The 72,089-nt window shown below is 42.7% G+C and overlaps 1 protein-coding gene across 1 annotated transcript; it reads left to right on the top strand.

Moving 5' to 3' along the window:
- Positions 1 to 60,189: 60,189 nt before the first annotated feature.
- On the top strand, positions 60,190 to 66,460 carry LOC119285031 (cytochrome P450 90B2-like). The gene is made up of 8 exons (XM_037564227.1): positions 60,190 to 60,662; positions 60,762 to 61,095; positions 61,287 to 61,439; positions 63,395 to 63,646; positions 63,826 to 63,918; positions 64,709 to 64,787; positions 64,901 to 65,007; positions 65,905 to 66,460. The coding sequence occupies exons 1-8, from the start codon at positions 60,406 to 60,408 to the stop codon at positions 66,148 to 66,150; spliced, it is 1,521 nt and encodes a 506-aa protein (XP_037420124.1). The 5' UTR covers positions 60,190 to 60,405; the 3' UTR covers positions 66,151 to 66,460.
- The last annotated feature ends 5,629 nt before the right edge of the window (positions 66,461 to 72,089 follow it).

The raw sequence follows: 72,089 nt of genomic DNA, 5'->3' as shown, positions 1-72,089 counted from the left end.
TTCATGTTTTGCCTTGTCCCGGGCTGCTGCTGTGGTTTTGATTCGACACTCCTCCCTAACCTCCACCAGGGCTGCGCTGGCGGAGTAGGGAGTGGCGGCGAGGTAAAGCACCAGGGGCTCTTGAGGGCGTGGAGCCACCATGACCGGAGGGCTGGTCAGGTATCTCTTGAGATCTTGGAACGCCTTGTCGGCCTCCTCAGTCCATTCAAAGGGCCCCTTTTTCTTCATTAGCTGGAAGAAGGGCAGCGCTCGCTCCCCCAACTTGGAGATGAAGCGCCCTAGCGCGGTCAAGCGACTAGTGAGCTTCTGCATTTCTCTGAGGGTCTTTGGCGGGCTCATGTCCTCGACCGCCTTGACCTTTTCCGGGTTAGCCTCGATGCCTCGGTGGGACACGAGGAAACCCAAGAGCTTGCCCGAGGGGACTCCGAACACACACTTCTCTGGGTTGAGCCGCAGGTTCACTGCGTTGAGGCTCGCGAAGGTTTCCTCCAGGTCTTGTATCAGGGTCCTGGCCTCCCGAGACTTCACCACTATGTCATCGACGTAAGCCTTGACGTTCTTCCCGAGCTGCGGGCCCAAGGTGATGTGCATCAGCCGCTGAAAGGTCGCCCCTGCATTACGCAGCCCAAATGGCATGCATGTGTAGAAGTACACCCCACACGGGGTTAGGAAGGCTGTCTTTTCGACGTCTTCTACCGCCATCTTGATCTGGTGATACCCAGAGAAGGCATCCAAGAAGCATAGCAGGTCGCATTCTGCGGTGGAATCGACAATCTGGTCGATGCGGGGGAGCGGGAACGGATCTTGCGGCCATGCCTCGTTGAGGTTGGTGAAGTCGACACACATGCGCTCCTTCCCTCCCTTCTTTGGCACAACGACAGGGTTGGCCAACCAATCCGGGTATCGGACCTCGCGAATGACCCCAACGGCTTCTAGCTTGCGGGTCTCTTGGATGATGAAGGCCTGCTTTTCTATGGACTGCCGCCTTGCCTTCTGCTTCATAGGGTGCACGTTGGGGCACACATTGAGGTGATGCTCGATTACGCTCCTAGGGATCCCCGCCAACTGGTCAGGCTCCCAAGCGAATGCCTTCTTGTTCACGCGCAGGAACCTGACCAGGGCCTCCTCCTGCTCGGGCTCGAGGTTGGCGCCTATGGTGAAAGTGGCATTGGTGGACCCGTCCTCATCGACGGGTATCTGCTTGGTTTCAGCCTTGTCTTGGGTGAACAACTGTTTCTTCTTGGCGGGTGCAGCCCCCTTGGGCTCAGGGGTCTCCGAGTCGGCGGGCTGTGCCGATGCCGCCGTCTTGAAGGTGAGCTCGAGCACTCGCAGCGTGTCTCCGGTGTCCCCGTGCACGGTGAGGACACCGCTGCTCCCGGGCATCTTCATGAGGTTGTACGCCGGGTGTGTCGCGGCCATGAACTGGGCCAGCGCTAGATAGCCGAGGATGGCGTTGTAGGGGAGGCCGATGGGGGCGATGTCGAAGTCGACCAGCTCCGTGCGGAAGTTGTCGTAGGTGCCGAAGGTTACTGGGAGCCGGATCTGTCCCAAGGAGCTGGATGACCCGCCCCCAACGCCTGAGAAGGGCCCGCTGGGTTGCAGCCGTTCCAGGGGTATGTAGAGGAGGTTGAAGGCCTCAACGGAGAGCACACTGAGGCCCGCGCCGCCATCGATGAGAGTTCTGGTGACGGCCACCTGGCAGATGGTGGGGGTGCACAACATGGGGAGCGCACCCGAGCAGGCCGAGTTGGAGGGGTGGTTCTCCGAGCTGAAGGTCAGGCCGGCCTTGGGCTCCGCCCAGTCCGGGGGAGCCCCCTGCCGCGTGGAAGTGATGCTGACCCGGCGGATGAACGGCTTGACGTGGTGACTTGTAGGCGGCAACTGCGAGCCGCCCAGGAGGGCCACGACGATCGGGGGTGTTGGTGTAGCGTGGTGGGCGAGGAAGAGGCTGCGGAGCTCTTCCCAAGAGGCCACGGAGGCTGCCGGCAGGTGGAGCAGCCATGCGCGCAGAGCGCCGGTGAGGGCCATGGGCAGCCAGTTGGCCATGACCCTATCATCACCTCCAGCTTCGAGGATGGCCTCCTTGTACGCCAGCAAGAAGGCCAGCGGATCAGTCGCGCCGCTGTAGCGTGGCGGCGTCGTTGGCTTGAACTTGTCTGGCCACCGTACCCGTTGTAGGGCTGGCGCCAGGGCTCGGAGCCCCTGGCCCCCGTGCTGGCGCCGGCGGCCGGAGCAGGCGACGCGCTACTCATCGCGGGGCAGGTCGTGGCGGTGGCGAAGGGAAAACTCCGGTGCACCCCTACCTGGCGCGCCAAATGTCGAATTTCGGGTTCCGGCAGATCCTCGAGGTTCGAACACTGGGGTGCGTGCGGAGATTTCGCCTTCTACCTACCTGCACCCCTCCGCCTCGCTAAGATCTAAGCAATGGAAAGAACATCACAAGAGACACAGGGTTTATACTGGTTCGGGCCACCGTTGTGGTGTAATAACCTACTCCAGTGTGTGGTGTGGTGGATTGCCTCTTGCGCTGATGATGATGAGCAGTACAAGGAAGAACAGCCTCGCGAGGGTCTGTTCTTGGCTGGGCGGATGAACTGCTGGGAGGAGTTCAGTCGCCCTTCTCTCTCTGTGTGTGTGATGCTACTCGATCCTATCCTAGCTTGTTTCTCTCTTGGCTTCTAGATTCTCCCTTCCCGATTGCCCCCCTACCCTGGGGGTGGCTAGTCCTATTTATAGGCAAAGGCCCTGGGCCTCTTCCCAAATATTGAGAGGGAAGGGCGCCAACAATTGGCCATTTTGAAGGGGAACATCTGGTACACTTATCCTGACTAAAGTTGGTCCTCGCCTGCCAAAGGCTCTGGTGGTGACGCTGGCTTGGGCTCCACAATGACTTCCTCCCTGCCGTTGGACTGGTCTTGGTCTCGTTGCACCGAAACGGGTGCCTTTACTTGATGCTCTCGCCTGCGCTTGCTCCCTTTGCACCAAAGAGGAAAGGGGAACACTGCGCGGGCTGGCGCCCGCCTGGCACCCTTGGTCGTCATGGCTTGCTTCACGGGCACCTCGTGAGGTACCCCGCCTTGATCTCTTCGCCTCCTCGCGAGCCAGCCTGATGAGGCCGTGCCTGAGGAAGCTCCGTGTCGTCCGCCCCGCGAGGCTTGGCCCCTCGCGAGGGTCTTGGGTCTGTGTTGATGAAGATGGGCCATGCTGGACCCCTCCTCGAGCCACGCCGCAGGCCGCAGGCAGGCAAGTATGGGGACCCCCGTTCCCAGAACGCCGACAGCATGCTATCATGGAGCGGCATCAACATGTCGTGGTAAAAAATTTGTCCCATTTGGGGCAGGTTTGGGTATAATCTTCTCACAACAAGTCTGACGGTTTCGGTACGGAACGTGCCACCTTTGGGGACGAAACGATATATGTTGCCTCTTATTGCTTTCAAAAAATTTCTAGTGCCAACATAGAACAACAGGAGTGTTGTGTTAAGTTTTGGAATTTTCCGGGGTTCGTTTGGGCATTTTTATACATTAACTGGGTTTTCTAGGCATTTTATGTGCATAATTCAAATTTGAAGTACATGCACATGCTCCATAGCATATAAATTGGTTGAAAAATCAATTTTGTGTCCTTGGGTGCATGCTTAGGTCCCATGCAAGAAATGGGAATGAATTTCAAACACCAGGGCACTGTTGATTGCCGGCAAAATGTTGAGATACCTGGCTTTTAAATTCTAGTAAATCCAAAACTCGCCTGAATTTCATGAAACTTGGCATGCTATCATGGAATGGCCCCCGACATGCCATGGTAAAAAATTTGACCCATTTGGGGCAGGTTTTGGTATAAGCTTCTCACAAACCAGAGCTTCTGACAGCAAGCCTGATGGTTTCGATACGGAACGTGCCACTTTTGGGGACGAAATGATATCCCTTGCCTCTTATTGTTTTCAAAAAATTTCCAGTGCCAACGTAGAACAACATGAGTGTTGTGTCAAGTTTTGGAATTTTTCGGGGTTTGTTTGGACATTTTTATACATTAACTGGGTTTTCTACGCATTTTATGTGCATAATTCAAATTTGAAATACATGCACATGCTCCAGTGCATATAAATTGGTTAAAAATGTTGTGGTATTTTTCGTGTCCATTTTTAACATGTTGTGGTATTTTTCGTGTCCATTTTGAGAGAAGCGCACTCGAATAACAGCCAATAAAGGCATTTTGAAAAAATAGTTGCCACTTTAATATCTCAAACATTTGTATAATTCAAACCGTGTGCGTTCTGTTAACCATTCACTTGACCCCATGTGTCATGGTTTTAATGGCTATAGGAGGTGTCATGCAGACAGCTACTTGACTGAACGGGAGGTGTGCGAGTGCGGTGCGCAAGCTCACCGAGAAGCATGCAAGCTGTTCAACATCAGATCTGTTCATCTCTTCAACGCAAATGGTTCAAATTACGGTATACAAATTAAAGCCAGACTTCGGCGCTAAGCCAAGAGACACTGCGATTTGTAAAAATATGCAGCTAAAAATCAATAACACTATCTATTTTTCGCAATTAAAATTCAGTAATTAAGCATAGATTTCATTCATAGAGATTAAGCAGTCGTTATCACCGGGAAGCGAGACAGCCTTGGACCGCCGCCCGCCTCGCTCCCACTGGTCTATATTAATGGCGCCGCCGAGCGGCCGCACCCCCTCCATCCTCGCCACACACACAATCCTCTCTCTTCGCCCGCATCCTCGACGCCGCTCTGAGTCCTCAAAGCCGTCAGTGTATGAGGATGCCGAAGCTACTGAAGCACCGGAGCATGGCGTGAATATGGAGACACAGGTTTCCGTCGCCGCCAACGAAGTGGAGAACGAGGCTGCCAACAAGCGGAGGCAGGTCGAGAAAGAACCGCAGGCAACTCCAGCAGGCCTAGACTTCATCAACAACCTCCCCGATGATATGTTGATAGTCATCATATCCCTCCTCCCAATTAAATATCGAGCGCGGACAGCCGCCCCTTCCTGGCGGTGGCGCCCCTATGGCTCCTCACCCCTGTTGACCTCCTCGACGCCCAGGAGCTCTGACATGGCTATCACCAAAGCTTGGACGCGTTCTCCTAGATCCTCGGCAGTCACCATGGCCCAATGAAAGGCCTTATCACGGACAAGTTCCGTTCCAATGGCAAGGACCGAGCCAAGCTTGATGAGTGGTTCCGATCCCCCGCCATAGATCAGCTCGAGAAGCTCAGTTTTAATGATGGGCATATGCACCTACTGCCAACGTCCGCGCTCCACTTCGCGCCCACGCCGCGCCTCGCCAAGTTCATGAATTGCCATCCCCGCTTAATGACGCGCCCACTCTTTTTCTACCATGACTAAAGCACCTCGAGCTCGTCGTCATCTCCATCCCAAAGGATGACATGGAGCACCTGCTCCGTGCTTGTACTGCACTCGAGTTCCTTCATCTTCAGGCGATGAATTGGTCGAGTACCTTGCACATCACCTCTAGGACTCTCCGGACTATTTATGTGCGTTGATGGTGCTGCAACGAGAGATCAGAAAAGGTGGACCACAATATGGTCATTGAGGACACACCTTCACTTGAGAGATTACTTGTAGTTGATCAACAAGGTCCAACAAGAATCAATGTCATTTCTGTGCCGAAATTGACAGTGGTGGGCTACTTGTCTGTCAAATACTACAACTTTCAGGTACAGCAGTCGCCTTATACCTCTCCTTCTTGATATCAACGTTATTTCTAGTTTTGAAGATGTATGTTCGTCTCTCATCCAGCAAAGCTTCACCCAGATTCAGGGCACAGTGAAGGTCTTGGCACTAGAATCTGTCGGCCCCAACCTGGACCAAGTTGGTAGTTGCCTGAGATGCTTTCCGTGCCTGAAGAAGCTGTATATCGAGGTGATGTTCCTTTCCTGTTAAATGTTAACAATAAGGGAGTTCAATTTTTTGCACCTTTTCCCAAGTTTACAATGACAATGTACTACAAATTCTGAAGGAATTTTGGAGGATTTTAGAACATACACCCCCACCCCATATTGGTTGCTTCATTCATATGGTTACAATCGTCCATAAGAATTTCTCCTTTGGATTCATATGTACTAGTTTTCTTACGGAATTTTTCATCCAATCCAACCTCTTGTGAAGAAGTCTACATGTTTCTAGATTGTAATCAAATGCCCATGTTAATCATGTCAGATCGAAGAAGGCACGTTGGTGCATTTTACAAATCCTGCAAACCAAATGGGCGTGCAGCAGTGTTCAAAACTACATGTAGGCACTAACACGTTCTCTTCTTCCGCAGATAATAATAGGCCCGAAGGTGGATAATGTTTATAACGACAATCACATCGAATGCCTGGATCTGCATCTCTCAAATATTACGTTGAACTCCTACCGAGGGACCTTACCAGAGATTACACTCGCCAGGTTCTTTCTTACCAGAGCAAGGGTGTTGAGGGTACTGAGGTTGAACACACATTTAATTAGGAAAGAAGAATGGTATGATTATTAGAGTCGATAGGTACTGCGGAATGGAAGAGCCTCCAAAAAAGCTAAACTTCATATTGGAAGAGCATATGCTGGAGCAATTGGAAGTCATTGTGTCAAACCCAAACATGACTTGTCAGCAGATGATACCTTTGCAGAAATGATGATGCTTGCAATGTTTGAATTTGGGTGTTGTAATCTTTGAATTTGAACCTTGTAATATTTATGGCATTTGTTATATTGAACCGTTTTTGTTCTCTTGTCTCAACGCAAACAGTTCATCCGAGTGAACTGCATGTCGTGTATCACACACATCTTGATCTGGCTAACCATTTCTTTTGTGTTGCCTAATCACAAACAGTTCATCCGAGTGAACTGTATGTTGTACCTCGCACACACCTTGATCTAGCTGACCTTTCCTTTGTGTTGCCTAATCACAAACAGATCATCCGAGTGAACCATATGTTGTACATCGCACACACCTTCATCTGGCTGCCCGTTTCTTTTGTTCCTCCTCATCAAAATAGTTAATTGAAGTGAACCGTATGCCCTGCATCGCACCCGCAACTAAAATCTGAACCGTGTTTGATGCATCCTCCATCGCAAACGTTTTGCACCTTTTTTGACGGGTTTCTTACACCATCATTTGCGATTATTGCATCGCACACAGTTTCATCGAAGGGTCTCTGATCATAGTGTCACGTTAGTGAGGAAGGGATGATGCAGCACAGCAACGGTAGGTATTTCCCTTAGTGATGAGACCAAGGTTATCGAACCAGTAGGAGAACCACGCAACACTATGTGAACGGCGCCAACACACAAATTACAAATACTCGCAACTTGAGTATTAAAGGGGTTGTCAATCCCTTTCAGGTAACAACGCCAGAAATTGGCAAATGGACGTGATAAAAATATGATAGATGGATAAATAGATCTCGATTAAAATAAGGTGCAGCAAGGTATTTTTTTGTATTTTTGGTTTAATAGATCTGAAAAGAAAAGAAAATAAAAATAGATCACAAAGGCAAATATAATAAAGAAGAGACCTGGGGGTCGTAGGTTTCACTAGTGGCTTCTTTAGAGAAAAATAGCAAATGGTGGGTAAACGAATTACTGTTGGCCAATTGATAAAACTTCAAATAATCATGACGATATCCAGGCAATGATCAATATATAGGCATCACGTCCAAGATTAGTAGAACGACTCCTGCCTGCATCTACTACTATTACTCCACACATCGATCGCTATCCAGCAAGCATCTAGTGTATTAAGTTCATGGAGAAACGGAGTAATGCAATAAGAATGATGACATGATTTAGACAAGATCTATTTATGTAGAAATAGACCCCATCTTGTTAACCTTAATGGAAATGATACATACGTGTCGGTTCCCCTTCTATCACAGGGATCAAGCACTGTAAGATCGAACCCATCACAAAGCACCTCTTCCCATTGCAAGATAAATAGATCAAGTTGGCCAAACAAAACCAAATATCGGAGAAGAAATACGAGGCTACAAGCAATCATGCATATAAGAGATCAAAGAAGACTCAAATAACTTTCATGGATAAAAAGATTGTCGCGGGATTTCCGCAACCACCTATGGGACCAGGAGGCCCCTTGTTGGTTCGGCAGGGGGGCAGCGCGTTACACAAAGAGCGGACCGGCGTACGGCAGCGCGTCAGGGAGCACACAAGCAATTTACCCAGGTTTGGGCCACCGCGAGGTGTAAGACCCTACTCCTGCTCTAGTGGATTGATGGAAGGATGAATGTGGTGGTGCGTAGTTGAAAGATCGAGGATGTCGCCTAGAGGGGGTGAATAGGCGCTTTAAAACAATTACGGTTTAGGCTTGAACAAATGTGTAATAAACCTAGCGGTTAATTTGTCAAGCACAAAACCTACAACAACTAGGCTCACCTATGTGCACCACCAACTTATGTTAAGCAAGATAAACAACAAAGTGATAGCAAGATATATGAGAAGAAATAATATGGCTATCACAAAGTAAAGTGCATAAGTAAAGGGCTCGGGTAAGAGATAACCGAGGCACACGGAGATGACGATGTATCCGAAGTTCACACCCTTGCGGATGCTAATCTCCATTTGGAGCGGTGTGAAGGCACAATGCTCCCCAAGAAGCCACTAGGGCCACCGTAATCTCCTCACGCCCTCGCACAATGCAAGATGCCTGATACGTCTCCGTCGTATCTATAATTTTTTATTGTTCCATGCCAATATTATACAACTTTCATATACTTTTGGCAACTTTTTATACTATTTTTGGGACTAACATATTGATCCAGTGCCCAGTGCTAGTTCCTGTTTTGTTGCATGTTTTTTTGTTTTGCAGAATATCTATATCAAACGGAGTCCAAATGGGATAAAAACTGACGGTGATTTTTTTTGGAATATATGTGATTTTTGTGAAGAAAAACCAACATGTGATGATGCCCGATGAGCCCTTCTTTCGCCGCAAGAAAGCTAATATCCGGATAGAGATCGTGTTAAAATTTCAGCCTAATCGGAGTTACGGATCTCCGGGAATATAAGAAACGGTGAAAGGGAAGAATCTGAGAACGCATAAACAGAGAGAGACAGAGAGACAGATCCAATCTTGGAGGGGCTCTCGCCCCTCCCGTGCCATGGAGGCCATGGACTAGAGGGGAAACCCTTCTCCCATCTAGGGAGGAGGTCAAGGAAGAAGAAGAAGGAGGGGGGCTCTCTCTCCCTCACTTCCGGTGGCGCCAGAGTGCCACCGGGGGCCATCATCATCACCGCAATCTTCACCAACAACTTCACCACCATCATCACCAACTCTTCCCCCCTCTATGCAGCGGTGTAACCTCTCTCTTACCCGCTGTAATCTCTACTTAAACATGGTGCTCAATGCTACATATTATTTCCCAATGATGTATGGCTATCCTATGATGTTTGAGTAGATCTATTTTATCCTATGGGCTATTTGATGATCAAGATTGGTTTGAGTTGCATGTTTTATTATTGGTGCTGTCCTATGGTGCTCTCCGTGTTGCGCAAGCATGAGGGATCGCTATAGGGTGTTGCAATACGTTCATGATTCACTTATAGTGGGTTGCATGAGTGACTGAAACACAAACCTGAGTAAGGGAGTTGTTGCGTATGGGATAAAGAGGACTTGATACTTTAATACCATGGTTGGGTTTTACCTTAATGATCTTTAGTAGTTGTGGATGCTTGCTAGAGTTCCAATCATAAGTGCATATGATCCAAGTAGAGAAAGTATGTTAGCTTATGCCTCTCCCTCATATAAAATTGCAACAATGATTACCGGTCTAGTTATCGATTGCCTAGGGACAAATAACTTTCTCGTAACAAAAACCTCTTTACTAAAAGTAAATTAGTTGTGTCTTTATCTAAACAGCCCCTACTTTTTATTTACGTTATCTTTATTATCTTGCAAACCTATCCAACAACACCTACAAAGTACTTCTAGTTTCATACTTGTTCTAGGTAAAGCGAACGTCAAGCGTGCGTAGAGTTGTATCGGTGGTCGATAGAACTTGAGGGAATATTTGTTCTGCCTTTAGCTCCTCATTGGGTTCGACACTCTTACTTATCGAAAACTGTTGCGATCCTCTATACTTGTGGGTTATCAATGTCATGATTCCACTAAGGGAGCCTTGAGGGCGGTCACCGAACCTGTACAAATGGCAACCCTTGGGGCGGTCACCGAACCCGTACAAATGGCAACCCTTGGGGGCGGTCACCGAACCCGTACACTTTGGCAACCCTTGGGTGCGATCACCGGAACCCGTCAAATTGCTCGGGGCGATCTCCACAACCTAATTGGAGACCCTGATGCTTGCCTGGAGCTTTACACCACAATGATTGAGCTTCGAACACCACCAACCGTCTAGGGTGCCCAAGCACCCAGGAGGAACAAGCTCAAGGGTACGAAGCACCCAAGATTAATAAGCTTCTCAAGTTGTAACTTCCACATATCATCATGGAGAACTCAAACCTATGCACCAAATGAAATGGCAAGGGCACACGGAGTTCCCAAGTCCTTCTCTCCCAAATCCCACCAAAACAACTAATGCTAGGGAGGGAAATGAGACGAAGAACAAGAAGGAGAACACCAAGAACTCCAAGATCTAGATCCAAGGGGTTCCCCTAAAATAGAGGAGAAAGTGATTGGTGGAAATGTGGATCTAGATCTCCTCTCTCTTTTCCCCCAACAACTAGCAAGAATCCATGGAGGGATTGGGAGATAGCAAGCTCAAAGAAGGTCAACAATGGGAGAAGAACACGAGCTCAAAGGATAAGGTTCATTGGGGAAGACGACCCCCTTTTATAGGAGGGAAAAATCCAATCGTTATGCTCACAGCTTGCACAGAGCGGTACTATGCTCGACCTCACGGTACTACTGCTAGGAGTAGCGGTACTACCTTGAACGGTAGCGGTACTACTGCTTGCGAGCGGTACTAAAAAAATACATCTGTGCCTACCACCGTTGTACTTATGACGAGTTTTTGGTCCGGAGTGGAAGTAGCAACGAAAGTTGTCGCGGTAGTACTGCTCCCGAGAGTGGTAGTAAAAAATTACATCCCTCCAAGCGGTAGTACCGCTCCCATGAGCGGTAGTACCACTGCAGCCTTTTTAAGGACACCAAAACTGACACAACTTCTGCAAATGGACTCCGAGTTGAACGAAACCAAGTATGTTGGAAAGCTAGAGACAAGGGCTAACACAAACTTGATATAAATAACAAGAAGAAGGAAATAAGAAAAGGCCCATATGAAAATGGTGAGAACCCTTCCTTGAATAAGACTGGTAAAACCTCCAACACCGAAAACGCAATATAAGAAGCATGTGAACTCGGTTTTCGATGAACTCGATCTTGTCAAGAAGATGACCATAAGCTCCAAATCTCACAAGGAGAAAACCAAACAAGAACCAAGAAATATGATGCAAGCATGCATTGGTTTGAGCTCTCTACGAACGATACAAATCAAGGTACTAACTTGAGAGCCCCCCTTGATAGTACGGCAATCGATCCTATAACCCGGTCTTCAAACTACCACCATGAGACCGGTAAAATAGAGAACCTATCAAGGGCAATCCTTTGCCTTGCACATAGTCCACTTGAGCTAGATGATGACGATCTTGACTCCCTCAAGTTGGACCACCTTTCTTGGTTGCGTTGGCTCGATGAAGAATAGATGTTTGCTCCCCCATACTCTACTATGGGTGAGCCGCTCTTTCGCACATCTTCACAAGTCCATTGACACCACAATGGAAGGCAAGCTTCAAGGATGATCTCTTAGTGATGCTCCACTTGAACTTGCACACCGCAACCTAACCCCATAAAGAACTCTCACGAATACCATGGGTTAGTACACAAAGCGTAATGGACAATGCTTACCATACCATGGGATCACTTGATCCCTCGGTACATCTTGTATGCTTTGTGTGTTGATCAACTTGATTCACTCTTGAATTAGTCTTGATCAACCTTGAATCTTTCCAACTCTCTTCATTTGGATGATGTCTTGAAGGTAGACATGAATGATCACACACTCTTCTTCTTTAAGACATGCTTGCAATAAGCTCAACACTCAGATGACCAATCTTTGGATAATTCCTTAATAGCACCTTGGTCAACTCATAAACTCCTTGGATGATGTCTTTGGATAATTCACTCTTGACTTAGTCTTGATCAACCTTGAATCTTTCCAACTCTCTTCATTTGGATGATGTCTTGAAGGTTGACATGAATGATCACACACTCTTCTTCTTCAAGACATGCTTGCAATAAGCTCAACACTCGCATGACCAATCTTTGGATAATTCCTTAATAGCACCTTGGTCAACTCATAAACTCCTTGGATGATGTCTTTGGATAATTCACTCTTGACTTAGCCTTGATCAACCTTGAATCTTTCCAACTCTCTTCATTTGGATGATGTCTTGAAGGTAGACATGAATGCCACACTCTTCTTCTTCAAGACATGCTTGCAATAAGCTCAACACTCACATGACCAATCTTTGAATAATTCCTTAATAGCACCTTGGTCAACTCATAAACTCCTTGAAACCAACACATGTACTTCAAGAAAAGCCTATGGACAGATCCTTCAAATATAACTCAATGCAACCATTAGTCCATAGAGAATGTCATCAATTACCAGAACCACACATGGGGGCACCGCATGTCCTCTCAATCTCCCCCATTTTGGTAATTGATGACAATCACTTTCAAGAGAGTTTATATAAGTAATTATGCATCACCATGAAATGCAACAACCAATAATGCATGTGTATGAGATGCAAATGCTTAGGAACAAAACCAAAGCAGGAAGAAGAAGAAATAACTCTCTAAACTTCTCCACGAAACTCTCTGAAACTTCTCCCCCATTGGCATCAATTGCCAAAATGGGTGAAAAGCTTAGAAGGCCAATATAAATTGTGGTCCTCCATAAATTGTGTATTTATCAACAAGAGAGTGGAATGCAATACACATATCCAAAGGTAAATACTTTGAGGAAGACAAACTATATTGAGGCACAAAGATTGCTAAAGAATGATATGCCATGAAGACAAAACAAAGAGAGACACAAGAAATCAAGCAATGAAAAGATACCAATTGAAGCAAGCAATCAAAGGATATCAATTGAACCAACTAGAGCAAAGATCCTATGAGCCACATGAATAAAGGATATTATGATATGAGAAAATGAGTGTTCAAAAGAAACTAGAGAAGCTCCCCATGATTTGTGCACAAATAAGAATTTTTGTATTTGTATACAAAGTGCACAAAATAGGATCATAGCTCCCCCAAAATCAATAGAAACTTACAACAAGTGCAGGTGAGCATATAGGAAACAAACCCTAGCACTTGCAACAAACACATGGTTGAGCAACATGTAAAAGAGGCAACTTAAGAATAAGCTTAACCAAAACCGATGTGTGTGAGTCATGGCAAAGCACTTGTGAAGACAATATACAAATTAGCATTAAGCATCAACATAGTCTTAAATGAGATACAAGGTGCAAGACATGTCCTTCCCATAAACACAACAAGCAAATGGATACACAAGCTTACTAAAAAGAGAAATAACAACAAAGCTTGTGACAACCCATGGTGAAGATAGAAAGTGAAAGCCTCATCAAGACGAGGGATACAAATTAAGATGGCAAAAAGCCTCGTCGGGACAAGCATAAGGAAAATTATCTTCACCACACAAGAGTGCATCAAGATGCAACGAGATATGACCCACACTCAAGGCACACACTTTCACGGAGCAACCAAAGATATAACATGAGAAAGAAACGATGGACATGAAAGAAGGGTATATCAACTAGATATGCAAATTCTCTCAAGTGTATAAGACTCTAGGTAGATGAAGATCATGATGATATCAATCCACAAAGAAGGATGTACACACGAAATAGTTACAAAAAGGAAAGAACAAGATATCCACAAGGACGTCATAAATATACCAATAAGATATTTGCTTGAAAGTATATCACTTGGCTAGATATGGTCTTATTGTATATAAATGAAGTCCAACCACACATCCATCAAAGACATCACAACTAGAAACAAGAGATCATCATTGGGATGCTTTGAGAATGAAAACTAGTATCACATGATATGAAATGAATATCATGCCAAGATGCAACCTACACAAGTGAAAGTGCGTTATATCGACTAGAGGGGGGCGAATGGGCGATTTTTATGAATTCTTCACTGAGGAATTTGCGGGTGAGGAAATTCCTAAGTGAAGAACTACTTGCGGTGGAATAAGTACTCAGAAGTAAACATAACAGTGCATGAGCATGCTCTTCATGATGAAATGAAAACAAGTACAGAGTACAAAAAGCGTAAACACGGGATAACACAGGATAAGACAAACAGACTGAAGAAATTGAACTGAGGAAATAGAGAAAGTCTTCAGTCAAAGTCTTCAAACAGATAAGAACAAGCACACAACACAGAAATGAGGAAATGGAAGGGTTGAGGAACTGGAACCAGCTAGCTTGGTGAAGACAATGATTTGGTAGACCAGTTCCAACTGCTGTGACAGTTGTACGTCTGGTTAGAGTGGCTAGGTATTTAAACCTGAGGACACACAGTCCCGGACACCCAGTCCTAAACACGCAGCTCAAGACACTCAGTCCTCACCATATTCCCCTTGCGCTAAGGTCACACAGACCTCACCCAATCACTCGTGGTAAGTCTTCAGGTGACTTCCAAACCTTCACAGACTTGGTCACTCGGTGATCCACAATTTCTCTTGGATGCTCTAGACCATGACGCCTAACTATCTAGAAGATGCACAGTCTTCAAAGGTAACAAGCGTCGGATCCACGCAGGATCAATCTCTTTAGTGATGCTCAATCACTTGGGGTTTGTAGGTGTTTGGGTTTGGGTTTTCCTCACTTGATGATTTTCACTCAAAGTCCTCGGAGGATGGGATGCTCTCAAATGACAAGTGTCAGTTTCTCTCGGGGTAGCCAACCAGCTAGTGGTTGTAGGGGGGGGATATTTATAGCCTAGGGAGCAGCCCGACATGATAAGACATAAATGCCCTTCAATGATATGACCATTAGGTGGGTAGATATTTTGGGACAGCTGGCGCATAGCACAACAACGGTCGGAATTTTGAGTATCAAATTCCTCAGGGCTATCATGTTCCTCACTGTGTAGGCAATGCACACTGGAGAATTCCTAACTCCTCAGTCAGAACAAATTCCTCAAAGACCAGAAGAACTCCGTCTCTATCACTGAAGAAATTGACTGAGCTGTATGAGATTTCCAATGGCTTCACTCGAAGGGATTGGTAGGTGTAGGATTTGAGTTGAGCATCACTCGGAAATTTTTCCTTAGTATTTCCTCGACCCCCTTTAACAGTACGGTGTTTCCTATGACTCAAGAAAGATAAAATTAAACTACGAAAACAAAAGTCTTCATGCTTCATGTTCCTCGAATGAATACCAAGTCTTTCGGATTGCACCAATTTCTTCATCTTCAAAGTCTTCAGAAATCCAAAGTCTTCAGTCGAAGAACTTCATTTTTAGGGGTCGACTATCTGTGTAAATATCAAACTCCTCATAGACTTATGGACCTGTGTACACTCATAAACACATTAGTCCCTTAACCTATAAGTCTTTAATACACCAAAATCACTAAGGGGCACTAGATGCACTTACAATCTCCCCCTTTTTGGTGATTGATGACAATATAGGTTAAGTTTTCAACGGGGATAAACATATGAAGTGTAAATACTAAAATTGAGGATTTTGATTGCAAGATATAGAAGAACTCCCCATGCAGATGTGCATAGTGAGGAATTTTCTTTTGAAGCAATGCACACTTGAAGAGTAGAATCATGGAGATCTCCCCCTATATCTTGTAATTCATACACGCATTTAACATATAATATGAAGAGTTTGAAATGCATGATGAAATATGGTGACTGATGGAATTCAGCATGCATTCATTAACATTAATGAGGAATAAGCATGCAGGAAAGCACAGCAAAAATATTAGGCCACCATAGAGTTTAAGATTACAACTCGATCCAGCAAAGTCTTCAAAAGAACGAGAGTTGTAACTTAGAAAAAAAAACGCCCATATATGTAGACCCGCTTGAAGACTAACTCAAATTTCTCCCCCTTTGTCATCGAATGACCAAAAGGATCGAAAATGAGGACTAACGCCCCTGAAGAATATCAAGTTGATGGAGGAGCGCCAGCGTTGTTGGGGTCGTTTGTCGTTGTAGGGCCTGTCGCAGTGTCGTCCAAGTCTTCATACTCGTCGGTGTCGCGGGATGAAGAATAGGAGCTGGCCACCAAGGTAGGAACCTTGACCTTCTTGAATTTCTTCGGAGGAGGTGAAGACCATTCAAAATCTTCCTTGAGACCCATTTTCTTCAGATCTTCTTCACCATACAGATGTGATAGGACAGCCTAGGTGCGACCGAAGACTTCATGGAGGTAGTAGTGGTTTTTCTTCACTGCATTATGTGTAGCAGTCATGTTGTGAAGAATAGAACCAAACTGACGCTTAACCCATTTATGATTTCGATCCACCTTCTGGTGAAGACTAAGAAGCAGCTCACGATCAGTCATCACACGTGGAGCGGTGGCTTGAGGAGTAGACTTGCGTGCATTGGCACCAGAATCATGAGTGGAAGAGTCATCATTGGTGGAGCAAGATGCAGCTTTGCGAAACTGACCATCCAATGGACGAATGCCCTCATCAATGACAAGAGGTGTCTTGCCCTTTTCATTAGTTGAAGTAAAAGTCTGCTTGAGGACTTCAATCGGGGGTAGATAGCTAAGGTGATTCTAAAAATCAGCCTTGTAGTTGAGTGAAGACCTTGTTCTGAGGAATCTCATAATCCAAGGAGCATAAGGCTTCAACTCAAATGGAGAGAGTGCAACATTTGCCAGAGTCCTCATGAAGAAATCATAATAATTGATTGGAATGCTATGAATGATGTTGAATAGAAGATTCTTCATGATGCCAACTATTTCCTCATCAGATGAGTCATGGCCTTTGATGGGACTCATTGTCCTCGTCAGAATTCGATAGACTATTTTGGGCACATAGAGTAAGTCCTTTACGAGGAATTTTGTCCTTGGGGCTTGACCGGGCTTCAGAGGCTTCATTAACACTTGCATGTAATGAGCAGTGAGTTCAGGTTCTTGGTACAGGCAGCGAGCTCCTTCACTGGGTGGACTGATGGGCAGGGCGTGAAGCAATTCAGAGGCTGGTGCCTTATAATGAGTATTATCGGTCATCCAGTCCAAGACCCAGGTGTTGATGTCTTCAAGATCACCGGTGATGTGCAGTGTCGCATAGAACTGAAGAATGAGCTCTTCATTCCAATCAACAATGTCAGAGCAAAAGTTGAGGAGGCCTGTGTCATGAAGCACACTAAGCACAAGAGTGAAACACGGCAATGATTCCATGTCCACAAGAGGAATATGCTCATGGTAGAAGATTTTGTCCTTGTTGAAAAGCAACGAAGAATAGAAATTGGCCTAGCTGGCAGTCCAGAAGCGCTTCCTCCTAAGATGAGCAGAGTCATAAGGATTGTAGTCAGTGAAGAATACATGCTCGCCAAAGAAGTCATCAGCCTTGAATTTTTGTTTCTTCAAGAAGGGATCCTTTGGCTTGGGGTGAGGAGTGTTAGTCAATTACATCACAACCTAAGGTATCTCGATCTCAGGTTCCACAGGCTGAGGAATTTTAGGTACTTCTTCAGTGGCAGCCTGGGACTTCAATTCTTCATTTACATTTTCATCAGCACTAGTGGCTGGAATTTCTTCATGGATGGACGGAGTTGCACGAGGTCCTTCAGAACCCATTTGGACTTCAGTAGTTACTGGGGACTGAGGAATTTGTTGAAGAGGTGTGAACAGAGGAGAGTTGGGGTGCTGACTTTCCTAAAAGTCATCATTCAGCACTGGCGTGCTGCATCCAATGTCCACATCGACTTCTTCATCCATTTCTTCAACGCCGGCCTCTTCAGCAGTGAACTGAGGCATGGGCGATGAGATAATTGGGATTGAAGGGATTTCATCCACTTCAATTTCTTCATCCAACTGCTCAGACGAAGAAGCAGAAGGATTCTCTTCATCAGATTCACTTGGAATCACATATTCTTCATCAAAAGGAACAAGGTCCTTTGATGGCATGGTTGAGATAAGAACATCATCAATTGGGTTGTCAAATGAGCTAGTCAATGGCTTCATCTTCTTCGGGTCTGAAGAATCTGATGAAGTTGATGCCTTCCTTTTCTTCACTGCTGCACGCTCTGCAGCCTTGGTCTTCTTCACATCTGATGCAGATGGAAGGATTGGAGTTGGTGTAGGCGCAGGAGGAGCAGAGGAATTTGGTTGAATTTCTTCAGGCACAACTGATGCAGTTGCCCTGACGTCTTCACTTTCTTCACGCACAACACTAGTGGTTGCCCTGGCAATTTCTTCAGCGGTTGGAATGCAGTCATTAGCCCTGGAATTTGCATTTTCTTCAGCAGCCAGATTTTCATCAGCGGTGCTGGCATTTTCTTCAGTAGGCTGAGCAGATGCAGCAGCCTGAGGAATTTCTTGTTGCGATTGGGCAGCAACAGTGGAGGTGAAGTTGTCAGCGAGTCTCACAAAACGAACCTTGGCTCCCAACCAATCAGCATGGTATGCATCAAAGTCATCACTGAGCTTCTTGATCTCAGACTGCATATTTACGAGTTCTTCAGTTGTCATAGAGACAACGTTTTTCTTCAGGAAGCGCTCCTTCTTGTACTGCGCTTTCTTGATCTGCCTGGCCTTTTCAAATTTCCATTTTTCTTCTTGAATGAAGTGAGTCAACATATGACTTTGGCCAGGAGCCAACTTGAAATCAGGCATAGGAGTATTTGGGTCCTTGTGCCATAGACCAATGTACTCAAGGATCAACTTTGGATCCAAAAGCAGAGGCACACTTGTGCCCTTGGCTCTAGCGGCCTTGACCTGCCTGTCTCTGATGATTTCTGCTAGTTCATCAGCTTCGTCTTCATCGAACGGCACTTGAAAAGTGACCTGCTTCTTTTGGAGTGGTGCTAGCGAACTAGCAGATGCTCCTGAGGCAATAGAGATGCATGTCGTCCTTTGGCACGTGGCGAGATGCGCAGGTGCTGAGGATTTGGTTGGAGCAGCTGAGGACTTTGGCAGAGGAGCTGAGGATTTTGGAGTGGGAGCAGCTTGAGGAGTTTGCCTTGAGGGCTTTGAAGAATCTGGCCGTGAGGGCATTGCCGAGGAACTTGGCCGAGAGGGCATTGCGGATGAAGCACTTGGCTTGTGAGCAGGCTTCTTTGGCTTGCTTGTAGAGGCCTCAGCAGTGGCAGCAGCAGCAGAGTCTTCATTGAATTTCCTCACTGCTTCTCTTGCTTGTGTGGCCAACTTGGCCTGGCGCTTGGCCCATTCATCAGGATAATCCCCACCGCGCTTGAGGCTGGTGGGATCTGCTTCTTGTCCAGGTGCCAATGGAGGTCTTGGGCATGGAGGGTTGAGAGCGAATTTCTTCATGTACTTGGGAGTAACATACCTGTACTCCCTCCACTCTCTTGCCCATCTCCTCTCTATTCTTTGAATGCGCACTTTGCGTTCATTCTTAGTTTCCTTTCCATGAGTGGCCTCATCAAGAGTGCAATAGTCCTTGTATATGTCATCAGGGATCTCAAAAGCAGTATTGACCTCGGGCCTCTTTCCTCCCTTCTGTGGCTTCTTTCCATCAGCCATTTTCTTCAGATGAGGAATTTCAACAACAGAATTCTCTGAAGATGTATGCAGCTTTTCTTCGAGGAACGCTGGAAATGAGTTAAGTTGATGAGAACCTAGTGATTCAGCAGCTGACATGAGTACCTGTGAACAGAGTATAGTTGCGAGGAATATCGAGAGGTCATATGCGTTCTCAGAGGTTTTTCAAAAGGAGCAAGTTTGAGGAATTTGACCAGATGAGTCTTGAAGAATTTCACTAAGCGTTCTTTGTCTTAAGTTCCAGAGATGTATAGATCGAAAATCCACACATTTGAGGAATCTTGAAGAAAAATATAGCTTAGAGAAATGAATCAAGAACAAATGACATGTGAGGTGTTCAGTGTGTGATGAATTTGAAGAATAAACAACTTTGAAGATTTTGTAGTTATCATTTGAATCAAAAGGGCAGTAAAAGTAACTTTTAATTACCCTAGATGAAGAACACGACGAACTGAGAGGTGTAGATGTGAAGTTCGTCAGTTCAGATCTTCCACGCCCTAACTTGGCAAAGGAAGACAGCTACGGCGGTGGTGAAGTGAAGAAATCCGCAGCCGGCGTGAGTATGACGGCGACGAGGTCGAGGCAGTGAAGCTCTTCCTCAACGGCGACGATGAAGTAGCGGCAGTGCTAGGGTTTGAGAAGCTCGAGCTGGAGTGAGAACGAGCGGAGTAAAAGTGAAGTGAGGAAGGGAAGGGGTATTTATAGCCACGGTGAAAAAAAACTATTCGCCCGAAGAAATTGGACGAACGTGCCCCTGACCCTTCTCATTCGCTTGACATGTGTCACCCACGTACTGAGAAGTGGAGATAATGTGAGATCGTGGGTGAATGGATAAGTGTTGTCGTGGGATGTGGAACGGTTTGAGTGGCAAAGCCGAAAATTTAGATAGGATAAGTTAAAAGTTCCGTTCGCAAATTCTTCAGCTGACAAGGACACAATGAAGATTGGGTTGAGTATAACATAGAGGGAGAAGGGTCCGATCACATTCACTTAGCAGAAAAGACAATATGAAGAATTAGCTATAAGTGAATGCTGTAGAGGACATAAACTCATATATATATATAGCCAATGAAGAAAAACGACGGAAATGGTGAAGGCAATGCAAGTTGAAAAACAACTGAGGAATTTCAAACAACTGAGGAAAAGCTCAATTGAAGATTTTCAACATTTTGTGGTGGCGTGACCCACCGTATAAGAATGATTATTTCATACACCGCGTACAATTGTCGTAGGGGTCTGAGAATCAAATTCTTCGTTAATTTCTTCACACTTAGAGTGTTAGTCTTCATTGATTGAAGAAAAACGTTTCTTCATGTGTTGCACATCTAAGTCATCAATTTTGCATAAGTGTTAGGATGAGTGTACTTTTCAAAGAACATTCGAAGATTTTAGGATATTTAGCTCACACCGCAACTTGCTAAATCTCTTCTCATCCAAGGGCTTAGTGAAGATATCGGCTAGTTGTTCTTCAGTCTTCACATGATCACGAAGAAAATGATGATGAATCTGAATGTGCTTTGTCTTCGAGTGCTGAACTAGGTTATGAGCAATCTTGATGGCACTCTCATTGTCACAGTAGAGTGGCACATTCTTCACGTTGATGCTGTAGTCCTTGAGAGTTTGCTTCATCCATAGCAATTGAGCACAGGAAGAATCAGCAGCAATGTACTCAGCTTCAGCAGTAGACAGTGATACGCAGTTCTGTTTCTTCGAGGACCAACAGACCAAAGATCGTCCGAGGAAATGGCATGTGCCAGATGTTGACTTGCGATCCACACGATCACCAGCATAGTCAGAGTCTGAAAATCAAATGACATCAAAAGCCGAGCCCTTGGGGTACCATAATCCAAGTGTTGGTGTGTGAGCTAGATATCGAAGAATATGCTTCACAGCCTTATGGTGTGATTCGTTCGGTGTAGCTTGAAATTGGGCACACATGAAAACACTAAGCATAATATCTGGCCTAGATGCACATAGGTACAATAAAGAACCAATCATGGAGCGGTATACCTTTTGATCAAAGTCAATACCATTTTCATCAGTGCATAGATGGCCATTTGTGGGCATAGGGATTTTGACTCCTTTGTAGTCTTGCATGCCGAATTTCCTCAGTACATCCATGAGGTATTTCTCCTGAGATATGAATATGCCATTGCGGTGTTGACGAATCTGAAGACCTAAGAAGAATTTTAATTCTCCCATCATAGACATTTGATATTCTTCACTCACCATATAGACAAATTCATCAGTATAACGTTGGTCCATACAACCAAAGATAATATCATCAACGTATATTTGGCACACAAACAATTCACCATCATAAGATTTGGTGAAAAGAGTTTGGTCAAGTGAACCGAGTTTGAAGCCTTTCTTCATGAGGAATTCCTTCAAAGTATCATACCACGCCCGTGGGGCCTGCTTGAGGCCATAAAGGGCCTTATTGAGTCTAAAGACTTTGTCAGGATGCTTTGGATCTTCAAAACCTGGGGGTTGAGCAACATATACTTCATCCTCAAGCTTACCATTGAGGAATGCACTTTTGATACGTCTCAAACGTATCTACTTTTTCAAACACTTTTGCCCTTGGTTTGGACTCTAACTTGCATGATTTGAATGGAACTAACCCGGACTGGCACTGTTTTCAGCAGAATTACCATGGTGTTATTTATGTGCATGAGCAAACGTTCTCGGAATGACCTGAAACTTCACGGAGCCACTTTTTAGAAAATAAGAAAAATACCTGCAAAAGATGAAGGCCAGGGGGCCCACCACCTCTCCACGTGGGTGGGGGGCGCGCCCCCTACCTCGTGGGCCCCCTGTTTCCTCTCCGACTCCAACTCCAACTCCATATATTGTGTTTCGGGGAGAAAAAAATCAGAGAGAAGAAATCATCACGTTTTACGATACGGAGCCGCCGCCAAGCCCTAAAACCTCTCGGGAGGGCTGATCTGGAGTCCGTTCGGGGCTCCGGAGAGGGGGAATCCATCGCCATCGTCATCATCAACCATCCTCCATCACCAATTTCATGATGCTCACCGCTGTGCATGAGTAATTCCATCATAGGCTTGCTGGATGATGATGGGTTGGATGGGATCTATCATGTAATCGAGTTAGTTTTGTTAGGGTTTGATCCCTAGTGTCCACTATGTTCTGAGATTGATGTTGCTATGACTTTGCTATGCTTAATGCTTGTCACTAGGGCCCGAGTGCCATGATTTTAGATCTGAACCTATTATGTTTTCATCAATATATGAGTGTTCTTGATTCTATCTTGCAAGTCTATAGTCACCTATTATGTGTTATGATCCATTAACCCTGAAGTGACAATAATCGGGATACTTACCGTGATGACCGTAGTTTGAGGAGTTCATGTATTCACTATGTGTTAATGCTTTGTTCCGGTTCTCTATTAAAAGGAGGCCTTAATATCCCTTAGTTTCCGTAAGGACCCCGCTACCACGGGAGGGTAGGACAAAAGATGTCATGCAAGTTCTTTTCCATAAGCACATATGACTATATTCGGAATACATGCCTACATTATATCAATGAACTAGAGCTAGTTCTGTGTCACCCTAGGTTATGACTGTTACATGATGAATCGCATCCGGCATAATTCTCCATCACTGATCCATTGCCTACGAGCTTTCCATATATTGTTCTTCACTTATTTACTTTCCCGTTGCTATTGCTATCATCACAACAAAATACCAAAAACATTGCTTTTACTACTGTTACTTTTTGCTACCGTTACCACTACTATCATATTACTTTTCTACTAAACACTTTGCTGCAGATATTAAGTTTCCAGGTGTGGTTGAATTGACAACTCAGCTGCTAATACTTGAGAATATTCTTTGGCTCCCCTTGTGTCGAATCAACAAATTTGGGTTGAATACTCTACCCTCGAAAACTGTTGCGATCCCCTATACTTGTGGGTTATCAAGACTATTTTCTGGCGCCGTTGCCGGGGAGCATTGCTCTATTCTTTGAGTCACTTGGGATATATATCTGCTTATCATTATGAAGAACTTAAGAGATCCAAAAACCAAGATCTATCCCTCAACTACGAGGGGAGGTAAGGAACTGCCTTCTAGCTCTGCACTTGATTCACCTTCTATTATGAGTAAGTTTGCGACAACTACACCTTCTTCTGCTATTCGTTCTGATATGTCGCATGTTATTGATGATGCCACTTCTGCTATGCATGATATTTATGATGAAACTACCTCTATGCCTGATACTACTATGCCACTTAATGATTTTCTTGATGAACAAATTGCTAGGGCTAGAGAAATTAAAAATATTGAATCTGATGATACTGATGAAAGTGATGATGAAGAATCACTTGTTATTCCTAAGGGTTATGTTTTTGATCAAGAAGCTTCTTTTGCTATTTTAGCTTGCAAAAATAGAAATGAACTCAAAATTTTATTAGCTAAATGGAGTAAGCAATCTCTAAATGCTAGAATGAAACCTGACCCTGCTTTTGCTTGTTCACCTATCTTTGTTACTGATAAGGATTATGAATTCTCTGTTGATCCTGATATAATTACTTTGGTTGAATCTGATCCTTTTCATGGTTATGAATCTGAAACTGTTGTGGCACATCTTACTAAGTTGAATGATATAGCCACCCTGTTCACTAAAGATGAGAGAACTCGTTACTTTTACATCCTTAAAATATTTCCGTTCTCATTAAAGGGTGATGCTAAGATATGGTTTAATTCTCTTGATCCTGGTTGTGTGTGTAGTCCCCAGGATATGATTTATTACTTCTCTGCTAAATATTTCCCTGCTCATAAGAAACAAGATGCTTTAAGGGATATATATAATTTTGTGCAAATTGAAGAAGAGAGTCTCCCACAAGCTTGGGGAGGATTCTCCAATTACTTAATGCTTTGCCTGATCATCCTCTTAAGAAAAATAAAATACTTGATATCTTTTATAGTGGACTAACCGATGCCTCCAGAGTACCTGGATAGTTGTGCTGGTTCTGTTTTCAGGGAAAGAACACCGGATGAAGCTGAAATTCTATTGAATAATATGTTGACAAATGAAAATAATTGGACACCTCCGGAGCCAATTCCTGAGCCTATTCCTAAACCAACTCCGAAGAAGAGGGGTATTCTATTTCTCAGTCCTGAAGATATGCAAGAGGCAAAGAAATCTATGAAAGAAAAAGGTATTAAAGCTGAAGATGTTAAGAATTTACCTCCTATTGAAGAAATACATGGTCTTAATTTACTGCCTATTGAAGAAACATATAATCTTAATCCTTTACCTATTGAAGAAACTCATGGTCTTGATAACCCGATACAGGTAGTAAAGGTAAATTCTCTCTATAGATATGATAAAGCTGAAATCCCATTTACTAAATTTGCTAGCCCATGCTTAGATGAGTTTGATAAATTTATGGCTAAGCAAGAAGACTTTAATGCTTATTTTGGTAGACAATTGAAATACAATTCAAATATGCTTGAACACTTGGGTGATTATATGGCTAATGTTAAAGGTGAACTTAAACTTATTAGTAAACATGCTTCTATGGTTACCACTCAAGTAGAACAAGTACTTAAAGCTCAAAATGATTTGCTCAATGAATTGAATAGTAAAGATAATGATAATGCTGTTAGACTGGCTACTAGAACTAGTAGAATGACTCAGGAACCTTTGTATCCTGAAGGCCACCCTAAGAGAATTGAGCAAGATTCTCAGAGAAATTACATAGATGCACCTAGTCCTTCTAAAAAGAAGAAAAAGAAAAATGATAGGACTTTGCATGCTTCTAGTGATCTTATTGTTGAAACACCTGAGAATCCAAATGATATTTCTATTTTTGATGCTGAAACACAATCTGGTAATGAACCTAAAACCAGTGATAATGCTAATAATAATGTTCAAGATGATGCTCAACCTAGTAATGATAATGATGTAGAAATTGAACCTGTTGTTGATATTGGTAACCCACAATCAAAGAATCAATGTTATGATAAAAAAGACTTTGTTGCTAGGAAACATGGTAAAGAAAGAGAGCCTTGGGTTCATAAACCCATGCCTTTTCCTCCCAAACCATCCAAGAAAAAGGATGATGAGGATTTTGAGCGCTTTGCTGAAATGATTAGACCTATCTTTTTGCGTATGTGATTCACTGATATCCTCAAAACCAATCCTTATGCTAAGTACATGAAAGATATAATTGCAAATAAAAGAAAGATACCGGAAGCTGAAATTTCCACCATGCTTGCTAATTATACCTTTAGGAGTGGAATACCAAAGAAACTTGGAGATCTAGGAGTACCCACTATACCATGCTCTATTAAAAGAAACTATGTTAAAATTGCTTTATGTGATCTTGGAGCCGGTGTTAGTGTTATGTCTCTCTCTTTATATCGTAGACTTGATTCGAATAACTTGACACCTACTGAAATATCTTTGCAAATGGCTGATAAATCAACTGCTATACCTGTCGGTATTTGTGAGGATGTGCCTGTTGTAGTTGCAAACGTTACTATTCTAACGGACTTTGTTATTCTTGATATTCCTGAGGACGATAGTATGTCTATTATTCTTGGAAGACCCTTTTTGAATACTGCAAGGGTTGTTATTGATTTCACTAAAGGCAATCCCACTTTTCATGTTAATGGCAATGAGCATATGGTACACTTTCCGAGGAAACAACCTCAAGTTCATAGTATCAACTCTATTGGAAAAATGCCATCGATTATATTTGGAGGTTTTGAATTTCATCTTCCTACTGTCAAGAAGAAATATGATATTCTTATTATTGGGGATGTACATATCCCCGTTGAGGTAACATAGTGTTATTTGAAATTTCTCCGGTTCCATGTTATTCGGAATGAGTTCGTTAACAAGACTTGATCAACCTTGTTAGAGGATTCCTTTTGATGATCATGAGATGGATGAAACTAGAAGGCACAACCTTCTGTACCCCACTTTTACTTTCTGTTACTTATATTAAATAAAATAAAAATAAATATTTTTCTATCTGTTATCTGATTATCCGTGCATTATAAAAATACTTCGAAAATAAAAGTTCTCCAAATGCCCTGAAATTTAAATATGATTTTTTCTAGAATATTTGAGAATATTTGGCACTGACAACATAGCAGGGGGGCTAACCACCTGCCCACGAGGGTGGAGGGCGCGCCCTACCCCCTGGGCGCGCCCCCCTGCCTCGTGGGCGCACGGTGGCCCTCCTCCACTTATTCTTTCACCCATACACTTCTTCTTCCTCCCACAAACACGAATAACCAGCTCAAACCTGAGTCCAAGCTCGTTTTGCTGCCATTTTAGATCTCTTTGCTCAAAGCACCTCTCACAAAACTGCTTGGGGAGATTGTTCCTTGGTATGTGACTCCTTGATTGGTCCAATTAGTTTTTGTTCTAGTGCTTTATTCATTGCAAATTTTTGCTGCTTAGGTGACCCTGTTCTTGAGCTTGCATGTCAAATTTATATGGTCAAAAGTAGTTTTGATGCATGATATAGGCCCTAGGCACTTGTAGGAGTAGTTGCTATCAATATTATTGAGTTTGGTTTACTTTTATTTTGAAGTTGCTAAAAATTTCAGATTTTTTCAGAAAATGATGAGGAGACTATTGAGGGGCTCATCGAGCCAAAGCTCGAAGGAAAAGGCACCAAAGCCTAAGTATAATCTGCCTTGCACCGCAGAGATTCGGGCGTGTGAATGGCCTTCCGATGATTTCTTGAGAGCAGCCGGGATTTATGAATATTTTCATGAATTGGCTAAAAATGCAGGCCTCGCCGCTTTCATCCATGACCAGTGCGATCAGTATCTCTTACTCACAAATATCTTTGTGCAAATTTTAATTTCCATTCTAGGAGCTCACCACCTACGGTGGAGTTTCATTTATATGATGAGCATAAGGAGATGTCACTTTATGATTTTTGTCTGGTTTGTTTAGTCCCTTTTGAGGGCAAGACAGAAGAACCACATCACGATGATGTGGAGGGGTTCATTAATACTAGCACTGTAGGGGGAACTAGGAAGGTTTCCGATGCACGAATCACTAGCATACATTTTCCTGTTTTATGTTACTTTGCATTATTTGCTAGTCGTTGCCTAATTGGACGCGAAAATTGTGGAAACCTTACTATCCCTGATATAATTATTCTGCTCCACGGTTTATACCGTGATAACACTTTTAGTATGGGCGCTATTACTGCCAAACGGTTAAGTCTGAACCATACCAAGGGCCCATCTTTGGAGGCATCTATGCTTCACGCCTAGATGCACATTTTAACATACCTATTAGGCATTTTGAGAAGGAAGAAAAGGTGTTGCCTCATGTTTATCTAGATTATAAAAGTATGGTGGCACATGATTTTATTGTTAAGAATAGGGAAGGAGAGCTTAAATATCAATTGTTCTTTAATAAACATCATCCTGAGACTATTACCCTGCCTGCTCCTTCTTTGTTTGATTTATCTTCAGGCACGTACCTTGTTCCGTTGAAGGCTATTCACGCCTACCGCAACCCTGCACCAGCCAAGGAGCCAAAGCCGGAACCACAAGTTGATCCTTCACGACTGTCTAATTACCAGTGGGATCCGGAGATGATTGTCAGTCAGTGGCAATCGGAGTCTTCCTCTTCTTCTTCTCAGTACGACCCAACTACTATTATGGATATCCGCCAGGCCAGCCGTGGTCATAGACCAACTTAGGCCAAAAGCCTAAGCTTGGGGGAGTACGTATTTCCCACCGACATTACATTTATGTTCACACACTCATTGCTAGATGTCAGTGCTCATACTTTTTCATTGTATCATCCATGCTAGTTTAATTTCCTTTTAAGATTTCTTCTTGTGTGTTTAATAAACCTTAAGAAAAACCAAAAAAATTAGTTGTAGCTTTTGACCAGTTTAATTTCCATGCTTGTAGTAGTAATTAAAAAGAAAAGCCAAAAAGATTTCATGTTCTTCTTTTGCTTGTTGGGAGCTTTCCCGTGTAAATAGTTTTATTTCTTTTCTTTTCTTTGGGGGTCGATAGGAGAAGACCATAATTAAATTGTTGAAGTGGCTCGTATATGCATTATTGTTGATCTGACAAAAGAGCCCATACTGCCTTGTCTTCTCCTGTTTATTGAATGCCTGCAGATTCCAGCTTAGTCCAATGCACATGCACTATTATTATTATTCACATCATTCGATCATGCAAGTGAAAGGCAATTATGATGATATATGATGGACTGACTGAGATGAGAAAAGCTGGTATGATCTCGACCTCTTTTGTTTTTGTAAATATGATTAGTTCATCATTCCCGATTCAGCCTATTATGAATAAACATGTTTGCAATGACAACTAGAGATCATAGTTTCTTGTGCCATGCTTGATTAGATATGAGTTATAATGGTTTACCTTGCATGCCAACATGTTATTGAGATAGTTATGATGTGGTATGATAGGGTGGTATCCTCCTCTGAATGATTTAAGTGACTTGACTTGGCGCATGTTCACGCATGTAGTTGAAACAAAATCAACATAGCCTTCACGATATTTATGTTCATGGTGGATTATATCCTACTCATGCTTGCATTCGATGTTGATTAATTTTAATGCATGTTCATGACTGTTGTCACTCTCTAGCTGGTCGCTTCCCAGTCTTTTGCTAGCCTTCACCTGTACTAAGAGGGAATACTGCTTGTGCATCCAAACTCCTTAAACCCCAAAGTTATTCCACATGAGTCCACTATACCTACCTATATATGGTATCTACCTGCCATTCCAAGTAAATTTGTATGTGCCAAACTCTAAACCTTCAAATAAATAACCTGTTTTGTATGCTCGAATAGCTCATGTATCAACTAGGGTTGTCTGTATCTTCCATGTTAGGCGGGTTATTCTCAAGAGGAGTGGACTCCGCTCCTCACTCACGAGATAAATGGCTGGTCACCGGGATGCCCAGTCCCATGCTTTATGCAAACTAAATCAAAATAATTGCAAACAAAACTCCCCCTAGGACTCTTGTTAGTTGGAGGCACTCGTTGTTTCGAGCAAGCCATGGATTGATGCTTGTTGGTGGAAGGGGGAGTATAAACTTTACCATTCTGTTTGGGAACCGCCTATAATGTGTGTAGCATGGAAGATATCGCCATCTCTTGGTTGTTATGTTGACAATGAAAGTATACCACTCAAAATATTATTCACCTCTGTTTCAAAACCGAGCTTTGGCACCTCTACAAATCCCTTCTTCCCTCTGCAAAGGGCCTATCTATTTACTTTTATGCTGAGTCGTCATGCTCTTATTAAAAAGCACCAGTTGGAGAGCACCGCTGTCATTTGCATTCATTACTGTTAGTTTACATTGAGTATGACTTGACTAGGTCTCTTTTACCATGAATTACGATGTATAGTCAGTCCTTGGTCTTTAAAGGTGCTCTGCATTTATGTTTTGCGGTCTCAGAAAGGGCTAGCGAGATACCATCTTGTTACATCATATTATGATTGTTTTGAAAAAGTGTTGTCATCCGAGATTTATTATTATGGCTCGCTAGTTGATTATGCTATTGATATGAGTAAACTTGAGACCAATGCGTTATTGTGAATGTGGTTAGTTATAATCTTTGCTGAAAACTTGAATGATGGCTTTACATATTTACAACAACAAGAGCAAACAGAGTTTGTAAAAGTTTTAATTTTTCACTTTCAGTTTATCAACTGAATTGCTTGAGGACAAGCAAAGGTTTAAGCTTGGGGGAGTTGATACATCTCCAATGTATCTACTTTTCCAAACACTTTTGCCCTTGTTTTGGACTCTAACTTGCATTATTTGAATGGAACTAACCCGGACTAACGCTGTTTTTAGCGAAATTACCATGGTGTTATTTATGTGCAGGAGCAAATGTTCTCGGAATGACCTAAAACTTCACGGAGCCACTTTTCAGAAAATAAGAAAAATACCTGCAAAAGATGAAGGCCAGGGGGCCCACCACCTCTCCACAAGGGTGGGGAGCGCCCCTGCCCTCCTAGGGCGCGCCCCCTACCTCGTGGGCCCCCTGTTGCCTCTCCGACTCCAACTCCAACTCCATATATTGTGTTTCGGGGGGGAAAATCAGAGAGAAGAAATCATCACATTTTACGATACGGAGCCACCGCAAAGCCGTAAAACCTCTCGGGAGGGCTGATCTGGAGTCCGTTCGGGGCTCCGGAGAGGGGAATCAGTCGCCATCGTCGTCATCATCAACCATCCTCCATCACCAATTTCATGATGCTCACCACTGTATGTGAGTAATTCCATCGTAGGCTTGCTGGACGGTGATGGGTTGGATGGGATCTATCATGTAATCGAGTTAGTTTTGTTAGGGTTTGATCCCTAGTGTCCACTATGTTCTGAGATTGATGTTGCTATGACTTTGCTATGCTTAATGCTTGTCACTAGGGCTCGAGTGCCATGATTTCAGATCTGAACCTATTATGTTTTCATCAATATATGAGTGTTCATGATCCTATCTTGCAATTCTATAGTCACCTATTATGTGTTATGATCCGTTAACCCCAAAGTGACAATAATCGGGATAGTTACCGGTGATGGCCGTAGTTTGAGGAGTTCATGTATTCACTATGTGTTAATGCTTTGTTCTGGTTCTCTATTAAAAGGAGGCCTTAATATCCCTTAGTTTCCGTAAGGACCCCGCTGCCACGGGAGGGTAGGACAAAAGATGTCATGCAAGTTCTTTTCCATAAGCACGTATGACTATATTGGAATACATGCCTACATTATATCAATGAACTGGAGCTAGTTCTGTGTCACCCTAGGTTATGACTGTTACATGATGAACCGCATCCGGCATAATTCTCTATCACCGATCCATTGCCTACGAGCTTTCCATATACTGTTCTTCGCTTATTTACTTTCCCGTTGCTATTGCTATCATCACTACAAAATACCAAAAACATTGCTTTTACTACTGTTACTTTTTGCTACCAATACCAGTACTATCATATTACTTTGCTACTAAACACTTTGCTGCAGATATTAAGTTTCCAGGTGTGGTTGAATTGACAACTCAGCTGCTAATACTTGAGAATATTCTTTGGCTCCCCTTGTGTCGAATCAACAAATTTGGGTTGAATACTCTACCCTCGAAAACTGTTGCGATCCCCTATACTTGTGGGTTATCAACTTTTCACATCCATTTGATATAAAGTGATATCATGATGGCTAGCATAAGCAAGTAATATGCGAATAGCTTCAAGTCTAGCAATAGGTGCAAAAGTTTCATCGAAATCAATTCCTTCAACCTGTGTGTAGCCTTGAGCTACAAGCCATGCCTTATTCCTCACCACAAGGCCATTTTCATCTTGCTTGTTGCGGTAGATCCACTTTGTGTTGATGATATTGCGCTTGTGAGGATCTGGACGTTTGACCAGTTCACATACGTTGTTGAGCTCGAATTGATGTAATTCCTCTTGCATAGCTTGAATCCACTCAGGCTCCAGAAATGCTTCATCTACCTTAGTGGGCTCTGTGATAGAGACGAAAGCAAAGTGCCCACAAAAGTTAGATAAATTGAAGCTCTTGAGCGTGTGAGAGGACCTGGAATGTTGATGTCGCTGATGATTTTCTCAATTTGCACTTCATTTGCAACGCGAGGATGAGTGGGTTGACGTTGAGGAATTTGATCAGCATTTTCTTCAGCACCATTTTCCTTAGGTGCATCAGCATGACATTGTTCATGTTCTGGAATAACTTCTTCAAAAGATTCTTCAGTAGGAATGGCATCCTCTATAGCCTTTAACTTAATAGATTCCTCAGGAGGTACGTATTTCATCTGTCACAGGAGGTAGGTGCTCTCTTTGCGAGCCATTAGTCTCATCGAACCGCACATCTACAGTTTCAACAACCTTGTGATGACAGGTGTTGAAGACTCTGTAGGTGTGCGAGTCCTTACTATAACCGAGCATAAAACCTTCATGTGCTTTCGGCGCAAATTTAGAACTGTGATGAGGATCTCTAATCCAACATTTAGCACCGAAGACTTTGAAATAACTCACATTGGGTTTCTTGTCAGTGAGAAGTTCATATGTTGTCTTCTTGAAGAATTTGTGAAGATATACCCTGTTGATGATGTGGCACGCAGTATCAATTGCCTCAGGCCAGAAGCGAGGAGGTGTCTTGTACTCATCAAGCATAGTGCGGGCCATCTCAACAAGAGTCCTGTTCTTGTGCTCCACGACGCCATTTTTCTGAGGAGTATAAGGAGCATATAACTCATGAGTAATACCAAGTTCATCAAGATAGTCATCAAGACCAGTGTTCTTGAACTCGGTTCCATTATCACTCCTGATGTGCTTGATCTTCACACTAAAGTTAGTTGAAGCCCTCGAGGAAAATCGTTTGAAGACTTCCTGCACTTCAATTTTGTAAGTGATAATATGGAGCCATGTATATCGAGAGTAATCATCAACAATGACAAAGCCATATAAAGATGCAGCATTGGTAAATGTGGAATAGTGAGTAGGGCCAAAGAGATCCATGTGAAGCAATTCAAATGGTCGAGTAGTAGTCATGATAGTCTTTGTTGGATGCTTGTCCTTGGTCATCTTTGCAGCTTCACAGGCTCCACATAAGTGATCCTTGAGGAATTTGACATTTTCAATGCCAATGACATGCTTCTTCTTCGCGATTGTGTGTAGATTCCTCATGCCAGCATGACCAAGTCATCGATGCCATACCCAGCCTTCTGAAGCTTTTGCAAGAAGACATGTAGCAGGTTGTGGTCGTATAGAGAAATCAACAATATACAAATCTCCTCTCCTAAAGCCTCCGAAGACTTTGGAATTGTTAGTTTCCATGATCACAACACAATGATACTTGCCAAAGACAACCACCATATCAAGATCACAAAGCATTGAGACAGACATGAGGTTGAATCCTAAGGACTCGACAAGCATGACTTTGTCCATGTGTCGATCCTTTGAGATTGCAATCTTACCTAGACCCAATACCTTGCTTTTGCCTTTGTCGGCGTAGGTGATATGATTCAGATGTGATGGAGATAAAGCAGTGTCCATCAATAAGCTCATGTCACCAGTCATGTGATTTGTACATCCACTATCGAGGACCCACTCAATGGCTTTGGGTGGATCATCCTGTAGATGAATTAATGCAACTTACGAACTCATATACTTCACCAATGAAGAATATGTTATCAATTTCACCAGATCAATTTCATCAAGCAATAAAACAGGTAAAGCAGAATGAGGACGTGAGAAATGAAAATTCATTTCTTCATGATTAGCTTGCGTCCTTTCAAGCATATTCAGGTCTCCAGCAAATTCTTCAGACGATTAAGTTCGTCTGGAGACCTGACCCTGCATAAGAGATTAGTTCTTTTTCTTCACCACCCATATCTGAAGGGGTGGCAAAGATTTCATCATTCTGTGAGCTCCATAAGAGAAAGGTGGCATAGATGCCAATCCACTTCGTTTCACATAAGAGTGGTTAGGGTAAGCATAAGAGTAAGCAGAGAAATTCTTCGAGGACTTATGAACATAATGATTTGAAGAATAATGCACATATCCATAATCCTTAGATCTTCCCTGCGAAACAGACGGGTTAGCACGATGATGTTCATATGAGGACTTTGATCCTTTTGAGGAATATGATCCATGTGAGGAGTTTGGTCCGTATGAGGACTTGGATCCATATGAAGAATTTGGTCCATATGAAGAATTTGATCTGGGGTTCCTATTCTTCACAGGTGGCGTCATGATGATATTCACCTGAAGATTTTCAAGGCATCTTTTGGGAACCCAGATTTTCTTCATAGGAGGACCGTTCCTGCAGTTAGTGCCAACATATCTAGCAAATACTTCACCATTCTGATTTTTGAACAGTTTATAGTTAGAGTCAATGGACTCATCAGAAGATTATGAAGATTCACATGTAAAGCCAGATAAAGTAAATGGATCCACTGAAGGTCCCTTTGCAGCAACCCATGAGGTTTTGGGATACTGCTCAGGTTTCGAGTAGGTCCCATCATCATTGATTTTCCTCTCAAAGGCAATACCCTCTTTCGTAGGGTTCCTATTGAGGATCTGCTTTTTAAGCACGTCACAAAGAGCCTGATGCCCTTTGAGGCTTTTGTACATGCATGTCATATACAATTCCTTCAGCCCTGCATCATTAGTGATACTAGCAATGTCCTCGGATGAGGAATTAGTGATAGCAGAGTCAGTTGAAGAATTTGCAGCAATGGAAGTATTTGAGCATTCGGGTGAAGAATTAGCAGTTTCATGTTCAATGCACTTCAAACATGGAGGAACAAATTCATCCTGAGTAGCGCTGATCTGTTGAGCAAGTGATGAATCACGCTCCTTCTAAAGATCTTCATAACTCACTCTTAACTGCTCAAGATCTTGCTTTCTTTGAAGAAATTCGTAAGAAAGCTTCTCATGATCAGATAAGAGAGTGTTATGATCACTTTGAAGGGTGTCAAACTTAGACTGAAGTCTCTGAAGACTATCAGCCAAAGCTTTCGACTGATCCATTTCTTCACCCAGCATATCATCACTTTTATCCAGCATGTATTGAACTTTTTCCAAAGCTCTTTGTTGTTTAGTGGCAAGGGAAGCAAGTTTGACATAACTAGGCCCAAATTCATCACCAGATTCATCATCACTTGACTCGGATAAGCAGCAGTCAGTTACCTTGGCACCTTTTGCCATAAGGCATGGTGCAGAGGATGATGACTCTGGATTGAAAGTCATAGCCTTGCGTGATTCCATGAATTCTTCGAACCAGGGATCATGATGAGATCGATGACCTTCATAGACCTCAGAGAGTCGGTCCCAGATGAGTTTTGCATGGTTGAGATGCATAACATTCCTGAACTGATTTTATGACAAGCTAGAGCAAATGATGTCCTTTGCCGTGAGGTTGAGAAGTGTGTATTTGCGAATATCATCAGCCTCCGCCATCTTGCATAGGTCAGTAAGACCAATCTCGGTGACGGTCCAGAGTTCGCTGTTCATCGCCATGAGGCGCTTCTTCATCACGGCCTTCCACTTGGGATAAGCATGACCATCAAAGATGGGGCAAGTCACAGTCTTCATTCATGTGGTCGACATAACTAAAACTCCAGGTGGTTAAACCAAAATCACACAGAACAAGGGAGTACCTTGCTCTGATACCAATTGAAAGTGTGTTATATTGACTAGAGGGTTGGGTGAATAGGCGATTTTTATGAATTCTTCATTGAGGAATTTGCGGGTAAGGAAATTCATGAGTGAAGAACTACTTGCAGCGGAATAAGTACTCAGAAGTAAACATAACAGTGCCTGAGCATGGTCTTCATGATGAAATGAAAACAAGTACAGAGTACAGAAAGCGTAAACACAAGATAACACAGGATAAGACAAACAGACTGAAGAAATTGAACTGGGGAAATAGAGAAAGTCTTCAGTCAAAGTCTTCAAACAGATAAGAACAAGCACACAACACAGAAATGAGGAAATGGAAGGGTTGAGGAAATGGAACCGGTTAGCTTGGTGAAGACAATGATTTGGTAGACCAGTTCCAACTACTGTGACAGTTGTACATCTGGTTAGGGCGGCTAGGTATTTAAACCTGAGGACACACAGTCCCGAACACCCAGTCCTGAACACGCAGCTCAAGACACTCAGTCCTCATCATATTCCCCTTGAGCTAAGGTCAAACAGACCTCGCCCAATCACTCGTGGTAAGTCTTCAGGTGACTTCCAAACCTTCACAGACTTGGTCACTCGGCGATCCACAATTTCTCTTGGATGCTCTAGACCATGACGCCTAACTGTATGGAAGATGCACAGTCTTCAAAGGTAACAAGCGTCGGATCCACGCAGGATCAATCTCTTTAGTGATGCTCAATCACTTGGGGTTTGTAGGTGTTTGGGTTTGGGTTTTCCTCACTTGATGATTTTCACTCAAAGTCCTCGGAGGATGGGATGCTCTCAAATGACAAGTGTCAGTTTCTCTCAGAGTAGCCAACCAACTAGTGGTTGTACGGGGTGGCTATTTATAGCCTAGGGAGCAGCCCGACATGATAAGACATAAATGCCCTTCAATGATATGACCGTTAGGTGGGTACATATTTTGGGACAGCTGGCGCATAGCACAGCAACGGTCGGAATTTTGAGTATCAAATTCCTCAGGGCTATCATGTTCCTAACTGTGTAGGCAATCCGCACTGGCGAATTCCTAACTCCTTAGTCAGAACAAATTCCTCAGAGACCAGAAGAACTTCGTCTCTGTCACTGAACAAATTGACTCAGCTGTGTGAGATTTCCAATGGCTTCACTCGAAGGGATTGGTAGGTGTAGGATTTGAGTTGAGCATCACTTGAAAAAATTTCCTTAGTATTTCCTCGACCCCCTTTAACAGTACGGTGTTTCCTATGACTCAAGAAAGAGAAAATGAAACTACAAAAACAAAAGTCTTCATGCTTCATGTTCCTCGAATGAATACCAAGTCTTCAGGATTGCACCAATTTCTTCATCTTCAGTCTTCAGAAATCCATTGTCTTCAGTCGAAGAACTTCATTTTTAGGGGTCGACTATGTGTGTAAATATCAAACTCCTCATAGACTTATGGACCTGTGTACACTCATAAACACATTAGTCCCTTAACCTATAAGTCTTCAATACACCGAAATCACTAAGGGGCACTAGATGCACTTACAACAAGGTTGAATGCAAGAGAGGAAAGCATGAACAGATACTTGTTACCGAGATAGCATTTTTAAGGATGCAGAAGATGCCAATTGAAGGTACTAGATAGTAGTTCATTGAACATCCTATCTTGACTCCAATAAGCACATGATGACACCACCTTCCTTGTGAGTGAGTCGAGCATCCAATGTATCTCCAATTGTTCCTAGAACAACAACACAAACAAAATGGTACCCAAACTCATTGGGACCAAAGAGTTAGAGAACCAACAATACATAGGACAAACTCCACATGAATATGTGCATATATATATGAAAATGAATGTCATGCACATCTCATCCAATTTGAGACTTGGTGGAGTTTCCCCTATATATTGGGTCGAAGAAAGAAAGCATGCCAAATAGACTACATGAAGTTAATATGCATGCTCAAGACTTTCAAGAACCGATACCAATTGACAAAGAAATACCAAGTGAAGAAAAGATACCAAATGAATAAATCATAGCTTGGAGGATATCAACTGAAAGATACATCAAGAATGAGATGTCCATTGATACACGCGAAAAGAAAGATGTCAAAGTCCCAAAATAGAGAATGGTTCCAAACAAACCAAGTGCTCTACAAAGTTTCATGGTGGCACAAAGTACCAAAAAGAAACGGTTTGCATTCCATCAACACACACTTGATAAGGATCACGATGTGAGTGTTCTAAGAAAAAGAATAGCTCCCCCAAGCATTGTGCATTATAGAGAATTTGCATTTGAATACAAAAAGCACAAGATAGGATCACCACTTTCACTATATCTATACAAACACTAGACAAGTTCAAGGAAATAACAAGATCCACAAGTGGTATGGAATACAATGGGAGTTGACACAATCCTAGGCAAGAGATAAGGCAAATAAAAGCAAAGGCCAATGTAAAGATGATCAATAATTTCTACCACACAAATGATTGCCAACTGTCAAGAGACAAGAAGTAGTTGGATATGATTCCCGGTGGTAGATTTCAAAGATATCCATCATCATCTTCACACCAAATACAAAAGCAAATTGCAACTTGTAGAGCTAACATGCCACCTAGGAACAAGATAATTTGCAATATCAATTCTAGGTGACAATATCTCAAATGTACACATTTTATAGGCTAGTAATTTGCACATAGCACATTACTCCCCCATAATATGATACCAAAGAAAACTTCACAAGAGGCAATAAGAACCCAACAAGAGATAATTAATGGACTATTTAGAATTTGAATTTCTCATGAGAAGACATACAACATAGCGACTAGATAAACTTGTAATATCAATACTAGATGGTATTCCTCATGTACACACATTTATAGGATTGTGAGGTGCACAAGGCACATCACTCCCCCACAATGGGATATTACATTAATCTCTCACAAGAGCCAACTAAGATACAAACAAGATTTACAAGGGCTCAACGTACGACACACATGTACATGATGTGCAAACCAACATACACATACTTGATTTCTCAAGATAAGAAAATTGGAGGCACAACATATATAAACACATGCAAGGAACAAAACAAACACATGCAAAGGGGCAAGTAACTTTCAATGTAAACACATTAAGTACAAGTTACCGCAAGGAGGCACATTGGATATAAGATAGAAACTTGATAACCCAATTGGCTTGGCTTGAGACAATAAGAATGATGAAGTCCCCTTAATTCTTCATAATGTAGCCAAGTCTCCAAAGCCTTCCAAAGACACCTATTGATCAAGTTTGAGCTTGTTGGTCCCCAACCAAGTTGGGTACTAAGAGGTTATTCACAATAGGCTTGCCAACCCAAATGGTTCTTTGCTTGAAACCACTTTGAGTACCAACAAACTTGGCAAACACATTGCCAACCTTATCCTTCCCAAGAGAATAGATATCATCAATAATAATTGGGTTGGATAAGTTACCACTAGTGCATGAAGAAGCGAGGTGACCTTTCTCACGACATAGGTAGCAACATCTACTCTTCACTTTCTTCTCACTTGATTTCTCACCTTGATAAGCATTAGCTTGAGTTTTCTTAGGAAGAGGCCTTTCTTCAACTTGAGGTTGAGCATGAGAACGAACTTGTGGCCGCTTCCCTTGTTTCTTGTCACTAATGGCCTTCTTCTTCAATGGGCAAGATCTAACATGATGCCCTTCAATTTTGCACTTGAAGCAAACAATCTTGGTTGAATTCTTGACTTGTTCTTGGCCCTTCTTCTTGTTCATCTTGGACTTCTTCTTCTTATTGGAGTTGAATCCAAGTCCACCTTTGTCATTGGGGGATTTTTGCACACTCAGATATTGTTGAGTGTGGATTTCCCTTCATGACACTTTTCTAAGTCTTTCTTCAAAGAAGTGACTTGGGCCTTGAGCTCTTTAATTTCCTCTACATGGTTAGTCTCAACACAAGCACTAGAGGAAGTATAAGCTTCATCGTTATAGCAACAAGGCAATGAAAGCAATTCATCACAAGATGTACCAATGTTACGCATGGATGAATCATGAGGACTGGCACAAGGCAATATAGCATTTTGACTAAAAGTAGTGCTAGTATCCACATGAGGCTCACTAGATGTTACCTTAGCAATCATGGCCTCATGAGCTATCTTTCGCACATTATGGGATACTAGAAGATCATCATGAGAGCTTGAGAGATTTTCATCGATTTCTTCCAATTTCCCATAATTGCTAGATAGCAACTCAAGTTGAGCCCGAAGCTCGACATTCTCCTTAAAAATGGATGCTTCACAAGTAATAGAGTTACTAGCACAAGAATAATCAATAATAGCAAGAGGAGAAGGCAACTTGGCAAGCTCTTTTGAATATGAAGCTTTAAGTTGTGCATGAGACTCGGTGAGTTCGATCAGCTCACTCTTAATGACCCTTGAGCCATTTTTGAGGTGCCCAAAGTCCTTAAGAAGTTTAGCATGTGCAACTTCAAGCTTCTAATTTTTAGTTTCAAAATCATTGGCCACCTCAAGAGCTCTATCATGAGATTCCTTCACTCTAGATAATTCTAGAGCAAAAGTCTCCTCAAGAGATTCCTTGGTGGTTTGTTCAAGTTCAAGAGCTTGAGAGAGGTCCACAATCTCATTAGCGTAATCACGCTCATGACCTTCCATTTTTCAATGGTGACCTCATGCTCCTGGAGATGAGATTCCAACTCCTCAATATATTTCTTGCCTTCAATGGCAATGGACATGATTTCCATGAAGTTGGAACGAGCAATTTTATTTTTATGAAGATCTTTAAAAATCATTTCCCCCTTAATTTTTAAGGAGGCAACATTATCATTCTCTTCATCATTATCCTCATCATCATTAGCATTAACATCATCATCAAGAGACATATTGGGGTTAAAAGTAGGAGATACCTTTGAAGCCTTAGCCATAAGGCATAAAGCAATAGATGATGATGTAGGATCCCTTGAAGCACCATTTGAGACCACATCTTATTCCATGGAGTGTTGGGTTTCCTCTACATTGTTAGAACAACAACTCGAGGAAATACATGCATTTTTATCATGGCAACAATATATAGCAAGCATATCATTATGAGATTTAGTCAAGCCATTTCTACATGATATGCACGGACTATCAACACAAGCATGTGAAACATGTAAGGTGGATGAAGTGTTAAAGTCCAAAGATGGAGTATGGCAACAAGATAGTGATGAATAGTCATCAACGATAAGCACACTATCATCATTGCAATGACCAACACTACTCACCATAACATTACCTTGTGGCAACCCACATGTAGGTGAAGAAGAAGAAGTTGAGAAGGCAACACTGCCAGAGGTGGAGGGAGAACAATCATCCGCACAAATCTTGGACACACCATATTTATCTTGAAGCTTTGTCCACAACTCATGAGCATCCCGGAACGACATGAGTTGAAATATAACTACATTGCTCAAAGCATCGAAAAGCACATTAGAAGCTTGAGCATTGAGATAAGAGTTTTTCTCATCCTCTAAAGATAATCTTTGGGGATCCTTTGGAGGGGGAAACCCATATCTACAATTCGCTCTAAATTTGGGTCCATGACCCTAAAGAGATTAAGCATGCGAATTACCCAAACATCAAAATTTGTGCCATCAAAACTAAGAGTGTCAGAGAATCCTAATCCCCTAGTCGACATCTTTACTCTCTAGGCGGTAAAGCCTAATAAAGAGAGACGTGGCTCTGATACCAATTGAAAGATCGAGGATGTCACCTAGAGGGGGGTAAATAGGCGCTTTAAAACAATTATGGTTTAGGCTTGAACAAATGCGGAATAAACCTAGCAGTTAATTTGTCAAGCACAAAACCTACAACAACTAGGCTCACCTATGTGCACCAACAACTTATGCTAAGCAAGATAAAAAACAAAGTGATAGCAAGATATATGAGAAGAAACAATATGGCTATCATAAAGTAAAGTGCATAAGTAAAGGGCTCGGGTAAGAGATAACCGAGGCACGCGGAGATGACGATGTATCCCGAAGTTCACACCCTTGCGGATGCTAATCTCCGTTTGGAGCGGTGTGGAGGCACAATGCTCCCCAAGAAGCCACTAGGGCCACCGTAATCTCCTCACGCCCTCGCACAATGCAAGATGCCATGATTCCACTAAGGGACCCTTGAGGGCGGTCACCGAACCCATACAAATGGCAACCCTTGGGGGCGGTCACCGAACCCATACACTTTGGCAACCGTTGGGGGCAGGCACTGGAACCCGTAAAATTGCTCGGGGCGATCTCCACAACCTAATTGGAGACCCCGACGCTTGCCCGGAGCTTTACACCACAATGATTGAGCTCCGAACACCACCAACTGTCTAGGGCGCCCAAGCACCCAAGAGGAACAAGCTCAAGGGCACCAAGAACACAAGAGTAATAAGCTTCTCAACTTGTAACTTCCACGTATCACCATGGAGAACTCAAACCTATGCACCAAATGCAATGGCAAGGGCACACGGAGTGCCCAAGTCCTTCTCTCCCAAATCCCACCAAAACAACTAATTCTAGGGAGGGAAATGGGAGGAAGAACAAGAAGGAGAACACCAAGAACTCCAAGATCTAGATCCAAGGGGTTCCCCTCACATAGAGGAGAAAGTGATTGGTGTAAATGTGGATCTAGATCTCCTCTATCTTTTCCCCCAACAACTAGCAAGAATCCATGGAGGGATTGAGAGATAGCAAGCTCAAAGAAGGTCAACAATGGGGGAAGAACACGAGCTCAAAGGATAAGGTTCATTGGGGAAGAAGACCCCCTTTTATAGGAGGGGAAAATACAATTTTTATGCTCACAACTCGCACAGAGCGGTACTACCGTTCGACCTCAGGGTACTACCGCTAGGGGTAGCGGTACTACCTCAAAGGGTAGCGGTACTACTTCTTGCGAGCGGTACTAAAAAGATACATCTGTGCCTACCACCACTTGACTTATGACAAGTTTTTGGTCCGGAGCAGAAAAAAATTACATCCCCTCCAATGGTAGTACCACTCCCATGAGCGGTAGTACCACTGCAACCTTTTTAAGGACACCAAAACTGACAGAACTTCTGCACATGGACTCCAAATTGAACGAAACCAAGTTTCTTGGAAAGCTAGCGACAAGGTCTAACACAAACTTGATATAAATAACAATAAGAAGGAAATAAGAAAAGGCCCATAAGAAAATGGTGAGAACCCTTCCTCGAATAAGACTGGTTAAACCTCCAACACTGAAAATGCAATAGAAGAAGCATGTGAACTCGGTTTTCGATGAACTTGAGCTTGTCAAGAAGATGACCATAAGCTCCAAATCTCACAAGGAGAAAACCAAACAAGAACCAAGAAAGATGATGCAAGCATGCAATGGTTTGAGCTCTCTAGGAATGATACGATGAAGCTACTCACTTGAGAGCCCCCCTTGATAGTACAACAATCGATCCTATAACCCGGTCTTCAAACTACCACAATGAGACCGGTAAAATAGAGAACCTATCAAGGGAAAACCTTTGCCTTGCACATAGTCCACTTAATCTAGATGATGACGATCTTGACTCCCTCAAGTTGTACCACCTTTCTTGATTGCCCCATACTCTACTATGGGTGAGTCGCTCTTTGGCACATCTTCACAAGTCCATTGACAGCACAATGGATGGCATGCTTTAAGGATGATCTCTTCGTGATGCTCTACTTAAACTTGCACACCGCAACCTAACCCCACAAAGAACTCTCACGAATACCATGGGTTAGTACACAAAGCATAATGGACAATGCTTACCATACCATGGGATCACTTGATCCCTCGGTACATCTTGTATGCTTTGTGTGTTGATCAACTTGATTCACTCTTGAATTAGTCTTGATCAACCTTGAATCTTTCCAACTCTCTTCATTTGGATGATGTCTTGAAGGTAGACATGAATGATCACACACTCTTCTTCTTTAAGACATGCTTGCAATAAGCTCAACACTCAGATGACCAATCTTTGGATAATTCCTTAATAGCACCTTGGTCAACTCATAAACTCCTTGGATGATGTCTTTGGATAATTCACTCTTGACTTAGTCTTGATCAACCTTGAATCTTTCCAACTCTCTTCATTTGGATGATGTCTTGAAGGTTGACATGAATGATCACACACTCTTCTTCTTCAAGACATGCTTGCAATAAGCTCAACACTCACATGACCAATCTTTGGATAATTCCTTAATAGCACCTTGGTCAACTCATAAACTCCTTGGATGATGTCTTTGGATAATTCACTGTTGACTTAGTCTTGATAAACCTTGAATCTTTCCAACTCTCTTCATTTGGATGATGTCTTGAAGGTATACATGAATGACACACTCTTCTTCTTCAAGACATGCTTGCAATAAGCTCAACACTCACATGACCAATCTTTCGATAATTCCTTAGTAGCACCTTGGTCAACTCATAAACTCCTTGAAACCAACACATGGACTTCAAGAAAAGCCTATGGACAGATCCTTCAAATATAACTCAATGCAACCATTAGTCCATAGAGAATGTCATCAATTGCCAAAACCACACATGGGGGCACCGCATGTCCTTTTAGTAGTACACTTGCCCAGCAAGGTTTGCCTTAGGGCCGCAGCGACGACGCGCGTGTGGTGGCTTGGGGTTGTCAACTTTCCAACCTTCTAACCCCTCCTACGAGTGCCATGGGCCTCCTTTTATAGATTTAGGGGTCACCACAGTGGCAAAGTGGTCATTATCCACTAATATGATAGCAAATAGTGCTATCATACCTAACTCTAGGGGCTGACAGGGTGCATTAAATGCGCCGCTTAGTGTCACATCACTTGGCGCCCGGCAAGGCCTGCTGGGCTATCTTGCCAACTCCGCACCTGCTCTCTTGACACGTCGCAGGACGGGTGTCATCTATAGGCTTCTCTATATGAAATGGCTGCCATGTGGCGAATGGCTTCCACTTAATCATCTTGCGGCTTGACACCGCACTGATTGACGACATGAGTCATGCTTGAGTGGTTGGTGGGGCGGTCCTGCCCCCGCAAACCCCGGCAGGCTCTGTCGGGGAGCCTCGGTTGCTTGCTTCTGGTGGTGGCCTCACCCCTTGCTGGGCTCGTCTGCCCGGCAAGGGAGGCCCTTCTCTTGCCGATATCTTGCTTCATAGGCTCAATCTTAGTCCTTCTAGGCTTCATGTTGGTTCTTCAAATCTCTTGGTTCTTCAATCTCTGACTTAAGCTGGTGCTTCAATCTTGATCTTGTGCACAGATGGTCAACAGACCCAGTGTTTGTTGCACCGACAAACATAGATCTGATCATAAACTCAAAGTTCGTCGTATCCCAACAAACACACTGCAAAATGAGTTACATCATATGGATCTCCAAGATACCATTGTATTGAGAATCAAATGAGAGAGAGGAAGCCATCTAGCTACTAACTACGGACCCGTAGGTCTACAAAGAACTACTCATGCATCATTGGAGAGGCACCAATGGACATGATGAACCCCTCTGTGATGGTGTCTAGATTGGATCTGGTGGTTCTGGAACTTGCAGCGACTGGAATTGATTTTCGTTGACTCCCCTTGGGTTTCTAGAATATTGGGGTATTTATTGAGCAAAGAGGCGGTTCGGGAGGCCACCAAGGTGGGCACAACCCGCCCTGGTGTCTTGTGCTCACCTCGGGCTCCCTCTTCGGTATTTCTTTGGCCCACTGGATGTCTTCTTGTCCCAAAAAATCGACAAAAAGTTTCGCTACGTTTGGACTCCGTTTGGAATTGATTTCCTGCGATGTAAAAACATGCAGAAAACAACAACTGACACTTGGCACTATGTCAATAGGTTAGTACCAAAAAATGATATAAAATGATTGTAAAACATCCAAGAATGATTATATAACAGCATGGAACAATCAAAAATTATAGATACATTGGAGATGTATCAACATCCCCAAGCTTAATTCATGCTCGTCCTCAAGCAGGTAAATGATAAAACAGAATTTTTGATGTGGAATGCTGCCTAACATGCTCATCTCATATTCTTTTCTTTATAGCATGGACATTTGGACTTCTATATATGGTTCAAAGCAATTGTCTAGTTTTGACATGATGACTTAAATACTCAAGCATGACAACAAGCAACCATGTCTTTCAAAATATCAATGCTACAATAAGTCATCCCTAGCCCATTATGCTCAATCATTGATCCATTCATGAAATATACTCACATATTAGCTACACCCAATGCTCAAGTACGATCATAATGCCCCTTAGTTGGTGCTTTATAAGAGAAAGTGGAGACTCAACTTAAAAATAAAAATTGCATAAAGTAAAAGAAAGGCCCTCGTAGAGGGAAGTAGGGATTTGTAGAGGTGCCAAAGCTCAAAGCAAAAGAGATAGAGATAAAAACATTTTGGGAGGCATGCTTTTCCTATCAACGAGAATGATCAAGTAGTTCCCAATACTTTCCATGCTAGATATATCATAGGCAGATCCCAAACAGAAATTAAAGTTTATTCCTTTTTCAACCGTACTTTCAATTTTCATGGCTAGCCGTATCCACGGGTTCCTTCCATACCAACACTTTCCAAGGAATTTATTATTGACAACATAAAGTAAATTCATTTTTTGTTTCGGGACTGGGCATCTCTAATACCTTTGCCTTACTCTCATGCAACGACAAGTGAATAAACACTCATCCTGAGAATATCATATCTAGCATGAAAATATATTAGCCACCCCCTACCATTTCATGAGTGGTACGAGCACACAAAAGAAAATTTTATTTTGAAAATTAGAGATGGCACATACAAATTTGCTTAGAACTGCACAGAAATACCACATATAGGTAGGTATGGTGGACTCATGTGGCAAAACTGGTTTAAAGGATTTTGAATGCACGAGTAGTGATCATACTTAGTGCAAAATGAAGGCTAGCAAAAGATTGAGAAGCGACCAACCAAGAAACGAAAAATCTTATAAGCGAGCATTAAGCATAATTAACACCGAATAATGCACGACAAGTAGGATGTAATTTCATTACATAACTATTGACTTCCATGCTTGCATAGGGAATCACAAACCTTTACACCAATATTCTTACTAAAGCATAATTACTCATCAACATGACTCACATATCACATCATCATATCTCAAAACTATTACAAGGAATCAAGTTTATTTTGTCCAATAATCTTCATGAAAGTTTTTATTATATCCTTCTTGGATATCTATCACTTTGGAACTAATTTTCATGTGTTGCTTTTGATGAGCTCAAACAAATATAAGTGAAGATCATGAACATAATATTTCTTTCTCTCAAATTAATTGAAGTGAAGCAAGAGAGAATTTCTTTAAAAAATTGCTAACTCTCAATTAAATCTAAGTGAAGCATGAGAGAATTTCTTTAAAAATAACAAAGCACACCATGCTCAAAAAGATATAAGTGAAGCACTAGAGCGATTCCATAGCTCATAAAGATTTAAGTGAAGCATAGAGAGCAATTCTAACAAGTCATGGCATAATTTTGGATCTCTCAAATAGGTGTGTATAGCATGGACTCAATACTTAAAACAAAAGGCAAAACAAGCAAAGACTCATATCATAAAAGACGCTTCAAGCAAAACTCATAGTATGTGATGAATAACAATATAGTTCCGACTAAAATACCGATGGTCGTTAGAAGAAAGAGGGGATGCCACTCGGGCATCCCCAAGCCCAGTTTCTTGCTTCTCTTTTTATAATAGCTTGGGATGCCATGGGCATCCCCAAGGTTAGGCTCTTCTTACTCCTTATTCCTTCATCCATCTTAACATCACCCAAAACTTGAAAACTTCAATCACACAAAACTCAACAAAACCTTCATGGGATCCGTTAGTATAAGAAAACAAATCACTACTATAAGTACTGTTGTAAACCCATTCATATTTTATTCTTGTATTATATCTACTGCATTCCAACTTTTCCACGGCCAAAACTCTTCAAAGAAAACAATAGAATCATCAAAACAAGCACACATCGCAAAGAAAACAGAATATGTCAAAACATAATAGTCTATAGAAATTTGGATATTTCGAATACTTCTGTAACTCCAAAAATTCTGAAAAATTAGGACCACGTGAGAAAGTTTTATATTAATCTTCTTCAAAAAGAATTGGTATTTTATCATGCTCCTGTCAAAAAAAGATAATTATTTTCGTGAGCGCAAAAGTTTTTGTTTTTCAGCAAGATCAAATCAACTATGACCCAGCATGTTCCTAAAGGCTTTTGCTTGGCACAAACACTAATTAAAACACAAAAAACACAATCATAAAAGTAGCATAATTGTGCAAACACTCAAGAACAGAAAGCAAAAGAGAAAAAAATTATTCATTGGGTTGTCTCCCAATAAGCGCTACCGTTTTACGCCCCTAGCTAGGCATAAAACAAGGATCTACATTTTGTTATCCTTCTCCTTAATTTCCTTAGAGGTATTTTTGTCATGAGGTTTTGTAAAAACAACATAAAATATATTATCCATGGAAACCTCAGCACTATCAAGTTGCTTATCATCATAACCTCTTTGGTTTCCGGCAACAATCCAAGAATAATGTTGATTAACATTATTAAAAACTTGTTGGATTATATCTGAAACAAGGACTTCCTTTTTAAGTTTGTCACAAAAAAGTTGATTATCCCCAAGCAAATGTCTTAATGCATAATCACTATTATAAAGAATTTCATCTAGCACCGGATTTTCATGATTCATACCATAAAAATCAAAGATTCCCCTTGCTTCCCGTACTATGTAATCAAATTCATTCATAAGAACAAGAGTGGCCAACTTTTTAGCCTTGGTATTCTTTATAACGGGCAACTCAAAAAACAACCTTTGCAAAGTAGGATGAGTACGGATAAATTTATTTTCAAATTTCAGAACTAGTGCTGAAATATCTTCTGCATAAGATTTAGTCCTCTTAAGTATATGAACATCATCAATACTTAAATTTCCAACACAATTGAAAAATTCTTGGATACGTTCTTTTCCTATAACATTCCCTTGCCCCCAAAAAAAAGCTTTAGCATCTAGATTGCCAGATCATCCAATTTTAGGAGTTAGGCCATCATCTGTTTCAGCCATACCAAAGTCACTCATGATTGCAAACAAAGGGTAGATCTGAAGAGAAAACTGCGAACGAGAAAGAGGGCGAATAAAACGACATTTTTTGTGAAGTGAGGGAGAGGAAAGTGAAAGGCAAATGGCAAATAATGTAAATTGCAAGGAGTTGAGATTTGTGATTAGGAACCTGGTAGATGTTGATGATGTCTCCCCACAACGGCGCCAGAAATTCCGTTTGATGTTTGCTTGAACTGCATCGGTATTTCTCCAAAGAGGAAGGGATGATGCAGCACAACAACGGTAGGTATTTCCCTCAGTGATGAGACCAAGGTTATCGAACTAGTAGGAGAACAACGCAACACTATGTGAACGGCACCTGCACACAAATAACAAATACTCGCAACCCGGCGTATTAAAGGGGTTGTCAATCCCTTTCGGGTAATGGCACTAGAAATTGGCAAATGGACGTGATAAAAATATGATAGATGGGATAAATAGATCTCGATTAAAATAAAGTACAACAAGATATTTTTGTATTTTTGGTTTAATAGATATGAAAATAAAAGCAAATAAAAATAGATCGCAAAGGCAAATATAATAAAAAAGAGACCCGAGGGCCATAGGTTTCACTAGTGGCTTCTCTCGAGAAAAATAGCAAACGGTGGGTAAATGAATTACTATTGCGCAATTGTTAGAACTTCAAATAATCAAGATGATATCCAGGCAATGATCATTATATAGGCATCATGTCCAAGATTAGTAGACCGACTCCTGCCTACATCTACTATTATTACTCCACACATCGACCGCTATCCAGCATGCATCTAGTGTATTAAGTTCATGGATAAACGGAGTAATGCAATAAGAATGATGACATGATGTAGACAAGATCTATTTATGTAGAAATATACCCCATCTTGTTATACTTAATGGCAATGATAGATACGTGTCGGTTCCCCTTATGTCACTGGGACCATGAACTGTAAGATCGAACCCATCACAAAGCACCTCTTCCCATTGCAAGATAAATAGATCAAGTTGGCCAAACAAAACCCAAATATCGGAGAAGAAATACGAGGCTATAAGCAATCATGCATATAAGAGATCAAAGAAGACTTAAATAACTTTCATGGATAAAAAGATAGATCTGATCATAAACTCAAAGTTCATTGAATCCCAACAAACACAGCAAAAAGAGTTACGTCATATGGATCTCCAAGAGACCATTGTATTAAGAATCAAACGAGAGAGAGGAATCCATCTAGCTAGTAACTACGGACCCATAGGTCTACAAAGAACTACCCATGCATCATCGGAGAGACACCAATGTACATGATGAACCCCTGTGTGATGGTGTCTAGATTGGATCTGGTGGTTCTTGAACTTGCGGTGGCTGGAATTGATTTTCGTTGACTCCCCTAGGGTTTTTCGAATATTGGGGTATTTATAGAGCAAAGAGGCGGTTCGGGAGGCCACCGAGGTGGGCACAACCCACCAGGGCGCGCCTGGGCCTCCAGGCGCGCCCTAGTGTCGTGTGCTCACCTCGGGCTCCCTCTTTGGCACTTCTTTGGCCCACTGGATGTCTTATGGTCCTAAAAAAATCCACAAAAAGTTTCATTGTGTTTGGACTCCGTTTGGTTTTGATTTCCTGCGATGTAAAAACATGCATAAAATAGGAACTGGCACTTGGCACTATGTCAATAGGTTAGTACCAAAAAATGATATAAAATGACTATAAAATGATTGTAAAACATCGAAGAATGATAATGTAACAGCATGGAACAATAAAAAAATTATAGATATGATCAGATATATATATCCATGAAAGTTATTTGAGTCTTTGATCTTTTATATGCATGATTACTTATAGCCTCGTATTTCTTCTTCGAATCTTTGGTTTAGTTAGGCCAACTAGATCGATTTTTCTTGCCATGGGAAGAGGTGCTTTGCGATGGGTTCGATCTTGCGGCGTTCTTTCCGAGTGATAGAAGGGGCAGCAAGAGACGCATGTATCGTTGCTATTAAGGATAACAAGATGAGGCCTATTCCTACATGAATAGATCTCGTCTACATCATGTCATCATTCTTATTGCATTACTTTGTTTCTCCATGAACTTAACACACTAGATGCAAGCTGGATAGCGGTCGATGTGTGGACTAATAGTAGTAGATGCATATATGAGTCAGTCTACTAATCTTGGACGTGATGCCTATATAATGATCATTGCCTGGATATAGTCATAATTATTTGATCTTCTATCAATTGCCCAATAGTAATTTGTTCACCCACCATGTGCTATTTCTTGAGAGAAGCCACTATAAAACGGCCCCCGGGTCTACTGTTTATCATATTTGCTTTGAGATCTATTTTTATTTGCTTTTGTTTTCAGATCTATTATTCTAAAAACCAGAAAATACTTTGCTGCACTTTTTATTTACATATTTTATTTTGCATTTTACCGAGTCTATTTAGCCAATCTACCACAAATTTTATCCTGTCAACTTGACAATTTCTGGCGCCATTACCCGTAGAGGGATTGACAACCCCTCATAAGCGTCGGGTTGCAAGTATTTGTTCTTTCTGTGTAGGTACAGTTTACATAGTGTTGTTTGGTTCTCCTACTGGATTAATACCTTGGTTTCATAACTGAGGGAAATACCTACCGTAGTTGTGATGTATCATCCCTTCCTCTTTAGGGAAATCCCGAAGTAGTTCAAGCGACATCAAAATAAATTTCTGGCACCGTTGCCAAGGAGATATCATCAACATCTATCAGGTTCCTAATCACAAATCTCACCTCCTTGCAATTTACATTATTTTCCATTTGCCTCTTATTTTCATCTCCCCCACTTCACAAAAATTTTCCCCACTTTATTCGTCCTCTTTTTCGTTTGTTGTTTTCTCGTCATATCTGTTTTCGTGTGCAATCTTGTTTGCATAGTCACAATGTCTCAAAGGAGGTACTATGATGTTTCTTACCCCAATATTTTTCTTGATATTGAAAAAAGTACCAAGGAATATATGAGTACACAATGTGGGCATAATAAGCATTTTACTGAGGAACTTAAAGAACACTCTATATATTGTGTTAGATGCTATAATAAAACAACTTGATGATATTAGTAGAGAAGTTTGTAATCTCCAATCTAAGTGTGCTTTTGATAAAAAATTGCTAGGCAAAATATCATATGCACAGGCTACCATAGTAAATCAAATGGCCACTAAAACAATCTCTTTAGAGGATAAAAATGATGAAGATCTTAAAATGATTGGTGTTTCTTCTATTGATTCCTTATTTAGTAAAATTAAAATTGATGATAAAGGGAGTGAAGAAGAGTCAACTTTAGCTAGAAGGCGTCCCGATAATTCGGAGGGTGAAAATCTTGTTGAGAAAATTGATAAAAGTGGGTTTGGAGAGGTCAAAACTTTAACTAGTGATGTGCTCACTCTTTTGGATTACAAAGACTTTAATTATGATAATTGCTCTTTGATTGAATTTATTTCTTTGTTGCAATCCATGATAAATTCACCCCATGCTTATGAACAAAATAAAGATTTTACTAAACATATCGTAGATGCCATGATGAAATCTTTAGAAGAAAAGTTGGAACTAGAGATCTCAATTCCTAGAAAAGTACATGATGAATGAGAATCTACCATCAAAGTCAAGATTAAAAATTATGAGTGTTTTGCTTTATATGATTTGGGTGCTAGTATTACCACAATTCTGAAATCTTTATGTGATATGCTTGGTCTTACCGATATTGAAGAATGTTCTCTTAATTTGCACTTGGCGGATTCTACTATTGAAAAGCCTATGGGAATATTTAATGATGTTCTTATCCTTGCAAATAGGAATTTTGTGCCCATAGATTTTATTGTTCTTGATATTGATTGCAATCCGTCTTGTCCTATTATAATTGGCTTTTTACGCACTATAAGTGCCATGATTGATATGAAAGAAGGGAATATTAAATTTCAATTTCCACTAAGAAAGGGTATGGAACACTTCCTTAGAACAAGAATTAAGCAACCATATGAATCAATCATGAGGGCATCCCATGGATCTAAAACTAAAAATGACAATACTTGAATCTACGCATTATGCCTAGCTAGGGGCATAAAACGATAGCGCTTGTTGGGAGGCAACCCAATGAATAAATCTTATTTTTGCCTTTTTATTTCTGTTCTTGAGTGTTTGCACAATTATGATACTGTTATAATTGTGTTTTTTATGTTTTAATTAGTGTTTGTGTCAAGTAAAGCCTTTGGGATCATGTTTGGTGATACTTGATTTGATCTTGTTGAAAAATAGAAACTTTTGCGCCCAGTAAAATAATATTCAAAATTCACAGATGCGCTATGAAATCCAGATTTTTGTACACAATATTTATATACAAATTTCCTACATTTTCCTAATATTTCAGAATTTTTGGAGTTACAGAAGTATACAAAGTTTTCAGATTACTACAGACTATTCTGTTTTTGACAGATTCTATTTTCTTTGCGTTGTGTGCTTATTTTGATGAATCTATGGATTGTATCGGGTGTACAAGTCATGGTAAAGTTAGAATACAGTAGGTATAATGCAAAAATAGAATATGAAAGGGTTTGCAACAGTACTTAGATTGGTGATTTGCTTTGTTATACTAACGGATCTCACAAAGGTTTTTGTTGAATTTTGTGTGATTGAAGTTTTCAAGTTTTGGGTGAGATCACAATGGATGAAGGAATAAGGAGTAGCAAGATCCAAAGCTTGGGGATGCCCCATGGCACCCCAAGTTATTATTCAAGGAGAACCACGCAACTAAGCTTGGGGATGCCCTGAGTGGCATCCCCTATTTCTTCTAACGACCATCGGTATTTTACTTGGAGCTATATTTTTATTCGTCACATATATGAGTTTTTCTTGGAGCATCTTGTATTATATGAGTCTTTGCTTGTTTTGCTTTTTATTTTGTGTCATCTATCCTTGCTGGACACACCTATTTGAGAGAGCCAAAATTATGCTATGATTTGTTAGAGCTCTATGTGCTTCACTTAAATTTTTTGAGCTATGGAATTGCTCTAGTGCTTCACTTATATCTTTTTGAGCAAGGGGTGCTTTAATATGTTTTGAAGAAATGCTCCCATGCTTCACTTAGATTTATTTGAGATTTAGTAAATTTTTAACGAAATTCTCTCATACTTCACTTATATTATTTTGAGAGAAGAAAACTTTTATGCTCATGTTCTTCACTTAAATTTGTTTGAGCTTATAAAAAGCAACATATGAAACTAGTCCCAAAGTGATAGATACTAAACAGGGATATAGTAAAAACTTTCATGAAGATCATTGGATAAAATAAACTTGATTCTTTGTAATAGTTTTGAGATATGATGATAGTGATATGTAAGTCATGTTGGTGAGTAATTGTGCTTTAGTAAGAATATTGGTGTTAAGGTTTGTGATTCCCTATGCAAGCACGAAAGCCAATAGTTATGGAATGAAATTACATCCTACTTATGGTGCATTATTCGGTGTTAGTTATGCTTAATGCTCACTTATGTGATTTTTTGTTTCTTGGTTGGTTGCTTCTCAATCTATTTGCTAGCATCCACTTGTACTAAGTAGAAATACTACATGTGCATCCAAAAACTTTAAACCTAGTTTTGCCATATGAGTCCACCATACCTACCTATATACGGTATTTCTGTGCCGTTCTAAGCAAATTTGTAACTGCCATCTCTAATTTTCAAAATGATTTTCCTTTTTGTGTACTCGTACCGCTCATGAAGCGGCAGGGGGTGGCCAATATTTTCCATGCTATATGTGTTATTCTCAAGATGAGTGTTTATTCACATGTCTTTGCACGAGAGTACGACGGTAATAGGGATGTCCAGTCCCGAAATGAAAAGGAAATTTACTTTATGTTGTCAAATAATAAATTCCTTGGAAAGTGTTGGTATGGAAGGCACCCGTGGATATGGCTAGCCATGGATTGCGAAAGAATGATGGAAAAGGAATAAACTTTATTTTCTGCTTGGGAACCGCCTATGATATATCTAGCATGGAAAATGTTGGGAATTACTCGGTCGTTTTCGTTGACGGGAAAAGTATGCCTCTCAAAAATTTCATCTCTCAATTTTAGCTTTGAGCTCTCGCACCTCTACAAATCCCTACTTCCCTCTGTGAAGGGCCTTTCTATTTACTTTATGCAATTTTTATTTTTATTTGAGTCTCCATCTTCTCTTATAAAGCACCAACTAGGGAGCACTATGATCATACTTGAGCGTTGGATGTAGTTAATATGCGAGTGTGTTTCATGAATGGATCAATGATTGATCATGTTGGGCTAGGGATAACTTTCTTTACTGTTGATATTTTGAAAGACATGGTTGCTTGTTGATATGCTTGAGTATTGAAATCTTAATGTCAAAACTAGACTATTGCTTTGAACCATATAAAAGTCCAAATGTCCATGCTACAAAAGAAAAGAATATGCGATGAACATGTCTGGCAGCATTCCACATCAAAAATTCTGTTTTTATCATTTACCTACTCGAGGACGAGCAGGAATTAAGCTTGCGGATGCTGATACGTCTCCAACATATCTATATTTTTTTATTGTTCCATGCTATTATATTATCATTCTTGGATGTTTTACAATCACTTTATATATCATTTTTGTGACTAACCTATTGACATAGTGCCCAGTGCCAGTTATTGTTTTTTGCTTGTTTTTTAGTTCGCAGGATACGAGTACCAAACGGAGTCCAAACGCAGCGAAACTTTTTGTAGAATTTTTTTGGACCAGAAGACATCAAGTGGGCCAAAGTACCAGAGGGGAGCCCCGAGGGGGGAAAACCCACCAGGGCACGCCTGGACACCCAAGCGCGCCCAGATGGGTTGTGCCCACCTCGGTGGCCTCCCGCACCACTTCTTTGCCCTATAAATACTCAAATATTTCAGAAACACTAGGGGAGTCGACGAAACACAGTTCCAGCCGCCGCAAGTTCCAGAACCACGAGATCCAATCTAGACACCATCACGGAGGGGTTCATCATCCTCATTGGTGCCTCTCCGATGATGCGTGAGTAGTTCACCATAGACCTACGGGTCCATAGGCAGTATCAAGATGGCTTCCTCTCTCTCTTTTTATTCTCAATACAATGGTCTCGTGGATATCTATTTGATGTAACTGTTTGTTGCGGTGTGTTTGTTGGGATCCGATGAACTTTGAGTTTATGATCAAATCTATATATCCATGAAAGTTATTTGAGTCTTTGATCTCTTATATGCATGATTACTTATAGCCTCATGTTTCTGTTTAGTTATGCCAACTAGATCGATTTTTCTTCCCATGGGAAGAGGTGCTTTGTGATGGGTTTGATCTTGCGGTGTTCTTTCCTAGTGATAGAAGGGGCAGCAAGACACGCATGTATCGTAGCTATTAAGGATGACAAGACGGGGGTTATTCCTACATGAATAGATCTCATCTACATCATGTCATCGTTCTTATTGCATTACTCTATGTCTCCATGAACTTAATACACTAGACGCATGCTGGATAGCGGTCAATGTGTGGAGTAATAGTAGTAGATGCAGCCAGGAGTCGGTCTACTAATCTTGGACGTGATGCCTATATAATGATCATTGCCTGGATATCGTCATAATTATTCGATCTTCTATCAATTGCCTAACAGTAATTTGTTTACCCATCGTGTGCTATTTCTTGAAAGAAGTCACTAGTGAAATCTATGGCCTCGGGTCTACTTTTTGTCATATTTGCTCTGAGACTATTTTTATTCGCTTTTATTTTCAGATCTACTATTCTAAAACACAAAAATACTTTGCTGCAATATTTATTTGCATCTTTTATTTCACGTTTTACCAAGATCTATTTATCCAATCTATCATAAATTTTATCCCGTCAACTTGACAATTTCAGGCATTGTTAACCGTAGAGGAATCAACCCCTCATAAGCGTCGGGTTGCAAGTATTTGTTCTTTGTGTGCAAGTACCATTTACATAGTGTTGATTGGTTCTCCTATTGGATTGATACCTTGGTTGCATAACTGAGAGAAATACCTATCGTATCTGTGATGCATCATCCCTTCCTCTTTTGGGAAATACCAACGCAGTTCAAGCGACATCAGCATACAACTTCGCTAAGTGGCCTGGTGGGCTTCCTGTGCTGGGTGGGCCTCGCTGGTAGGCTGGGCCGTGCTGGTCTGGCTGGCTGTTTTTATTTTATTTCCTCTTATGTTTTTGTTTCCGGTTTCTTTCTAAATTCCAATATGTTCTGAATTTCAATTTATTTTCAAAGGAAAACTTGTTCTAAATTAATTTTGAAATATTAAGAGAAAGTTGAACATTTTATTTTGAAATTTGGTCAATTATTTTCTACCACATATTTAAATCTTTGTTTAATTATCATAATTGACGTATTTTCATTTTCAAGTGGTTTTCCCTTATTGTTTGAATTCCAATGAATTTGTCTTTGTGTCAACCATAATTATTTGAGTTGCCATCTTGATTTGGGGGGTTTATTTTTATTTTCTAAACCTTGCCCCTTTATTGTTTCTTCTACTCAGGGCTTTTAACCAACCCAATTAATCACACTAGATCTCTCACAATCATATAATTATCCTCTAAATGATAATTTTGGGTTTCTAAATAATTCCCAAAGTTCAACTGGTCCACATTCCTATCCTATTCAATCAATTCCTAGTCAAATGTAGCTAATGCAAACAAACATAGGGTTTCCTAGGAAAAATAATTTCGTGTGAAACTTTTAAACATTCCAAATTTGGGAAAAATCTTAGATGTGACATTAACTTGGAATAAACTCGGTACTTCAATTATTTTGGAACGGAGGTAGTAAAAGCAAACTACAAGGTTATTTATAGAGGCACTGGGTTAATCCACATTTCAAAATTATTTTTGGTGAGATCTATAAATTATTGTTAGATTTACCAATCTATTTAAAAAATTGTGGACATATATCCCTTGTTCGTATGCACGTTGAAAGATAATTTGTGCAACTCAGACGCCCTGTTTCTTTACAGGCCAGGTTCAATTACTTATAAGACGTGGGTGGGTTATTTATATCTATCGCTATGAGTGGGGTGTTTCGGTGCCCAGGCTCATTTGCACCCGGTTAGAAAAAACTTCATAAAAAATTCAAACAAATTCTAAATATTTTCTGTGTGGTAAACAATTTGATGCGTGAGGCCTGCTCCAAATTTCAAGTCATTTGAACATCTGAGCAGCTCTCAGCAAAAAAGACAACTCGGACCAAAACAGTACGTGAACAGTAAACATTTTTACAAACCCCAAATTTGTCTTTTTTTCTGAGAGCTCCTCAGATATCCAAATGATTTGAAAATCGAAGCGGACCTCACGCATCAAATTGTCTACCGCACAGGAAAATGAATTTTTTTAATTTTTCTAGTATTTGTTTTGATTTTTTCGTCGGCGCGGGTGCAGATGAGCTCGGTGCAGAGATGGATTTTCCTATCTCTATCTCTATCTCTATCTCCATCTCTATCTCTATCACTATTTATATCTATATCTATACTAATATAAAAATAGGGAGTTACGGGGATTCAACAATCTATATCTATATCTATACTATATCTATCTCTATCTCTATCTCTATCTCTATCTATTCATATCTATATTCATATCTAATGTAAAAAAGCAAGTCTGAGAGATTGGAGATACCTCATCAGTTCAACCGCATCAATCCAATGGTCTCTGCCACTCTAGTGTTTAGTGCTAAACGTATTTAGACCTAATTAATAGCGTAGCCACTATCGGTGCTACTTGATTAACCATGTCTTCCCTAATAACATAGATGTTAAAAACTAATTTTCACTTCCGAGACATGCGGGATATCATATATTACTCATATAGACATAAATCAATTTCGACTTGAGGTTCAAATATATTTTTGTAATAATTACTAATGTAATCTTTGATAGGAACATCTCACTCAAATTCGGCCCTTATCCTTATTCAACATGAAAATAGGTTTCTTCCTATATGTGTTGTTAGCCAGCATATGAAAGTATTTCGTATTATCATCACTTTGGATGAGAAATTGTGCCTTTCATTTTGATACAATTTAATCTCTCTCTCATGCAAAAGACGGGCAATCTGCTTGTTTAATTGACTTTTTCTGTTCAAACTCACGATCAGGTACATGGCTCACATATGTGATTTTATCAAGATTGTTGATGAGGGAGGACAACCTTAACTTCTTCGGTTTGTACAGACGGACAATGTGGTTAGCCCAACCACGAAGGAATTGTCGCATTGCGATGTTTGTTCAGTGGGAAGGGTGTTATGTTGACTATGAAGGTGCCTATGGTGATTTCGTCGATCTCAAGATATTGTGTTGGTTCAATATCTCAGAGGTGCTCATAGCCCTAGGGTGTGTAAGAATGACAATTTTACCCATGGATATGGGTACGCGCGGATACCGTACCCACATGAGCAGGGTATGAGACGATTTTTATATCCATGGGTAGTACCCATACCCTACCCATTAATATATCCATACCCTAGTTGTTTATACTGACACGTGTACCTTACCTGTGGAGTGTGTCATGTGATTGTGAACCTCTGTTACTGAGTTGAGATGATTTTTTTAATCAAATGTTATATCGATGAATGTGAAATTGTGAATAACATGTGTACTATTTGATCTACCTATTGGGCACCCAATGGGTATGGATGCCCACCGGGTATGGGTACGGGTAAGTTTCATATCCATGGGTACGGGTATGGGTAGAATATTGTACTCATTGACTACACGGGTATGGTATTGCTCTACCACCTCATACTCTATCCATTGCCATCCTTGAGGGTGTGTGTGGGTGTTCATAAAGGTGAGTTATGCAGGCATCTGCATATGTTAAAAAAACACGAGGGCAAAATTAGGACGGAGAGAGTAATGATTATTTGTCTTTCCAAATCCTAGAGAAATATAGTGTAGAGGAAAAGAAAAGAGGTGGCAGTGTCCCCACGCCCTGCGCCGCACCAAAAATTAATATCTGGCTAAAGAATCCCCACAACCACCTCCTCCCTCCCTGTCACACACCTCAAAAACTTATATAAGAGCACCACAACAGAGAGAGGGGAGGTCGCGAAGTGGGCACCTTCCTAGCAAGATTTTCTTTGCACAAAGCTTGCAGAGAGAGAAATCTTTAGAGCTTAAAGCCACTCTTTAATCCAGCCCCGGTTTTATTTTCTCTCTCTCTCTCTCCAACCCATCATCTCTCGCACACACGCCAACGCGGCGAGCGAGTGATCGAGAAGGGAATTAAATTCCAGGACACCGCGGGCTCTCCATCGGATCGGTAGCTCATGGCCGCCATCATGGCCTCCATAACCAGCGAGCTCCTTTTCTTCCTCCCCTTCATCCTCCTGGCCCTGCTCACCTTCTACACCAGCGCCGTGGCTAAATGCCATGGCCTCCACCGGTGGAGCGGCCGGACCAAGAAGAGGCGGCCGAACCTGCCGCCCGGCGCCGTCGGCTGGCCCTTCATCGGCGAGACCTTCGGGTACCTCCGCGCCCACCCGGCCACCTCCATCGGCCAGTTCATGGACCAGCACATCGCACGGTCGGTACATACACACACATGCATACATACATCAGTACAGGCATGCGAGCAGGCGTGGACGATCGATCGGGCATTCGGGCTGACGTCGCATGGATGCAGGTACGGGAAGATATACCGGTCGAGCCTGTTCGGGGACCGGACGGTGGTGTCGGCGGACGCGGGGCTGAACCGGTACGTCCTGCAGAACGAGGGCCGGCTGTTCGAGTGCAGCTACCCGCGGAGCATCGGCGGCATCCTTGGCAAATGGTCCATGCTGGTGCTCGTCGGCGACCCCCACCGCGAGATGCGCTCCATCTCCCTCAACTTCCTCAGCTCCGTCCGCCTCCGCGCCGTGCTCCTCCCGGAGGTGGAGCGCCACACCCTCCTCGTCCTCCGCGACTGGCTGCCTTCCTCCTCCTCCGCCGTCTTCTCCGCCCAGCACGAAGCCAAGAAGGTAAACCACCAACTGTCCGATTAACCGCGCGCCATGCACAGCGCCTGCATAGCACACACCTACACGCCGCGCACGCACCCGCGGCAGCGGGGTGATGGTGGCGGCGTGGTCCATGCAAGCAAGCAAGCGAGATCGTACCCCCGCCCGGCTGCTAATTAACGATGGATGGATGCGTTCGTTGGTGCGTGCAGTTCACGTTTAACCTGATGGCGAAGAACATCATGAGCATGGACCCCGGCGAGGAGGAGACGGAGCGGCTGAGGCTCGAGTACATCACGTTCATGAAGGGGGTGGTGTCCGCGCCCCTCAACTTCCCCGGCACGGCCTACTGGAAGGCCCTCAAGGTGAGTCGATCACTACTCCTTCCTTCCTACACAAACACAACAGCAACACTCAGCAGTCAACACGCCGCTAGTACCGCTAGCAACCTGTCCCTCTCTCTGCGCGCACGCTTGGGTGTCTCGTCTAGTACCGAAAAATAAGTTCGAGATTATGAAAGAAACCTCCTTTGTCTTGTAGCTTTTGTTTTCTGGTCAGTTGTCCTCTCACGGGAAGCATATGTTTTTTTATCTTCCTTATAGTACAACCAAAGGGAAGCATATGTTTTGACATTGTTACTGTACTATGCAATTTCATTTCATATCGTCGTCGTGTATACATGGCCCATGCACCGATGTTGCATATGCAGAGAGCCATCAGAAGAATGGACGCATTAATATACTACTACTTACATGGCAGCATGTAGCTAGCTAGTAGGGGTGTGGGTTCCGAATAGTGGATGGTCCAAAGGATCGGTGCACACGTACGACTGCATCAGGTCCAATCAGACACCACTGGATCCGTATCATCGATGCTTATTTTCTTTCTGCTAAAGCCACTTCCATTGCCACCCTTCTATCTATATATAGAATGAATTTGCACCGGTGTTTGCACAAAATTAGTTTCTCGTCACTGCATGTATGGGCACCTAAAAGAAAGAAACACTTTTTTCATTCTAATAGTAGGTATAATAAAAGAAGGAACTCTTGAGAGAATAGTGAAAAGCTAGGTTTCCTTTTACAAACGTTGGTTGAAAGGTGTGTGTCCATCTAGGTCAAGCCAGTTGGTGCATGGTTGGGATCGTTTTTAGCTAGCTAGGGGCTAGGGTTAATCAGCCAGTCGATCTACTTAATTATGCATGGCAAGAAAATCATATATAGTTGATACCACTGCATAGTGCTACTAGTAGTAGTGAACATGTAGCTAGAAAACCATTCATGCAAAGGACATGGCGCCGGTGCTACCTGTGATTAGATCGATCAACTCTTGTTTCTTTTTCCCGGCGTCCTGCTTTGCCCGGCCTCGGAGGTAGTACTGATCATCACTCATGGGCGCATAAAATGTTGCCCGCTTTTTACTGCTTGTGAGGTCACACTCAAATGATCTTTATTGATTGCTCCCAGATGCAGCATGCAGCATGCATGCATGCATGCTCTCACACTCTTTCTCTCCCCTACACACGGCCCGTGCTCAACAGCACACAATTGCAACTTGGAGTTTTGACCTCTTAGAAAAAGTTCAGTGACCAACCTCCATAATTTGGCATGATTATATGTTGGGGGAATCATCATTTATCATGATTCAACCGCTGACCAACTCTTTACCACACTGGAACCACATTTATGTCGCCAGGCACGCTATTAGCACCCCTCTTAATTTTGTTTTAATTAAGCACCCCTTGTTAGCTGAGATCAATCCTTTATATACAGTATACCTAGATTGATGTAGAGGGAAATTTTGTCAAGCAAATGGTTGGTGTCATCAATGTTGGCATATACATGCTTGATTTATGAAATGTGTAAAGCGATTTTGCATTGTATAGTCGTGCTTAGGAAGTTCTTCCCGTTGCCTATTCGCCAACCTACAAACGTTCCTAAACATAAAAGTGAAAAAAAATACAGATTGAGAAGAAAAAGAAAAACCAGAAGAGCAAGCCCTTTTTTTGTTTAATTATCACTTTTTAATTGTCAGAGCGCCAAAAAGGGAGAAGGACAATAATTTGTAGGCTGGAGAAGTATCCTGTTTTATTTGACGGCAGCTATGTTGAAAAGATATGAATTGCTCCAAAACAGAAAGCTATCACAAGGCACGATCTTAGGCCAGTAGGCGGTTAGGCAACATCTTAACGACAGTGACATGTCCAATTTTCTCCTAGCAAGTCCCAACAAAATTACCGCATATGACTTTGCGCTATAACTTTATTTTGTTCTATCGTGAAAAAACATCATATAATTCTTAGTTACCATGTGTTTGCGTGCAGTCGCGAGCCACCATACTTGGAGTAATAGAGAGGAAAATGGAGGAGAGGCTTGAGAAAATGAACAAGGAGGCCTCGAGCATGGAAGAAGATGATCTTCTCGGGTGGGCGATGAAGCAATCCAATCTTTCGAAAGAACAAATATTGGACCTCTTGCTGAGCCTGCTCTTTGCCGGGCATGAGACATCGTCAATGGCGCTTGCCCTCGCCATCTTCTTCCTCGAAGGTTGCCCTAAAGCCGTCGAAGAACTGCGGGTACGTACAAATTCAGCCTACTATTACACCAACTCAAACTGATCTCTGCTAAACCGGACATAGCTATCTTTCGGAAGAAAACACACACACACACACACACTCATTTCAGTACATACATGGATGGTGAAATGCACCAGAAATATCATGGAAATATTGACAGTGAATCCGTGGCCGTGCAGGAGGAGCATCTTGAGATTGCTAGGAGACAGAAGCTGAGAGGGGAGTGCAAGCTGAGCTGGGAAGACTACAAAGAGATGGTTTTCACGCAATGCGTAAGGCCCCTTTGATTTGTCCGTTCCCGTTTCCTCCCTCGTAATATCAGTGCAAGATATGTGCGCGTGACCTGGCCTTTTGTTGGCTACTTCCAGCTGCTAGTAGCACAAGGCTCCTCGTCTAGGTGCGTAGCGCAATAGGAACTTCCCAAAATGCCATGCAAGAGCGGGATCGAGAGGCTCCGTCGTCGACGCAAGTTGGCCAGCCACTCGTTTGGACCGTATGGTGTCCGCTTGCTCTTCTGTCTAGCTAGCAGCCGATGGCTTTTGTTTTGGAGGTTTGCCGATGCAGTGCGTGGCCAATGGATGGATGGTTTTGCATTCTTGCCAGGATCCAAAATGGTCTGAGAAATACGTGTTGTTGGGCGTATATGCCAGCGTCCATCAAGAAGCCAAGAAGGTATCTTTGTCGTGTGCCCTGGTATCCAGACGGCACGAGCAGAACACGTCAAACATACACCATCTAGTCTGGTAAAAAAATCAGTGATTTGGGCTAAACTAACCGGGGTCGGGACAATGGCTTCTTTGCCATGGGGAAATATCGCTGTCCATACACAGTTTGATGCCAAGGCAGGTCATCCGATCCCCTGAAAAGTTGGGGAGCACATGCCCTCCTTGGTACAGTAGTAGTATAGTATCGTGGGTGTTGTGCTACTGTGTGGAACTATACACTGTGTCATTGTACACCGAAATAGCATCTTCTGATCCTACATTCCAACTGCCGAACTCTCTTGTTTGGGAGTACAGAAGTGACAAATGTTGGACTCATTATTTGCGTCTTTTGTTGCAGGTTATAAACGAGACCTTGCGGCTAGGCAACGTGGTCAGGTTCCTGCACCGGAAGGTCATTCGAGATGTGCACTACAATGGTTGGTGGCTTAACTCTCTCTTCATGTGTGCATTTCTTTGACAGTACTTACTACCGAACTTCTTCTTCCTATGGAGTTGCTGAATGTTTGCATGTGCGTCGACTGACTGACAGGGTATGACATTCCGAGCGGGTGGAAAATTCTGCCGGTGTTAGCGGCGGTGCATCTCGACTCGTCGCTCTACGAGGACCCCAGCAGCTTCAACCCTTGGAGATGGCAGGTCGGTGCCTGAACGATGCTTGCAATTTCATTTCTATTCACACAAAATCAACCAGAACCATGATTGATATCTCGTGAAAATCGATCCATGTTTAAAAGAAGAAGAAAAATATGTCTAGCAGTTGCTGTTATTCAGTCAATCATAGGCCTTGATGACGTTTTGCACAGTGAAACTTAATTCAGGGGCAAAGAATGCGCACGATCGGGCTAATAAATGTGTTCCTAATCGGAGTACAGTGGTGCATAGACTAGCTGGAGCAGATTGTGGAAATGCACGACTTTTCAGCTCCACTCGACGATAACAACACGCACGCACGGACGGGCCTGACATGAAAGGGAATGTTGAGCTCGCATGCGCACGTGTGCTCCTGATGTGGTCCGGCCGATCAAAAGAGACGTGTTTGCTCCCTCTCGCTCTGTCTTCCTCTCGCCCGGTCAAAGGAGCCCCCATTGTCCGTGCTCTCGTGCGTGTCATGGGGGTTCACCGGATCGCCACCATCTACTAGTGTAGCTAGGCATAAACTTACGCTAGCTATGCTATGCAGCCAGCAGCTTGGACTCTACTGTGTGCGCATGGTCCAAGCGGAAGAGAATCCAATCAGTGGGCGATTGGAACGGGTCGGGGACCCGTCCATCTCCGTGCACATCCCATCCTTATCCGTCACGTACAAAACGACGCCATTAATCACGACTCTAATGCCCGTGGGGAATATGTGGTCGTGGCAACAGCACCACCACCACTTCGATCACCATGACGAAGACAAATGCATTCAGTCAGGTTCAGAGGGGTTGACGATGTATAGCTGCATGCATCGACTGATGTAGAGGCCGGGGGTAATCCTTCTTTTGTAAAAGAAAAAGGTGTTGATGATGTGTGTTTGCTGTTTGTTTGTTGCAGGGCAACGCGTCTGGGGTGGCGCAGAACAGCAACTTCATGCCCTACGGCGGCGGCACGAGGCTCTGCGCCGGGTCGGAGCTCGCCAAGCTCGAGATGGCCATCTTCCTGCACCACCTGGTGCTCAACTTCCGGTGGGAGCTCGCCGAGCCGGACCAGGCGTTCGTCTACCCGTTCGTCGACTTCCCCAAGGGGCTGCCCATCAGGGTCCATAGGATTGCGCAGGAGGAGGAAGGAGAAGGGGAGTAAAGCGTTTTGACCGTGGACATATATGGTCGGTGCTTCAGTCTAGCGTCTAGGGGAGAGTATACAGAGGAAATGTACACATGTCCGTCCTTGTTTTCTTTCCCTTTGGGGCTTGTGTTATGTAGATGGGATAAACAAAGTTGCTAGGGTGTTACCATAAGAGGAAATGTTGGTAGGCTCAGCAGTAGAGTTGTAATAAGGCCGGCCCACAGCCCACTAGTAAGTGATTCCAAAGAGTAGGCCTAGCGGTCTTGCTATCTTGCCTCGTTCCTCCAGCCAATTCGTATTTGATTCTAAAGAAAAAGGCAATTCATATTTTCCCCTAAAAAAAGCAATTCATATTTGGCGCTTCAGGCGCCACTTATAGGCATCTTTGCAAATGACGCATACCATCCTAGCACACACATGCCTAGGAATTGGGCCGTCCTGTTTAATTTATTTTCTTTTGCACTGCATACTTATTGCGCGCGCATTGATGGAACCACTGCCACATAAAATGTTGTGACAGTCCTGGTCACTCTTTGGCGATTTGGTATGCTGGAAGGCCATTCATGGACAAAATTTCCAAAGTTCTCATGCAACACCAGTTTATCACACGTTACTTCACTAAATTTGAAGCTTCTCATACGAAACAACAGAACCGGCGACCGACAGCTATGCGGTAGGGACCTTTTTTTTGAAAAGGAGGAATACCCCCGGCCTCTGCATCTGGACGATGCATACGGCCACTTTATTGATTATAACACAAGACCTTACAAAGTCGTACAACAGTAAGACCAAAGCCACCATCTTCGCAACCTCTGTCGCTACTCCTATCTAACTGATGAAGGGGCGCTGATGGTCTGGGCCTAATACCAAACAGACCTCGCAGCCAAACCTAACATCTGAGACCTGAGGTCCCAACCAGGACTCCTTCCGGGTATGGGCACCCACCAGTCCGGCGTGCTCTTCAACCAGGCCCCCTGCCGGGTATGAGGCCGCCGCAGCCACGTACCATCAATCCATCTTCAGAGCTGTACTGTTGCATGAACCGTGCTAGGCCTCTCTGCCATCGACGCCCCCACGACGCCAAACAGCGCCGCCATCCTGCGCTCGTCCATCATCACACGCCCACCGGCGGGACCCCCGCTGCTCCATGCCGCTGAGACCCGCTGATGTCGACGTGCCAGATGCCACGCCGCTCCTCCTCTTGTCCCCTCCAGTCAACACTTGCTCCAAAACGATGCCCCCAGGAGGGAGAACGACGACGAAACGTCGCCATCGTCCGATCCGGTAAATCCAGATCTAGGGTTTCCCCCGGAACCTTTCGATCAGGTTGACATGACCTGCAACGACGATGCCTCGAGAAGGGAACGACGTCCAAGACGCCGCCATCGTCCGCCATGACCGCAGTCAGACGCGATTTTCACCGGAAGCCACGGCGTCCCGATCTCGCGCTTGGCTGGAACGGAACCCTCCGCCGAACCGGTGACGTTGCCGCCGATCCGATCCCACCGCCGTGCGGCGCCCCCGATGGAGATCCTGAAGGCGAGGAGAGGGTCTCGATGTCGCCCACCAGAGGGAGAACGGCGCTGCGAGCGTCGCCAACATCGTGACCGGCACCGCCGGTCAAGGGTTTCCCCCGACCCAGAGCTCGCAACGCCATGCTCCACCAACCAGCCGAGCAGGACAAGCCCGCAGACCGGCCAGCAGAGGAGGAAAGCGAGCCGCCAACTCCAAGCCCGCCGCCGACTCGCCGCCCAGCACGGCAAAGACGGCGCACCGAATGCTCCAGCAGTGGCCGCCGCCACCCGCAACGCCCGCAGCCCCCAGGGGGCCAGATCGGCCGCGCCAGATCAAACCCCCGCCGCCTCCGCCGCGGGGCCGCACCGCCTCCTCCCAGCAGCAAAGCTACCAGATCCGCACGTCTCCGCCGCCGGAGGCCCCGCCGGATCCAGATCCCCCACGAGCGGCGGCCCGCGCCGCCGAGACCCCGACCAGGAGAGGGAGAAGAGGTCCCCACCGCTGCCAGCGCCGCACGGGCTTTGCCCGGCGGACGCCCTCCGGCAGCGGCGAGGAGGAGGGGTGAGCGAGGGCGGAGCCTTGCGCCGGCGGCGGAGGGGAATCTCCCGTGACGCGCTCGCGGGGCGCGTCCATGCGGTAGGGACCTGGGGGTTTGACTCTTCCGCCCCTAGCTTTGCTAAGTTGAACGTTAATGGGGCATTTCCCAGATTGCACAAATTCAGGTTCTTTTGGTGCGGTTTGCAGGGGCTCTAATGGATTATATATGGGGTCTTCGACCATCAACTGTCATGATGTTTTAGATCCAGCAACTCTCGAAGCTTTAGCCTGATGTAAGGCACTAGCTCTAGCGAAGGATTTGTGTCTCTGTAATATTCTGATTGCATCAGATTGCAAAGAAGTTATACAAGATATCAAATCTGTTTCTCGTGCCAAGCATGCAAGTATAATCATAGAGATCATCATCATTGCCCTTGAGTTCTAGTCCTGCTCTTCCATCTTCGAAAGACAGGAGTCCAATATCGAGGCCTATAGTCTTGCTAAATTCGCTGTAAACCTTTCTGTAGGTCAACATACAAGGGTCAGCCCCAGATACTCGTTGTATGACTATGAACTCTATTGTTAATCAATATAAAGTGAAGCATGTTTAGCATAAAAAAATGATTGTGTGTGCAGTTTTCGGGTGCCACACGTGCATTACGATTTTGGAAGCTTTTAGATGCTTCTCAAACTAGTTTTCTTCCAGTGTTTTGCCTTCTTTCTGGTTTTCTTCTTTTACTTTTTCATGTATTTTTTCTTGTAAAATTCAAATAATTTTTTTTTACAAATTTGTGTTTTTTAGATTGATGAGATTTTTTCAAACTCACAACCTTTTCAAATCCACAAAAAAATTGATATCGATGAACTGTTTTGAAATTGGTGATTTTTTAAATAAATTTTGTGAAAAAATTCAAATTCATGATATTTTTAAAATCATGGATTTTTTTCCATTGCGAAAACTTTTTCCAAATTCGTTAACTTTTTTTTACAGATTTTGTTAATTTACCGAACAAATACATTTTTTAAACTCATGAAATTTTTTCAAAATTCGTTAAATTATTTTGTACTCGCAATTCTTTTACATATATAATATGTTCCAATCTTTTGAAAAGTCAATGGCCAATGGTTCAAATGGTGAGTGGTCTAGGTCAAAATGACGACCGAGTGAAACAACAACCATCGAGCGAGCTGAGCGATCGAGCAGTTGCTCGTGCTTGATAGGCCGGCCCAACAGACTATGGGCGTGGGCACCGGCTGGACAAGTTGCGCATAAGGCATTGTATAGGCAAAATCAGTAGTTTAGGAGTACTCTTTGCAAAGGTCACCCCCACCTCTCCATGTTGCGACAAGTGTCGCATTGCATGTGCATCACTTGTCGCAACCTACGAGTTTTCCCTTTTTCGTAGATTCATTTATTTAAAATATTTTATCTTTCAAACTGTGCATCCAAATCTCGAACCCTTTTCATCGTTGGATTCCTCACATCGAGATCTTTAAAGCTAGATCCCATGTTGATAGGTTTCAACGAACCTTTTTCACGAAAAAAACCAGACGAAAAAACCAAACCTTTCTAGTTGTGGCAAACATACAAGTACAATCAGAGAGATCATCATCACTCCCACTAAGTTCTAGTCCCGCTCTTTCATCTTCGAAGGACGGGAGTCCAATGTCGAGGCATATAGCCTCCCTAAATTCGATATGAACCTTTCTATGGGTTGACATACGTGGCATGGTTATCCCCCTCATATTCATTGTATTACTATGAACTCTTGTTATTAATCAATAAAGTGGAGCGTATCTAGCCTCAGAGAAAAATTTATTGCGCTCGCAATTTTCACGTGTCACACCTGTATTACGTCTTTGGAAGCTTCTAGATGCTTTTCAAACTATTTTTATTCTGTTTTTGGTTTCTTTTCATTTTCCCCTTTTTATTTCCATTTCATTTTACTTTTTTATTTTTTTTCCTTTTTTCATTCATGACATTTTTGTCAAATTCGTGATTTTTCATTGATGGATTTTTTTCGTGAACATTTTTTTCAAATTCATGAACTTTTCCAAATCCGCGGCCATTTTTTAAATTTGTGGATTTTTTAAAGTTCATGATTTAAAAAAATCATTGGCTTGATCTAATGCATGATTTTTTTCAAATTTCACAAAACATTTTATCAAACCGATGAAGTTTTTTGAAGTTTTTCCAAATTTATGAACTTTTTTCTAATGCATATTTTTTTCAAATTTGTGAACTTATTTTGTATTCGTGAAAATTTTCAAATTTAATTTTTTTGAAAAGTCAATGGTCAATGGGTCAAAGAGTCAGTGTCAAGGTCAAAAGGATGACCGAGCAAAATAACAACCATCAAGTAGTTGCTCGTGCTTGATGAGCCGTCACAATAAACGAGGCGCGTGAAGAAGTTCGCACACGTAAACAAATTTGTCCAATGAATATTCATTGCCAAAATAATCCTATAGATAGGACATGGTGTCATAAGGAGCGAGTTGGAGCCCTCAAGCAGGACATGGCGAGGCCGGAGCACTCGAGTTGGGTGCGGCGAAGTCGGAATTGATCATGGGAGTCAATGTGGTGATGGTGTAACGAAGCGACAAGGTCGTCTTGGTGAACCAACGATGCAATGCAGTTGAAGCCGATTTATTTGGGCGAGAAGGTCTGCATGTTTGGGATGGAGTCTACGGTGTAGCGAGGTATGCGCAGCAAGTTCATGCGGGAGGTCCGTCGAGTAAGGCTTGAGCGAGGAGGTTTGCCTACGTTGTCCATGTGGGAAGGTCCATGCGGTGTGATCCGCGCGATGAAGTGCGTGGAGGAGGTTTGATACGTCCATTTGGCATCATGTTTTTCTACTGTAATTTATGATGTTTTTACCAATATAATACTTTATGGTGCCATTCTAATGTCTTTTCTCTCTTAATTTGCAAGATTTGCATGAAGAGGGAGATTGCCGGCAACTGGAATTCTGAACCTGAAAAAGCTACATCAGAGATACCTATTCTGCATAATTCCAAATGAGCTGAAATTTCACGGAGAATTATTTTGGAATATGTAAAAAATACTGGAGAAAAGAAATACCATAGGAGGCCACCTAGGTGCCCACAAGGCACCAGGGCGCGCCCACGACCGTGGACGCGCCCAGGTGGCTTGTAGGGCCCCTGGCCAGCCTCCGTGGCCCATCTTCCGGTATATAATCCCATTTCCCTAGAAAAAATAGAGAGAAGACTTTCGGGATGAAGTGCCGCCGTCTCGAGGCGGAACCTGGGTAGGAGCACGTTTGCTCTTCGGCGGAGCGATTCTACTGGGGATACTTCCCTCTGGGAGGGGGAAATCAAAGCCATCTACATCACCAACGATCCTGTCATCGTGGGAGGACCAATCTTCATCAACATATTCAACAACACCATCTCATCTCAAACCCTAGTTCATCTCTTGTATTCAACCTCTGTCTCAAAACCTCAGATTGGTACCTCTGGGTTGCTAGTAGTGTTGATTACATCTTGTAGTTGATGCTAGTTGGTTTATTTCATGGAAGATTATATGTTCGGATCCTTGATGCTATTCAATACCCCTCTGATCTTGAACATGACTATAATTCCTGAGTAGTTTCTTTTGTTCTTGAGGACATGGGAGAAGTCTTGTCATAAGTAATCATGTGAATTTCGTATTCGTTCGATATTTTGATGATATGTGTGTTGTTGCTTTCTTTAGTGGTGTCATGTGAACGTCAACTACATGACACTTTACCATCTTTGGGACTAAGGGAAGACATTATGGAGTATTAATTAGATGATGGATTGCTAGAGTGACAAAACTTAAACCCTAGTTTATGCGCTATTCCGTAAGGGGCTGATTTGGATCCATATGTTTCTGCTGGAAATATGCCCTAGAGGCAATA

The sequence above is a fragment of the Triticum dicoccoides genome, chromosome 4A, assembly GCF_002162155.2.
Source record: "Triticum dicoccoides isolate Atlit2015 ecotype Zavitan chromosome 4A, WEW_v2.0, whole genome shotgun sequence".
NCBI classification, from domain to species: domain Eukaryota; kingdom Viridiplantae; phylum Streptophyta; class Magnoliopsida; order Poales; family Poaceae; genus Triticum; species Triticum dicoccoides.
This window is presented reverse-complemented; position numbering and strand designations above follow the sequence as displayed.

What these genes read in the sequence shown, in the direction of transcription:
- LOC119285031 (XM_037564227.1), top strand. Translation starts at nt 60,406, where the DNA reads ATGGCCGCCATCATGGCCTCCATAACCAGCGAGCTCCTTTTCTTCCTC. An exon ending in TCGAGATGTGCACTACAATG is followed by an intron (nt 64,788 to 64,900) that starts GTTGGTGGCTTA and finishes ACTGACTGACAG; the next exon opens with GGTATGACATTCCGAGCGGG. An exon ending in TCAACCCTTGGAGATGGCAG is followed by an intron (nt 65,008 to 65,904) that starts GTCGGTGCCTGA and finishes TGTTTGTTGCAG; the next exon opens with GGCAACGCGTCTGGGGTGGC.